Here is a 72,089-nt window from a genome sequence, read left to right as displayed (position 1 = left end):
CTGTAGGCCAAAACTAGTAGCGCCCTCTGAACGAGAAACAAATTTTCTTGATTTTCGAGGCACGTTTTTTCCTTAGACTGTATCCATCTATTACGGAGTTATATCTATCTTTGCTACTAGGTATCATCCGTGTTTCGTTTAAGAGTTCTAAAATTTCAATTACTTATAGAGGCCTTTTAGTGCTAAGGCAGACTAAGTAGTCAAATACCCTATAGTTATATAGCAACGTTAAGTTGTTAGCGCCCTCTATTAGAAATATGTGTAAGCTCTTGGGATCCCGTCGAGAGTGTGAGCTTACGGGGGCGAGAGCGCGACTTGGTTACTCAGGCGATGTATCAGACTTCGAACGTTGACGTTTTCACGATAGATGGCGTTTGTAGCTGAAGATCGAAGATTATCAAAAACCCAGAAAAGCGAAAAGTGTTGTACCGCGCCTACCGCGGACAGTTTTAAAGGTTACGTAGCCAAAATGGCGAAAATAGAACCCTTATAGTTTGATGTCCGTCTGTCATGTCATGTCCATAGCCATTTTACTCGAAAACTATATTTATATGTTAATTAAATTAGAAATAATAGTGGAACTTTGTATATAGGTACCTAAATATGGCAAAGGCGCCTAATACCGTGATATTTTGAAATTTTTGTAATGATTCCAAATAATGAAGGATATCCAATAGAGATGCCCCGAATAGTGGTTTTGGCCGAACATTCGGCGTGACATGCGAACATTTTGAATCACAATTATTATGAAAACTGTTCGCCAACAAAGCACAACGTTTGCTAAGATTTTTTTTTTGTTGAACAGAATTATTGAATGTAGTCAATTAAATCAGACCCATGATAAAAATAAATACTTAATAATCGACAAATACTCAAAAAAGGGTCTTCGCATTTATCAACTTTCCATTAATACATTTTAAATATTAAATATATATATAAACCTAGTTTTGGGTTATTTTTATTGAGTAATTTTTCTATTGAGGTAGGTGCAACTAGTGATGTGCCGCCGAGAACTTACGCATTTACGGTAATGCTCATTGGTGAAATTACCACAAATTACAGAAACTTCTCGGTAATTTTACCCTTAGGCAAGTATATTTGGTTATGTTTAAAATTTGCTCAGATTTCGTAGTTTTAAGATAATTAATTACTTCTCGTGTTGCTTTCAATTATATTAATGTTGTCTCACGCCTACTTGATTTCAAATGTTGTGGTTTAAAACAGTTTATTCCTTCTCGTGGTACCGTAAAATGGGGTAAGTTGGAGCAAAACTGACATTCAAACCTCGATAACATTTTATTTTTACATATGCAAACTGAATGGTGTATATAATAAGTGTTCCGGACGTTTGTATTTTAATTTGGGTGGTTCCATTTCATAACTTTGACGATAAACAGGAGAAACCACCTCACCTCGTAGTCCCTCGTAATTGGGATGAGATAGGTTTTCATACAAAGGTGATTTTGGAAAATTTTTGGATCGTTTATTTTTTATTATGAGTATTCCTATAGCTCCATTTTAAATTGGAATACATTATTTTTGTAGCAGTAGCCCTAAAAACCCATCTCACCCCCCTTTCAAACCTTCTCTCCCCATTCATAACCCAGCTCTCCCCGCGAAACCTACTCACCCCATTTTACGGTACTTTTCGCTATTTTAATATTATTTGACACCTATATAGTCACAATTTTTGTCGCTTTCACATCTTTTGTTACTCTTCGTGTTATTTTTAAGTATAGGCAAAGATAGATATAACTCCGTAATAGATGGATACAGTCTAAGGAAAACACGTGCCTCGAAAATCAAGAAAATTTGATTCTCGATCAGAGGGCGCTACTAGCTTTGGCCTACTGTCGTATAGATGGCGTTGACGGTTTCGTTTGTTATTTAACAATTTAAACGCATATCAGTGAAAGAACATGGGTCAAAATCATAAAAATAATTAATGCAAATTAAAAAAAAACTCATTCTGTTGGCTCACTCAAGATTTTTTGGTAGTCTGGGCTCCATGCACAATGGACAGATCAATTGTTGGTTGGCAGAGCCTATATCGGACAAAGCAATCAGTGTTTACCACTTTATTGACCTCTCCCTTGAGTAGGGAACTATGAAAGCACCCATGAGGCTGACATGTTCACCTAGAGTGTCCAAAGCCTCTATAAAAACTAGATAAAAAAAATAAAAAAAAGATTAATTATCCATTCACTGCACACTACCCACACACTATCACATTAGTGTACTGTATAATAAGCAATCGATATTACACTTTAAACAATATTGATGAGCAAAAAAACAAAGTAATTAATCACGAGGCTAACTATCAAGATGGCGCTCGAAACCGGAATCCGAGATATGTCTTATCCATAATATTTACCATTTGTCTATTAACCGTATGGACGATGGTAAAAAGGTATATATTTTTTGTCGGTTTCAACTTCATGTCAAATACGTCCAATCACCTACGTCCTTCTGGCGGCAGTATCTAACTCCAGTGGCTCGGGGCGCCGGGGGCAAACACGGCGTCTCCTGGGAGCCGCTCATTAGTTGTCCAAACAGCCGCCGGCCGCTTTGACAAGCGACGCGGACCGGACGATCTTCCCCTTCGAACTTTGGGAAGGAGCTGCTGGCAAATAGCGCGGTCTGCTTATTTACTCGGAGTCACTACTCGTCGTCGCACTATATAGACACATAGGTGTGTCTGTGTCTATAAGGTGTAAATTCAGGTATGTACGTAGGTCGAAAACGTTCCGGAAAACGGGCATATTTCCTGTGGAAATTATGTGTGTAAAATAACAGTTTGGATATATTTTATAAGGATTTCATCACAGTTTTCATAAAATATAGGCTTGAACATGCCTATAAAGGTCCAGCAAGATAATTAGGCTTTAAAGGCAATTTATTTCATGATGTCCACAGATGATAATGTTCAACTCATACTAAATCGTATTTGACCCATATCTCTATTGTTTTTAGTTTTAGTACTAATTTTGAAATTACTTTAAGTGTCTAAAATGAGTACAGAACCCTAAAAGCTAAAAATATGTTATTTTGTCCGTGAAATATTGCGTGAAATAACCAATCATGATCGCTGTAAGAATCATAACATCAGCCACTAATGGCTCGTCAGCTCGCAATCATAGCGATGGCTGCGAACTCATCAATCACGGACTCAGGTGCAGCTACTCCTCCCACCCCTTACCCCCCCCCCCGCTATGTGATACTTCTCTGGACAACATGTAAAGTCGAAAAGGCACACTACAAGTTGAGGAGTCCATTTTTAAGGGACTATCGGTTTTGATGATGGATTGCATCGATGATCAACCAATCGCCAATATTTATCGTTATTGTAAGTTCGTGTTTAGGTAGGTATTGTACTTACTTTATTATGTGTTTGTTCCTGGTTAAAAATGATCAGTACAAAAATAGTGCGTGGAGTCCCTCCGCGCGGAAGAAGTGAAACTTCGTAATGTGGAAATGAAAATAGGAAGGTGTAGAAATTGATTTTTAGTGAACTCATATTATCATCAATACTAGTTCTTCCTAAATTACTTACCTAAATGATCTCTTATCCATATTGATTTAATAAGAAGAGCATCAATTACCCTATTTTCGGGAAATTACACTATTCAACTTACTGGTCACACTCTTGTTTCGAAGTTTGACAATTTATACAAATTTGAGCGTAAACCTCCTACCATGGAGACTATATAAAGGAGCCAAATCTCTATGTATGAAAAGTGTCCATCAAAAAACAGTAATTAGGCGGCGCCACCATACACCGAAATACTACCAAAAACAATCTACGTAATTTGGTCGGGTTATTTGTTGGTTCATGTTATACTCATGTCCCAGACCCTAACTAGCGCCACCGGAGAGATTAGGAACTATTATTTAAAGCTGAAAGCGGTCACTTTTGCAACAATTCTGCCTTAAGAGATTGGCATCCTTTTCTATACCATCCATACCTCCTACATAGTTATTATGGATGGTATAGAAAGGATCGCAATCTCTTATGGCAGAATTGTTGTAAAAGTGACCGCGTTAAGCTTTAAATAATACACTGATTTAAACTTTCACGATTTTTACTCATTATTATTTACAACGACGGGACTTAATCTTTAAATAATAGTTCCTAATTTCTCCGGTGGCGCTAGTTAGGCTCTGGGACATGAGTATAACATGAACCATATAAGGCAACAAATAACCCGACCAAATTACGTAGGTTGTTTTTGGTAGTATTTCGGTGTATGGTGGCGCCGCCTAATTACTGTTTTTTGATGGACACTTTTCATACATAGAGATTTGGCTCCTTTATACAGTCTCCATGAAAGTTATGTTCGCCTGGTACATGTATATGTATTCTATTCTATTCTATTATATTCTATTCTATATTCTATTTTTAAATATAACAAGTTAAACCTAACCAATTTTTGCTGTTGCTGAGCATGAGTTAAAATTTTATTATACCTTTTCAGATTATACCTTTTTCATACTAATTAAATATTATTTTCAATGTACCCTGCCATCGTTGTATATACTATGTCTATGCTGCCATCTGTGTGTTTGACGTTTCTTGTCACCCTTTAAACATATAACCATGGAGACTATATAAAGGAGCCAAATCTCTATGTATGAAAAGTGTCCATCAAAAAACAGTAATTAGGCGGCGCCACCATACACCGAAATACTACCAAAAACAACCTACGTAATTTGGTCGGGTTATTTGTTGCCTTATATGGTTCATGTTATACTTATGTCCCAGAGCCTAACTAGCGCCACCGGAGAGATTAGGAACTATTATTTAAAGCTGAAAGCGGTCACTTTTGCAACAATTCTGCCATAAGAGATTGGTATCCTTTCCATACCATCCATCTGGGGGCACGGCCGTGCCCCCGCCAAGACGAGACAAAGGGCAAAAGGCAGTGCATATATTTTCTCGGCACGTTTCGCCGTATTTTCGAACTCTCGTAGCTTCGTCTTGGACAATGCTAGAGAGCTGTAATTTTTTGTATATACATATAACTATCATATAACAAATTTTGCAATAAGTACATTGCGTCTTAGAAATGAAAGTCAAAACACAAGTTATTTTTAAAAGTTCCTGAACAAATGTTGGTCAGTTTGAGGAGTACAGCCTACAGCTTAATTTATTGCTCCTGTTACAGGAAACACCCGTATATCTATATCGGCTTTCTCATGTAGGTATGTTTTAGGAATCATATAATGTGTTTTTCGTTGCGTTATTTCGTTTTCATTTTGATTGATTTGGCTATTATACCTATTATAAAATACCCACAATAAACATTATACGGACACAAGTATACGGACCTAAACGTGTAAACCTAGGTTATATGTTATATCTATAGGTCTTGATTACTGATTACTCAGCCAAGCAACTCAAACCAAGCACTTAAAAAGTTAAAACAATTTCTCAAGCCTCTGAAACCTTCTTGAAGTAAATAAGTTCGTCTCCAACCGCGTTCGTTAATTAAAAACAGAGCGTTGCAGCAGCGGCATGTGGCCGAAGGGGGAGGGGGGACAAATCGAATTACCGCGACCGGGGCACGCACGCCATAACCGACGCATTATCAAATTAGATCGCGGGGACAACTATGCACTTGTTTGTTTTTTTAAACGGTAATTGTTTTGTTGGGATCAAGGTCAAGGAGTATATCTTATTGCTTGAACAATTACACAGCATTGAATTACTAGTGAAATTTATCTTTAGGATTAGACATCTATTCTGAGGTCTGAACCAGAACCAACGCATTATCAGATTATCGCCTCGTGCCGTGCTTTGTTTGGAACCAAGCTGAAAGATAATATATCATATGGTTTATGGTTTAAGAATTTATTTCTCCAAAAGAATATTACAATTCACTCACAGAGAAATACAAACAAACATTATATACATTATTTACAGAGTGCACGAATAGCATAAAATATATTGTAAAACTTAGTATTTATTTTTACAAGAAAAAAGTGGGTATCAAAATGTTTAGGCCTTTGGTATTTACGAGTAGGGCATTTTCTATGAAAAGGTCGAAGGCGCTTACGCCGCACAGCGTCGCGCGGCATTGTATTTATATCGGAGCATCGTTAATAATGGCGTAAGCGCCATCGACAATAAGCTCCCTTTTTATAGAAAATACCACATTTATTAGAAACTAGCTTTTGCCCGCGACTTCGTCCGCGTGGAATTAGTCATTTGGGTAGATTATTTTTTAACCGATGAGCTATTTATTGTTTCCCTATACTACAAACATCCACCTCCTTTTCACCCCCTAATTTTACCTGCTGAACATTCAGTGTGTGGTAGCCCTGGCCTTCATCAGCAGCGTCTCCAGCAGAAACTTGTTCAGCAAAGTCTTGCAGGCGCCGAGGGACGCGTGGGAAGTCACCTCTAAGTGTTCCAGATCTTGGAGAACTCAACCTGATTAGTACCCTAATACTGCACGTTAAACGTATGGTAGCTCTGGAAAAGCGCCTGCTTCATCTGGCAGCTCTCCAGGGGTTCCAGGTCTTGGAGAACATAACCTGCCTACACTCTTTGCACCCAGCAGCACTCCAGGTGTCCCAGATCTTGAACTTTCTCCATCATACACTACCAGCGGCACGTTAAGCGAGTGTTGCCCCTGACCCTTTGCACCCAGCAGCACTCCAGACGTTCCAGGTCTTGAGCTGTATCTATCATCCACTACCACTAGTATATATGAAAGAAAGTTGTTTTTTCACATGCTCTTTTTTACGCCAGTCATTCCTATTACCAAAATCTGTAAATGGTAATAAACGCTAATTATGGTCATAAGACCATTTTGGCGTAGCAGCACTGGATCTAATAGCTGCCCTCCCTCAGTGCTCCATTTAAAAAATCCACCTGTATAGGTCGGTACTTAAGTACGAGCGAAATGCAAGGGCGAGTATGTCAAAACATAGAGTAACTTATACTAGAGCGGTACTGTCATAGTAAATTTTGTAACCCCAGTAAATTCACTGCCATCTGTCGACACACTTTAAAACTAAAAATGAAGATTTATAAAAATACGATAGAATGTATTTAAATATAGATAAATGATTTTTTTTATTTGCATTAATTATTTTGATGATTTTGACCCATGTTCTTTCACTGATATGCGTTAAAATTGTTAAATAACAAACGAAACCGTCAACGCCATCTATACGACTGTAGGCCAAAACTAGTAGCGCCCTCTGAACGAGAATCAAATTTTATTGATTTTCGAGGCACGTTTTTTCCTTAGACTGTATCCATCTATTACGGAGTTATATCTATCTTTGGTCAAAATGAGTTCAAATTGATATCAATTAGTAAGAATACGAATTATGTCCTCAATGAATAAAATTGCATAGCAGTTTTTCGAAATCTAGCTGCTTGGCTCTAATCGTAGCTTTCCGCCGTAGCGCGTAAGGCTTTACTTTTACAATGTTGCAAAAACTCTTCGTAGCCCTTTGTGTAGCATACATAATAATAATAATTCAGTCTTTATACGTCCCACTGCTGGGCACAGGGCTCCTGTCATGCGCGAGAGGGCTTGGGCTAGTTCCCACGCTAGCCCAATTCGGATTGGGGACTTCACATACACCTTTGAATTTCTTCGTAGATGTATGCAGGTTTCCTCACGATGTTTTCTTTCGCCGGAAAGCTAGCATAAACGTTTATAAATCAGTCGCTAAAAAGAGTTATACCAAATTACAAATTGATTTCAATGTCTTTACTAACGGCTTTATCAAAAAAACTAAGGCAAGGTAATCTGCACAGTCATCTTGCATTTTAATTTTCCAAATGACGAGATTTAGTGCCAAGTTAAAGAACATGAATAACGACACATTAAGTAAGACCAGTGGTGACCACTGACATATATGTATAGACAAGCTATCGAGAACAATATGTGTCCGCGAGGTGTCCGCCATTTTTTGCGTTTGACGTCTGTCACTAACGTAAAGAATAAGCGCAGCTAGCCAGTAGCAATGAAGTGCATGCACTTCATTGAAGTGCGGAAACATTTTCTTCGAGAGACCGCCTCTAGTGTATACCAAAGATAGATATAACTCCGTAATAGATGGATACAGTCTAAGGAAAAAACGTGCCTCGAAAATCACGAAAATTTGATTCTCGATCAGAGGGCGCCACTAGTTTTGGCCTAGTCTCGTATAGAGGGCGTTGACGGTTTCGTTTGTTATTTATAATTTTAACGCATATCAATGAAAGAACATGGGTCAAAATCATATAAAAATAATTAATGCAAATAAAAAAATCATTTATCCATATTTAAATACATTTTAACGTATTTTTACAAATCTTCATTTTTAGTTTTAAAGTATGTCGATAGATGGCAGTGAATTTACAGCGGTTACAAAATTTACTATGACAGTACCGCTCTATCTAATTATATCCTCATTGGTGTATACATATAGGTATTTTTTTTTTTTTTTTTTTTTTTTTTTTTAAATCTACTGAAAACTTTATATTATATTATAGTATTACCTCAATAGTGGGGACATTAAAATCATCTGTCAGTCGTCTTCTACACGCCCACCGTTTACTCTTCGATGGGTGATATTAATTAATTATGCAGATACAAGAAAGTAAAATTAGCCAAAGGTTTGATCTCGATCTTGATCTGTACTCGGTACCTATTTTGGATCTAGACGTTACCTGATTTTCATCATCATCATCATCATCATCATGTCAGCCGATAGACGTCCACTGCTGGACATAGGCCTCCCCCAAGGCTCGCCACTCCGACCGATCCTGTGCCGCTCGCATCCACCGAATTCCCGCGACCTTCACCAGGTCGTCGCTCCACCTCGTTGGAGGCCTACCGGCAGTTCGTCTTCCGGTACGCGGTACCTGATTTTACAGTACTCAAAATAAATAAATAAATATTATAGGGACATTCTTACACAAATTGACTAAATCCCACGGTAAGCTCAAGAAGGCTTGTGTTGTCGGTACTCTGACAACGATATATATAATGCTTATATAAATACTTACATACATAGAAAACATCCATTCGCCATCTGTATTCCCTGATCAATATGACCTCGGTCTCTTTAAAACAAGAGTGAATAGGCTGTTACTGAACCGGTGAGCTCCATCTTAGGCCCTGTCTTCACTTTCCATCAGGTGTGACTAGGGCCAATCGCCGATCAGTTTATAATAATAGCTTGTGGCGAGCTGTTGGGGAGTGACGACCCCACGGACCCGAGTGCTCCAGAGAGTCGGTCAGGGTCTCCGTCTCCGGTGTGTCTTCGTCGGTCGGAGTAGACCCCAAGGGGACCCGTAGGACTCTCAGCTCTGGCTTGCCTTCATTGGCCGTCCAGAGGGGAGTCGTAAGAGCTATATGCTCCAGGGGTGGAAGTGTTAAAGGGCATAACGCCGCGAGTAACTTCGGAGAAAGCGCAGCACACCTCTCGACACCCCTGAGCCGCCCACGCCGGTGTTGCGCCTGGCCGTCTTTACGATGGCGCATCAGGTGCCCATCTAACGAATGGCGAGTCACCGCCTGCCTCGATAGCACTGTATAGCACAATGTTATGGCAGGTGTCCGAAACTCTTAGCAATAGCCCAGTCTTATATTCCACCCAAATTTAAGCCAGGACTCTTTCCACTTTTTTATAATAGCTCCCAATGCCTGCTGAAACCGGTTTACGGGTATCTATTTATGTACCCGTGAATGGGTTCCAGCAGGTGTTCTACATGACATCAAAACTCTCCAAACGGCCTCTACGTGTTGGATCTATATCCCCACGCACGCCTTATAAATGACCGGGCCTGAAAACCCGAGAGTTTATAACGGAGATACAAATAATAATAATATATATGTCCCTATAATATTCTACATGACATTAAAGCTCTCCAAGGGGCCTCTACGTGTTGGATCTATATCCCCACGCAAGCCTATCAAAAGACCGGGATTTATAGGCCCGTGATATCCAAGGAGATACAAATAATAATAAAATAAAAAAAAACATATCCATGACTCAGGAACAAATATCTGTGCTCATCACACAAATAAATGTCCTTATCTATCTTCATGAGTTTCGCTGCTGACAGATATGCGACTATGTCGAAATTATAAGGTTTCTTGTTGGCTACGAAACTCTTTAAAACTATACAAAAAATAAAACAACAACATAACAATAACAATATAGAATGAACGAAGAAAGTCTGAATTCCAGGGAAAGTGAAAAACTACGTGGCAGTTGTTGTGTATTTGATTGCAGGTTGCTAAGTGATCACATATTTTACGCGGGACTTTTTGTTGTTCATCTGAGAGTCGTACAAACAAATTTACCAATTGTAAACCTTATTATATAGAGGTAGGGTTTAGTCGAGTGTTACTGTAAGTTTAGTACGCAGGGTCACAGTGAAAATAGGCACAAACCGACCGTTCAACATTTAGGATTCTCCTTAGCATCTATTAGGACTTAGGGCTTTCCGTTTATGAACGTTGTCACAAACGAAAGAAAGTAGGTTTTGCGTATTATGTATAAAATATTCTGTCAAAGAAATACGATTCATATATACATGAAAATATGGTTAATAACTGTTCCGTTTGTCAAAACAACACTAAAAATTAACTCGAGTAACCTGATGATAAAATGAAAAATAGAATACATATTCAGGCATTGTTTTCTGAATAAAGTATATAACCTATGTGAAAAGGAGGAGAACTAATAGGAAAATTATAGGCAATTTTATTTCATAACGCAGTTAACTAATCTTGATTGTGATTCCGTTTTTATTATTTCTAATAAACTGCCACCGAATTGATTTTCCAGTAACACTGTAAACAAATACGAAGTACCGTACACTTACCCAAAATTCAAAATTGGCAATTTTTGGCATGTTAGGCAGCAAGTTTACGATACTTTATATAGCTACATGTGATTCATTTTTATATTGTGTTAATACGAGAAGGTAGTAGTAGCCGTGAATATTAAAAAAAATACTTACATCTATAACTAAATTAATATAATAATATGTATTAACGATACTAATCATGAGGATTTATGGTTTACGTTTCATTGTTGGTGCCACGACCATTATTATATAGGGGTGTTTTGTTTACCATACGCAAGGTCAAGTTTAGTGTGTGTGTACTGAAAAGGGATACGACCTATCCGGGACGATGTGGTACATATTTAAAGATGGATTATCAGCTCTTGTATTTATTTTCTTGTCTGTCACAGGTCAGCTAAGTAACAATTATCGTCTATACTGAATGACTACCTCTTCAGGAATGGCGATCCGCACGCCCGTTCCATTTGACAGGGAGATCGGATTCTAAATTCAAACGTGTCTGTTGCCAGTCACTGATTAAAAAGGCTGTAAGGCCAGGATTACACTTGTAAGTTTTACTTACGTAAGTAGGGACACAGAATGAGATATGAATATCGTTATCTCATTCTAGCAAATAGCTTTGTCCATACTTACGTAAGCAAAACTTACAAGTGTAATCCTGGCCCTAGTTACAAACCTTTACAGTACCAAAGTGTTAAACAGTTCACTCTCGGATTAAGTGGCACGTTTAAAAGCAAAAACGCTATTTGGCTTTAGAACTATTTGACTACGTTCACTTTTCGCCTGATTAAATTAAAACATTATTTTAAGTGTGAGTAGTGTGACTCATAAAAAATCGTAAAAAGTACAAGATAATTAAAATAAATAATAAATATTGTCATGGCATGGAGCGCGCTTCGTCCCTCGAGAGTCATAGCATGCGTCCTAGCCCCATGAGCCTCGACGGTATTCTCCCACCTACAAATGTACTTGAAATTTGAGCCTTAATACGTTGAAATGTGGTTTAATTTATTACGAACTATTATGTGATTTGGTTTTAAGTCACATTACAATGTGAACGTTCGCGTTTTCTCACGTGAGTCCCTTCTGTCTCTCCCTAGACGTCCTGCTGTTTCAATGTCCTCAAACTTGGTTAACGGCCGAAAATAAAATGTGCTCTGAAATTGAAAACTTTATCTGCTTAGTAAACTTTTTGTGTTTGGTTCCATACTTATTGTATCTGGGCCGTCAGATGCCTCAACCGCTCGGCGACCGAGCGGTTGAGGCATCTGACGCGTAAACGGAGGACGCTGGTTCGATTCCAGCCCCGGGCACTGGAGGCCTTGGTCATTTTTTCCTTTGTATATGATATTTATTTCGTTTATAATCTTTTTGTCTTTAAATAAATTTCGTTAACTCTTCTGTCGAATAACTACGTAAGGTACGTTACGTTTATAAACTCAAAGAAAAACTAAAACTTTTAGGCCCTCTCCATTAGCTTACCCGCTTTAGGCCTCTCTACCCTAAATCTATGTTTTAATAATCGCAAGTAGACATTGCAAATGTAAAAGTTTTTATGTTTGCAAGCTTGTTCAACCACCACGCATGAACAGATTGCTATGAAATTAGGCATTTGTGAATTTTATCCGGAATTCATCTCCTAAGGGGGTGCTTACGATCTTTCCCTACGCGGACGAAGTCGCCAGTAGAGGCTAGTTTAAAATAAAATCTATGTAGCATTCCGAAAAAATAAGACGTGATTATGTTGTTAATAGGTTATTTAAATTTAAAAGTGTTTAAGTAGGTACTGACCTATCTTGGCGAACCACAAAATTTGAATAAATTATGATTATGTCATTAAAATACGATAAAAACATCACTCCGAACATCACTCGTACTACTGCAATATCAATTTGTTTTTTTTTTTAAATACAAGTATCTTTGAAAAAAAAAAACGGTATACAAGTAAACCATCAAGTTTTCCATGTTTACAGAACCGCTTCCCCGATCCCCGATACAAAAATTGGCCTGCACACATGTTCGGGAAAACAATTAAAAACCTTTGGGCGCGACAAGGACGCAGCATCACAACTTTTGTTTGATATTTTCCATTTTTATCTCGAACGGAATAGGCTGGCTGCCATAAAGCAAGTTTACAGAAACTTACAATTTTTGTCCAACAAATTTAAATACCTAAAGCCATTCATTAAGTACCTGGATCGTTAATTACAACTTTTTTATTTTCCTCAATGACAAAGGAACAGTCGGCGAAAAGAAAAGTAGACAAGTGTCGTGACACGCACCCCTCGAGGAGCGAAGAGCGGGGGTGTGCGGCCAGCCTATCGCCGCGCGGAACGGAGCCTCCAGCGGCGCCCATTGGCCCGCCCGCAGGGGGTGCGCGCCCCGCCCCGTCCTCGAAGCTCGCCCTTATTGAATTAGGCTTATCATTCGATTTCGAGTGGGGCGAGAGCGCGGTCCTGCGCTGGCAAAAACTAACGTTGCGATCCGATACCATCTGTAATCGGCATAATTCGATATACTCGCGGCTCATCCAATTATGTGGTTGTGAGCCTTTGCGCTTTCTGACAGAAGACGCACGCGCCCCGCGCGGCGCGGCGCGGCGCTCTGCCGCCGATCCTTTGGTCCATGTGAAGATCAGATCAGAGTGACCATGGAATACGGGTACTTGAGCGGTGCTGGTGGTGGGTTCGAAGGCGGCTGCCTGGGCTCGGGTGGCGGCGAGCTGTCGTGGGGCGAGCTGGCGTCGTGCGGGCAGATGTCGCAGGCCGCGTACCGGTACCAGGGCATGCGTTACCAGCCGCCGCCGCCGCAGTGCGCGCGCCCGCAGGACCAGGCCATGAGGAACCACCACATTTTCCCGCCGGCTATGAACTTGCAACGTAAGTTTTTGAACACGGTATTGGTTGACTATGGTTTGCTTGTCGAGGCGTGTTTTTCAAACATGAAAATTAATGAAATTATCAATTAACTGTCCGGCGGACTGATAGTCAGTGGGCCCCTTTACAACCGGCGTCATTCTTCTCTTACAATGTATGCCAGTTTTCTAGTATGGAGCAATTAGTTGCGACCTTGATTTGATCCACTTCATGGGAGCGAGGCTTGCAACGTGGTCTCATGCCTTGCACCAGTGAAGTTACGGCAATTGTGATAGCAACTGCAATTCTCAACAAATCTAACATCAACCCATTGCATAATAAGTACCGTATTTTACATGACAATACGTTTTACCAGAATTAAATTAGATATATTTATTTATCATCTGGGAATCGAACCGACTAAAAAAAAAAAAAAACTCGTTATTTTATTCTACTATTTGATACAGTTAATGTTAATAATTACCTAACATTTCTCTAAGAAATATTAAACCTTACACTCGTCTGTCGATAGTGATAGTGGCCTAACTTTTGAGTAACTTTAAAGCTGACCAACTATTATTTTATTCTATTTAGCTTGAAAATTTACAGAAAGTAAAGTGATTGTAGTGGGTACTTCTTTATATCCTTTTAAGAGTTAGGGTTAGTTTTTAAAAATTTGAATGTAATTAGTTTTTCGCTCCTAACTCTTATATCTAATAATTATAAAATCCAAAAAATATATTAGAAAACCATAGCTTTAGGTAGTTAATATATATCAAATTGTGTAAAACAGGAAAATGGGGACTATTTATGTATGGAGAAGCGGCCATCCGCTGTTATACAGTGTGGAAAGAATGAATGGTCCCTGGAGGGAAAGTGCCTCAAAACCTTAAGTTAGCTCATTTTGCTCAAAGGTAACATTCTTTTATTTTTAAAAAGAAACAAAACTGCATTCAAAGATTTTTTGAAAATCGCTTTTATCATCTGGGAATCGAACCGACTAAAAAAAAAAAAAACACGTTATTTTGTTCTACTATTCGATACAGTTAATGTTAATAATACCAAACATTTCTCTAAGAAATATTAGACCTTACACTCGTCTGTCGATAGTGATAGTGACCTAACTTTTGAGTAACTTTATCAGCGGGCCACGTCTTCCGCCGGCGGCCCGCACAAGCATGCGAGTGCAGCAGGCCACTATGTTTTTTTAAAGATTTTACGGGCAGGCCACATGGTACGCCGGCGGCCCACAACACTTCCAGTGCCGCAGGCCACTATGATTTTTCATCAGTTTTAATTGGCCAGGCCATGTGATGTAAGCGGCCAGCTCGCCAAAGTGTAAACTTTACCGGCAGGCCACGTGGTACGCAATGATCCCACAAAAATTGAATTACCATGTTTTATCTTGCGACTCCTCTTCTCGTATAATGCAGATGCAGAATAGACTTACGCGTGGTATGGCGTTAAAAATATGTACCTTTCCTTCTGTTTTGAAATAATGAAATTTTATTTGTGTCACTTAAAGCTCAACCAGACATTTCTTTTGTTTTCATTTAACAAAATACCGTCGATTTTGTTAGCTCTTTAATGGCGTTGCCCTGAGTTTTGTGTTATCAAGGTGCCAATATATTACCAATTTACAATGCCCAGATTAGACGTGGGTAAATTCCTACTAGAATCAACTTTGAGTTCATAGAAATAAAACTAAGAAAGTGCTAAGACAACATTTGTATTTTTTCTAAAAAATCAATTTATAACATCTGTTCTAACATCATAATTACCATGTTTAAGCAAATAAATATTTAATTTCATTTTAGTTCATTTTTAGGGTTCCGTACCTCAAAAGGAAAAAACGGAACCCTTATAGGATCACTCGTGCGTCTGTATGTCGGTCTGTCTGTATGTAAGTCTGTCACAGCCTATTTTCTCCGAAACTACTGGACCAATAAAGTTGAAATTTGGTACACATATGTAAGTTTGTGACCCAAAGATGGACATGTAACGGAAACAAATTAATTTTATACACGGGGGCCGCTTTTAGGGGGTAAATGAGAAAATTAAAATATAAAGTTTGTCAAACTATATCGTGTTACATATCAAATGAAAGAGCTCATTTTGAGAATCTCAAAGATATTTTTTTATAATTTTAAGATAAATAGTTTAGATGTTATTCAAGAAAATAGGCATAAAAATGACCATTCCCCCCCTTTATCTCCGAAACTACTGGGTCAAAAATTTTGAAAAAAATACACATAATAGATTTTACCTATAGATCACCGGAAAACCTATTAGAAATGTGCAATCAAAGTCGGACTTAATTACTTAGTTTTTGATCCCTACGGGTTTTTTAAAGACATTTCACATAAAAAATACATTGTTTAAATTGTATAATGTACGGAACCCTTATTAGAAGGCGAGTCCGACTCGCTCTTGGCCGGTTTTCTTTGTATCTGCGCACTTTGCATGCTACGAAGCTGGGGTGGGGAATACAAAACGTCTTTTTAGGGTTCCGTACCTCAAAAGGAAAAAACGGAACCCTTATAGGATCACTCGTGCGTCTGTCTGTCTGTCCGTCTGCCACAGCCTATTTTCTCCGAAACTACCAATTAAGTTGAAATTTGGTACACATATGTAAGTTTGTGACCCAAAGACGGACATGTAACGTAAACAAATTAATTTTAAACATGGGGCCACTTTTGGGGGGTAAATGAGAAAATGAAAAAATAATAATTTTTAAAACTACATATAAAATGAAAGAGGTTATTGTGAGAATCTCACATATTTTTTTTTTAATAATTTTTGGATAAACAGTTTAGAAGTTATTTAAGAAAATAGGCAAAAAATGACGATCCCTTTATCTTTGAAACTACTGGGTCTAAGATTTTGAAAAAAATACACAAAATAGATCTTTACCTATAGATCACAGGAAAACCTATTAGAAATGTGCAGTCAAGCGTGAGTCGGACCTAATTACATAGGTTTTGATCCGACCCCTACGAGTTTTTTAAAGACATTTCACTCACGTTTCACATAAAAAATATATTGTTTAAATTGTGTAATGTACGGAACCCTTGGAACGCGAGTTCGACTTGCACTTGGCCGGTTTTTTTCTAAAAACTGTGCATAAGAGTATATCCACGCGGATTTACACTGTTGGTTTACGCACGTGTCCGTCCAGGCGCGTGAAAAAATTTTGAGTGCCGGGTTCTAAAAATTAGCCAATGGAAATTTTGACCTGCTGTGTTAAAACGTTGACTTGTCAAGAACTAAAAATGTATTATGATTATGAGTTTCTGCTTTTGGTACGCCGGCGACTCACGTGGCCTTCGGGTAAAGTTGTTAAAAAATCATACTGGTCTGCTACAACAGAATTAATGTGGGCCGCCGGCGGCCTACTTAGCCTGCCGGTAGGTAGTTACTAAATATCACAGCGGCCTTCTGAACTCGAATTTTTTAGGGCGTTCGGCAACCCACATGACCTGCCATAAAAAAATCGTTTGTTCTATGGCGCTGAGTGTTAATGATAAACTTGAGAGGCAATGTAAAAAATTTAATTGTTTGTCTGCGCAATAATCTCTTTTTAATATGAACCACCATTTTACTGGACATGGCGGACGTTTCTTTCAGTACGTCACGTCACGCTATTCAATTAAATTAACACTGCGACCCTTACAGAAACGAAATGCTACTAAAAAAGTGGGTTAGGTTAGGTTTGAACTGCGACCCTTACACAAACGAAATGCTACTAGAAAAGTGGGTTAGATTAGGTTAGAACTGGGACCGTTGCAGAAACGAAATGCTACTAGAAAAAGGTGACGAAGTGGATTAATTAATTTAATGGAATAACGAGATGTTTAAAACTTATTTTACGCGATTAAGTCCCGTCGTTGTAAATAATAATGAGATGTTAAATATTTGCACATTTTTAATTAAAATGTGGTTACAATTTTGGTGGTATTTACAATTTTTGGGTTTATAATTATTAGTCTGGAGTCATTTGCTTTAATAAGATAGCAAAATTAAAATTTTTGGATATAATTTCACATTAAAATTGAGTTCTAATTTTGGTGATCATTTACTATTTTTGGGTTAATAATGTTCATATCATATTATTTGTTATTTGTACACTAAAATGCACTAAAATAGTCTTATTTGTTATAAAAGGATACCAAAATGTAAAAAAATAGGTAATCATTTCACATTAAAATGGAGTTCTAATTTTGGTGATCATTTATTATTTTTGGTGGTAAAAATGATTTTTTGGTGTTAAATTTTACTATGTCTGGTGATCAGTTAAATACCAGGCAAATAAAAAGGTTCACCTATTCTAAGTAAATATTAAATTTTACAAGATTTGCAAGTTACTTAATGTGACAGCACATCTCCACAAAAAATATAAACGCCATATTTATTGGTGACTTATAATTTATTCAAATTCCAAGTTTCAGAAGTTACTATTATGAAAATTTATATACTGAAAGTCCTACAAGCTCAAGGGTAAACACTTCGATAGGTTGTGGGCAACTCTTTTTTTAGAAATTGATACGAGCCACCGACTGATCCTTTGGCGAAAGTGTATGATGTACTTACCTAGAAAAATGTCGTTTTCATTTGGTGAAGTTGCGACGGTCACGACACAAAGAGTGGTGCTGGGCGGGGCGGGCGGCCGCGGGGGTGCGCGGCGTGCCGGGGGGAGCATTCTCGCCGCGTGAGCGATTGCGCCCCTAATTGGCAGCGGCGTCCGCGAGAATCTTGAGGGGAGGACAGCAAAGCTCGAGCGAGCCTTCTCTACCGTCTTGTATGACCCTCCCCCCGCTTCCGCGAACTCGAGCACTGCCTCACCCCCGCTGGCGCCCAGCAGCACGATAACTCACAGCGGGCGCTCACGTAATCTCGAGTAAGCTCGGATTATGCCCGTTAATCATGCGAAAATTAATTACAAGTTTGCGTATTAATTGTAGTACAATTACATGAATTACGGTTAAGATTAAGATGATTCTTGTTTGGATGTTGCGGCTATTGTTCTAGAATTGTATAAATAAAATTAAACAATCACAACATCACTTAATGTTACGTAGGTACATTGTCTCCCTTTTTCAACAAAGCGAGCTACCTACGTATGTAGTGTTTACATAATAAAGAGGGTCAACGTTTCGGAATCGGTAAGAATAACCCGATATTGTCATTTCTATTCTCATGTCGCCTTTGTATGCAAGTGGACGGGTTAATTCGATTTGGCGCGAACACCGAGGGCAATATTTTATCGCATCATGTGATCTATTCTGTCCCAGTATAGTATACTAGAGTGGGCCATAAAAAAGGCAATATCTCACAGTTGAGTTGCGTCGGGAGCCGCGATCGTAACTTCTACAATGTTACTGTGGTAGGTACACTCGACGAAAGAACACACTTTTATTTTAGAAAAGGAATTGTTTTCCTTTAAATAACATTGTATATCGTGCGAGTAATGCTCGATGTGGCTCTATCCGTCCACGGCACATAAACTATTCCTCGATACGCTGACTTTTCACTATACGATTTTTATTCTGGAAAATAGTAGAACCAATGAGGATATAATTAGATAGAGCGGTACTGTCATAGTAAATTTTGTAACCGCTGTAAATTCACTGCCATCTATCGACATACTTTAAAACTAAAAATTTATAAAAATACGTTGAAATGTATTTAAATATGGATAAATGATATTTTTATTTGCATTAATTATTTTTATATGATTTTGACCCATGTTCTTCCATTGATATGCGTTAAAATTATAAATAACAAACAAAACCGTCAACGCCCTCTATACGAGACTAGGCCAAAACTAGTGGCGCCCTCTGATCGAGAATCCAATTTTCGTGATTTTCGAGGCACGTTTTTTCCTTAGACTGTATCCATCTATTACGCAGTTATATCTATCTTTGGTAGAACCAATGGATAATTGAATAGATACCAGGTAACATAAATAAATATATTGTTATAAAGGTACCTACGTAAAATTATTTTTAAAGAAAGTTCCGTTAAATTTTACTTAAATGTCTGTATGTACTGACTTTCTTTAATTAACTAACGTAGGTAAATGTACTTACTTACAAGTTGCTTTGCCATTTGTTACTCAGTAAATACCTATTGATGTTTTACCTCCTTGGTCATAGGAAGGAATATATTTGCACATATAAAAAAGGATATAGGCTTAAAAAAGGATATAATGTGACAAAGCCCATTTTAGTTAAAATAATATGACCTCACAGTAAATAAGATTAATTTAAAATTAATTGGACGCAGATCGAAATAAACCTATTCTTTTTTATAAAGCACCGGTGTTAGTACCTACGTATATTTAAGTGCACGAAAGATACTACACAAAAAGGTATTAGACGTATTTGTTGCCCATAGTCAGGTGTCTGTAGAAGATAGAGTATTATAATAAACATACCCGACAACATTAAACATATTGATAATGAACAAGTTTGGGAACAAATCAAATTATTTTATTAAATATTTTGATTTGTGTTTTTTAAGTAGTCACACTACTATATATAAATTAAAAACTGTAATAGATGTCATATATTAAAGAAAAAGTGACGAAGCCCTCCAGTGGTGAAGGCCGGATTCGAACCCGCGTCTTTAGCTATCGCGGCCAACGCCATGAACCCTTAGGCCACCCCGCCACGGCCGTGGCGGGGTGGCCTAGGGGTTCATGGCGTTAGTTTTCTTGAATATATGACATCTATTACAGTTTTTTTTTTCATATTGATAATGATCAGATATTTTTTGCTAAATTAACAAAATTGCACACTACAAATGCATTTTTTGACCTGTCAGAATATAATAATTTATTTATTTCGAAAATCAGTCCATTAGGTATAGGATAATAACGATTTAATTTAATTTTAATGTACTTATTAATGCTTAATTGCTTTAATTGTTGGATATGTAAATTTTATTGACTACCTATTTATTACGTGTTATTATTGTTTCTTATTTATTTTACTTCAATTGGATGAAGAAATTGAATGAATTAAATTGAATTGATGATGTTTGAATTATTTTAAATGAATTGTAATTAAACTGACATATACTTACTGATTAATATTACACCTATGACATATAAAATTTGTAATTTTATCAATAAAGGAATATCAATATGAAACCTTATTTCCAGTCTCAGCAACCGACAGATCTGCTACGATAAAAACGTCTTACAAGTAATTCAAGTAACGCAAGAGCCTATAAAAGCTTACAGCAATGTACAAGGGCAATATGTTTTATATTGCAAATAAACATATGGGTAAATTTACGTAATGGCTGCCGTAAAAACGTTTCCCGCGAGCGGGTCGTTGGCGAGTGGGTAATCGTTAAAATTACAGCCGCTGTTATTGTAATTCGGAACAGTCGCCGGTTACTACTAACCGTCCGTAAATATTTAAACCTGAAAATGCAACGATTAACATCATTTAGGTATACCTACTCGCAATTAGGGCGACATGTTACATTGTTCGCGAATGATAAAAATATGCTGCAGAGACAAGAAATCTATTGTACACATTGGTTGCTGTGTTACGCTCGCAGCACTACGCCGTAGCCAATAACACGATTATTCCGGTATACGTGTCGAAATGCTTCGTATAGGCGAAACGACAATATGACATGTCTATTAGCAGGCATTCATTATTAGTTCCATTTACCTTTTGTAGAACGTGAAATTATGAAACGTACAATGGAACCCACAGGTTAAAGAGAGGTTGTTTTCACCGATTGTGATTTCTGAAATAATTGACTCACTCATAAAATAAAACTTGATTTAAGCTTAAATGAATCGATACCTTAAGGAAACCTTCCCTGATCTAATCCCTACTCAATTTAGTTCTGCTTAAAAACCACTGACGGCCTCGCAATATTCAGCAAACTTGAGTCGGAGTCAACAACCAGGCGTGATATATGAAGGCGACGATGCGGCAATAAGGCTTCTCAGTGCCTTCATTAATCTACGTGTAGGTAACCCTTTCGGCGGGGCGGGGCACTATCGGAAACTTCCAAAACCACATATGCTCTACAAATATATTGCAAATTTAAGCCCTATTTTGGACCCACTAAGATTGCTTTTACCTTATCGCGAATATTTGAGATAGGAAGTTGCGATAGTTGTAGCAATATGCCGCGATGACGCGCCGACGTTGTGCATTATGGATGCTCGCGAAGTTCGTGACGCGAGAAAAATGAACCACGGCCCGGCTAGATGGATGGCGATACCATTTACTGCGTGGATTTTTACGTATGAAGGCGCGCTTCTGAAGGTTTTTGGTTATGTTTCCTTGCTTACCTAATAGCGAAAATCAGAGATCCGATTTAAATACGCGCGGGTGGTACATTTTGAACTGTAGAACTAAGAAACTTAGCATTTAGTCTAGCTAACACGGTTCATGAGATACAGACAGCCTGGTGACAGACGGACAGACGGACAGACGGACAGACAGACAAACAGACAGACAGACAGCGGAGTCTTATATAGTAATAGGGTCCCGTTTTTACCCTTTGGGTACGGAACACTAAAAAACATGCTGGCGCCTCCTTGGACTCATGTTGTAATTATGATACTTATTAACACATTCATTGCCGGCGACCCGCTAGGCGGGTTCTTTGAGGATAACTGTCGTTATAGAGAATGTTTTTATTGATTAACAACAAATTAAGTCGCCGTAAATAAAAATAAAAATAAAAATTCAATTTATAACATTGTTTTAACCTTCGGTCATTATGCATTGACCATTTTGAATCGTTTATTTAATAACTGATTTGTACGATCCCATAAGTGTTAACACTACAAATTTAAATATTATTGAATAACTAACCCTACAGGGCATTCCAGCCTTTGTCCAAAACAAAGTCATGTTTATAAAAGCTTTTCTTTACCCTTACCTATAATTTCATGTAGGTACAACGAAGCAGGTACGTTCCAGGCTTCCCCCGTGTACGGCCCAGATAAGTCCTTAGCGCCCTTCAAGTCTCGCCGTCTGGTAATTAACCGAGGGGAGGGGGTGGGAGGGGTGGTCTCGGATCATATCACCTGTGAATTAATTGGTAACTGACGATTAATTACGAGCACGTGCGACTAACGTGTTGGTAAACACGGATTTGATGAAAGGCGGCAGGGTTTGCGTGTCGATTGAGTGTAAATTTGGATTTAGGTATTATTTGTTGCGTAACCGTCGTGATGTAATTTTGACGTATTGCTGATGTTTTCGTGCGTTTTGTACAAATTATTATCTCATCTATTTTTGGCAGTTAAGAGGAAAGTGGACGATGACATCAGTTGAAATTTTCACAGATGATGTATTTCTGTTGCCGCTATAACAACAAATACTAAAAACAAATAAAATAAATATTTAAGTGGGGCTCCCATAGAACAAACGTGATTTTTTTGCCGTATTTTGCATAATTGTACGGAACTTCGCACGCGAGTCCAACTCGCACTTGGCTGGTTTTTTCACTACTGACAATAATTGAAAACTTGCTATCTATGTGAACACGGGCCATAGGTACAAATATTATGCAATGGGTAAAGTTATATTTGTTGTGCTGCACCTTTTAATTTATTTATTTTAAACTTTATTGCACAATAAAATATAAGTTATATAAGTATTCTCTACCAGTCAACCATAGAGCAAAACAGAAATTCTCGAATGTGGGTGCAGTGAGAAAAATAATTCGGATAACATAACTACATACGAGTATACCTAAGCAATTTTGGAAATTGACAACATTATTAACAATGTTACACAAATTATATTACTACATATATATATAGACATATTGCTATACAAATACCAATAAATATATAAACATAAATAATATCAATATATATACATACATATTATAAACACTATGCATATACGCGGTGGAGGACTAACTCACTTGTTCTGCACTCAGCAATTTTTAATTCACTTGCTGGTGCATTGAACACTGTGATATTTTTTAATGAAGAAAATGTACCCACCAATCAAATTTCGAAAGTTTTAGATGCACATACTTACACACAATCGTATTCGCGTAATGCGCGTAATAATAAGCAACGTATACATCAATCATTTCAATAAAATACCTAATTTTAATAAAATAACAACAGATGTAAAGCGCTTATTTTAATACCTTAAGGAACTCAACAAACCGCAACTTTGACGCTTCTCAAACCTGTATCAAAAGTTAGAAGGGACCCTCCTTGTAGGTACCAGGTACATACATATATATAGGTATACATAGATAGAGAATCTTGCTATAAATATATATAGTGCGGTAGGAAAACTCGTAGCGCGGGTTGTCGCGTGGGAGCGTATCGATCGTAGCCTTCGCTTCTACGGCGTAGCGCGAAGCTACGAGGCATGCTACGATTTTTTTGCGAATTGTTTTATTGTTGCAACAAGTTACAGTTATAAAAAACAGTTGACTTTAATTTCTAAGCCCGGTCATCCATTTGTTAATATTTCAAATTATTAGAAACTATAAAGGTGAAAATCAAATTATAATTTATAAACTCCGATAAAAAAAATGATCCAAGAAAAATCCTTAAAAAGCTGATTTTAACATTTATGTTAATGTAGTATACAACATAATAAAAAATCATAAAATATATTCATATTGTACTTATAACATGCCGTGCACGTATAAAAAATATTTACGCAGCCTTAATAACAGTTAGCTTCCTATAGATGTAGACTGGAAAGATTCGAAACTCATATTTTTAATTGTCTCTGTACTTTAAATGAAGGCACCTAATCTCCTCGAAACTTGAGTCAGGGATGTAAGCCTCAAATATTAATTACCACAACAGGATCTTGTATTGCGTATTCAGTGAAAAGGACGTCAGGGAAGCCCGCAGACCGCAGGCTCACAACGACAATTACCTCAAATGAACCGGAATTAATCGAGCCGCGCTTCTTGGCCGAGCTGCGGTCTCATTTGCATTATTAATAGAACCTCCGGTGGCGGGGGGAAGGGGGATGTGTCACTCCCCCCTCGCAACCTAATGAAGAGCATCTCGCCAAGATGTTTCCGTTCATAAGATGTTTAATTTGAGTTTGCGGATCGTGGGTCAGAGCGCCCGCTTATTGTTATGGCCTGCGCGTTTTAAAATTTTACTACGGTTTTGTATTTTTGTGTCTCCGTTTCTGTTTATATTTGGTGTGTTTTTTCAGGACACGTTTGTAGAACATGAAGCTAGAGCTAAACTGTTTACGCTTATATATATATCCGTTTAAAAAATTTCGAAAGAAAAGGAAGTCTTTCAAAATCTGGCTGACTGTTTCATCCCAACATTCCCCTAAATATTCAACTAATAGAATTAAAAACATGCCATATTATTTTCATCTACCTACTTCGTTAACTTAAGCAAGTTACCGTCAAGCAAAGATAAATATATTTTATTATTCAAGTAGGCATATAACAATGCGCTTATGAACGTCAAATAAAGCTACGCCAGCTCTAACCCAACACCTCTGCCCCGAGAAGATTTCAATTTTATATGATACACACATTTGTTGCCGACTGTACTTTGTCTGCTTTTCGTGATCAAGTACTTCTCGAGATCTTTCTTATGAGCCTAAACTCAATGTGCTTATGTTTTAATAACGAAGAGTTCCTTTGGCTATCTTCCGGCTGCACCATCAGATCCGTTCCATGTTAGCATATTATTGCATTGTTGGAAGCGATTTAAATTTAAATTACGAGATTTAAAGCACATATACATATTATACACATACCTAATGTATACACGGTGAAGCTAAATAATAGTGTGTAACTAATATAAATCCAAAACTTTTAATTAGGGACCACTAGAGTAGATAATTCTGACATATTTCCTGGTACTCACCAGGAAATGAGAGTAAAATCTGTTGCTCTAGACATTTTTTTTTTCTCGGTGTGGGAATTCTGTTACGCATCGTCCCTATTATGGGGGGCATGTGGGACTCTCACCTCCCTCTTTCCATTGAGAAAAGAGGGGGAGGAGCCTACCCACTAAACCAACACCGGCGTTTCCCACAATATGCCGTTTGGGGGGGCGTTCTGGGATCGCGAGCATTCTACCACGACGCCCCCCCGGATATGTTGCTCTAGACCTCGCTATGTCATCAACCACGGTTTGGTCCTTTGTGAAAAGCATCCTGAACTTAGGTATTGTAATGTGTACAATTTGTTTCACCCTAAATGTATATTTCATTGTCACGTAGTCGATAAAATGTAGTTATTACATTCAATCGATTATTTGGTCTTTATGACTTGAGATAGGTACTTCTTAATTATTTTTATAACACTGTGCAAAATACTTGAATAAAGTAACAAATAAACGACATGTGTTAGAACATAATGAAACGAGCGGTAGGTAGGTATTTACCCGCACACGAGCGCTGCGAGGGGTACTGGAGGGGAGCCGAAAAGGCGGCTTCCCTCGTACCTGCCTTTAATTGTTTTAAATTCCGAGCGGAATTCATATCGTCCCTAATAAAAATGTTCTGGCCTTTTTGTGGGACTGAATGAGTAATAATGTTTATAAAGTACCTACAGTCTCGGAATGTGAAGGTTTCTCACTTTTGAACCTTAATGCCATTACATAGAATCGAAAACTGACAAACCTTCTAATTCCGTAACTGTACAATGTATGAAATCGCGTAAATAAAAACATGATAGATATACTGGTCCAACTAGGGAACAAATCAAATTATTTTTATGAAATATTTTGAGTTGTGTTTTTTAAGTAGTTACACAACTAAATATATATATAGATTATAAACTGAAATGGATATCATACACTAAAAAGTCCAACACCATTCAAAACATTTCATAAAAATAATTTGATTTGTTCCCTAGTTGGGTAGATGGCAGCACCATCTCTCGCGCTATACCGTAATCCAGTAAAGAATTCGTATAGGAGTTGTAAGCAACGTACTGCTCGCCCTTAGAGTTGGTCAAAGGCGCCTAGCCTTACAAAGATAGCACACACCAGATAAGTTGGAACGTGTACCAAGTGGTCTAGTGGTCAGGACGTTAGCCGCGTAAGCTGAAGACGCGGGTTCGATTCCCGCCTCGGCCACCGGTGCACTTTGGTCACTTTTTCTTTAGTGTGTGATATCTATTTCAGTTTATAAGATATACTGGTGTGTGAAAGAAACAGCTATAAGTAAGTATTAAACCTTTAGCAGCAAACCCCTCTAGTACAACCATACACCCAAAATGTCCATAGTTTTACGATTTTTTTTGAATGCCAAACAAGTGCAGGGACCACATCATCTTAGTAGAGAGTTATCATTATTACTTAACATGAACGTGACCATTTTAATGAAAATCCCATACTTACTTCAAACTTTGTGCTTGTTACAGCGGGATTACCATACAAAGTATACGGCGGTCACGAAGGTTCCCTGACGGAGAAGAGGAAACAGCGGCGGATCAGGACGACCTTCACGTCCGCGCAGCTCAAGGAGCTCGAGCGGGCGTTCCAGGAGACGCACTACCCCGACATCTACACGCGGGAGGAGATCGCAATGAAGATAGACCTCACGGAGGCCAGGGTCCAGGTTAGTGCACACTTACACCTCTTTACATACAATGCTTGCTAATGTTAAATGATGTTAATTCTCAAGAGACTAAAAAGTTTAATGACAGTACCCAGTTATTTTAATTAAAACAGGCTTGATGCAATTTTGAATACGCGACGAAAAACGAAATGGCGTTAAGTGTCATTGGAACTATTGATTATTTCCTTTTGTCACATTAAATGCCAACACGTAACCACATCTGATGAATGTAGCTTTTCCTATTTTCCCCTTGTATTTTGGTACACTCAAGGGGTTTGATGCGATTATATTGAATTTCAAAAGTGGTTATGCTTTTAAATTAGTTAAGGTCGGTTGGTGACGAGTTTTCAGCGATTAGTTACAGCGGTTAGACACTACTTAGCGATAATTTATCGCTGAACGCATAATAACTCCCATATATATATATTCTATGGATGCTGAACTTTACGGAGTGACCAGTAAGAAATTTAAATATTCACCTATTTTTAGGGTTCCGTACCCAAAGGGTAAAAGCGGGACCCTATTCCTAGACTCCGCTGTCCGTCTGTCCGTCTGTCTGTCTGTCACCAAGCTGTATCTCATGAACCGTGATAGCTAGACAGTTGAAATTTTCACAGATGATGTATTTCTGTTGCCGCTATAACAAAAAATAGTAAAAACAGAATGATATAAATATTTAAATGGGGCTCCCATACAACAAACGTGATTTTTTTGCTGTTTTCTTCCGTAATGGTACGGAACCCTTCGTGCGCGAGTCCGACTCGCACTTGGCCGGTTTTATTTACTAAACCTGAATATACAGTGAGGTACTGACAAGGTAATATGGTAGTGTTTTTTACTTATTTATTTATTCTGCTACGCTAACATTCATTAATAAAACATAAAAATAGTAATGAAAATGGGTAATAATTTTTATTTCTACCTAAGCAGCGTAACAAGATAAAAACACGATTTAAGGACGATTCCCATTGGGCAGTGTCAATTCGAAAAAAAAACCCGCAGCTTTCCCGCGGCGTCCGTCACATGTCCACAGTCCAATTAGTGTCCAGTAATTCGGCGGCGGCTGACGCTGACGGCGCGCCTTCGCAAAAAACACGGTACAAACTCTAGCTAATTTCATAATAAGCACTCATTTTTATGTGAGCACGGGCGACGTGTGCTCCCTCTGAATGTTTAATGGAATCTGGAATCGGTGAGCGCGGCATCGCCATGGTTATCTGATCACGTATAAAATGTACGGCCTCTGTTGCACGACCCTTATTTTGTATTCTGGGGGATGACGCTTGAGACGAACCCGCCTCTTATTGTGCGGAATGTGTCGGCTTTTTGTCTTATTTTTTTATGTCACCAATCTTTGCTATCCGCAAAATGTACAATTACAACAATCTTACATTAATTTATAAATTGTCTCTCAAACTATATTTGTATACCTGTACCTATATTTATAGTTAGCTACTAGCTAGCGTTAAACAGAATCATGTAATAAACTGTACAATAGTAGTAACAATCTGACTTCACAGGCAAAAACGTTAATATTTATTGAATAAATTTCATCATTACGTAGGTTTAATGCATATAGCTAATCAGCGAATATCAAAGTAGGTATCTATTATAAATTTGTATATGTCACATTAATTCTTCCTTGTCTCCCTCTGCTGTATACACATAAATCGTGCCTTTAAGTGTAATGAGAAAACAATTGTACATAAGCGGGTGGCACCCTCGCGCTCATTACGTTAAAAAGTGTATCGGAACGCAGGGCGCCATAAATATCGCGAGCGGTCGCGTAACTCAGCGTATCCCCGCGTAACCCCGCGTACCCCGATAATTAAAACTCGCCGGAAAATGCGAATTCACTTCACATATAACAATTAAAATGCGAATATACTTTACGTGCAGCAATTAAAATTGTAAACGTAGCCCGCGAACGCTTAAAACATTATTTACGTTAACGGTCGGCGGAAAGTTTTCATAATGGCTAATTGTGTGCAATGCTAATGTGTTCCTGGTTAATGAGAAGTTGGGATGAAACCAGAGTATATACCTATGGAACGTGATTATATACTTACATGCTTGCCATACTATTTAATACTCAAATTGTCTTTTATAAGTAGGTATTTTGGTCTAAATCGATTTTTCTTTTTTAAATTGAACGATTAATTTAATTGTGTGCGCTGGAAGAGTTAACAAAGAATGTAAATTTAAAAAATAAATTGTAAACGGAACAGCGTAACCTAATTCAACACGAGAATCCTGCTCAAATTCATCAGGGGCGGAGCGCAAACAGCGGTCGCCGCGCAGGCGTTGAGCAAACGCACAATTTGTCCAAAACCGTCCGAATAAAACAAAAACCAGCCACCTGTTCCGCAGGAGCAAAAGGAATAGCTTGAAAAATGACCAGCTGTTTTTTAATATACGGCGTATTTTTTCCATACCCACGTTGTCATAGGGATAGGGCAATTTAATCCATCAAGCGGTGCACGCCACGGTCCGAGCCGATAAATTCTGTATTATCATGGGCTATTTTGGTTTTATTGTTACCCCGCCCCCGCATAGCAAAAGAGATTAGAACGAGAAAATGTGACTACATGTTATAGTACGAGTAGAGTAGAGTAGAGTAGAGTAGTAGTGAATTCTGCGATTCGGGCCGGTTTATTTGTCGTTTTAATAAATATTATATATGGTTTGGAATTAAATTGATTTTATATAATATTCACTACCTATTACGCCTTCACGAACCATTTATGCTACATATCGGGAAAACTACGCTACTACAGTCTACGGCGTTGCTCTAAAAAGGCAGCTTAGCAGTGAATTTGTTAACATTTGCGTAAATAAAAATATGATGTACAGTTTAGTGTTTAATAATAACAACGCATTTTCACCTGTTAAGAGGGAAGGGGACGTCCGGTACTCCATACAAACGTTGTCCCCATTTTCTTCTTGGTATATTACCATTTAAAAATATATTTTTGCGCAATTTTCTATGCCTCTTTGTTGATAGATTTTTTAGATTTTTTAATGATTTTAAGAGAAAGGAGCTTTTAAAAATGTGTATGGAATTTGTTTTTCGCTCCTAAATTCTATAATAATAATAAAAACGAAAAAAGCCAAACGACCCCTTTATATACAATAAATTGTTAAAACATGTTCCATAATGTCAATATCCAGGGAGGAAAGTCGTCAAGCTCCTCATGTCAATCGTCGTATAAGGTATTTTTTTGAAGGAAAAAGTCTGTGGTCACCTGACAAGTGACAGCGGGCAGCCGCCGTGAGAATGCAATAAAGATTGACGCTGCGGCGTCAGGGGCAGCAAAATGTCAATCCAGCGATCTCGATCTTAGGCCCGCCGCTGGGAATACCCCGTCTGCCCGGCTCGTGATGTAACCGCCTGAATCTTCTAGCACGTGTTATGATCGTTGCTAATTCATGAGGGCCTGCGGAGTTGCGGACTTGGCAGTATTCAGACTTATCTAGTACAATGGCTGCTGAAGATTAAATGAAATGGTTTCTACAAAGCGCTGCTGTGGACTTTACAAGGCGCGTACCTAACTATAGGTAAATTACATACTTACAGATTTAGTGCATAATTATTAATTATTTTCACGGAAACGTACGAACGTGTCTTGCTATTTCAGTCAGTCTCGATACAAAAAGTACTGAGCTTGACTGAAGTAGCATGACAAATACACGTTTTCGAGAAAATACGATGGAAAACAATTATGCACTACGTACTCGTATGAGTCACTGATTAAACTTTTAAGCGACAGATAGCATTTCAACCTTTAAGGGGCCCACTGACTATCAGTCCGCCGGACGATATCGGCCTGTCAGTTGTTCGGTACTGTCAAATTTTTGTTCTAACTGACAGACCGATATCGTCCGGCGGACTGTTAGTCAGTGGGCCCCTTTAGCTATGTGTCCGCCTGTGTCGTCATACGTCTATGTTATCGGATCGATATGATGATATTTCGGTACAGTTAGGTACATATGCCATCTTCATGGAATTACCATGGTAAATATAAAGATAAAATAGTATTTATAATGCAAATGTCCATCATGTTAGCTTGAAATCGTTGTTTAAATTTTTGGTACATGGTTGGTCTGTGGGCGACCATCACTTCTACACCCGCTAAGTGATTACCTAATCCACTCGCAGCTAAACGCCGGCAATCAACGCGATTAACTAAGCCTTTCCATTACCACCCCAATAGTTTCATTTCGACATTGTTTAGGTTAGGACCGAGATAATGGGGTAGTGTACAACCGCAAGTAGATAATGACATTTGCTCGTAATGTGAGTCACGAGAAATAGATTTAACGAAAACGTGCTCTGCCAGGTGTTGAGAATAAAATTAAATATTGTTAAATATATTTCCTTGTGTGTGATCATATATTTAAGTTGATTCTGTTGGTTTGTGAATGCAGTTAAAATCGTATTCTGAAATGGATGTCATGTACGAAATAGAAAAGGCCACACCGTTCCTTCTGTTGAAAAATCTACAAGTATTGCAATTATATCTATTTCATCCTGTACGAATAAAGCAACATTCACTTATCATATTCGTTTACTGTTTGACGTCAACGTTATCTTATTATTATTTCCCTTTCAAATTAAGCAATAACAATATTATGGATGCTCCATGTAGCACTGCAATTCAAACAGCACAATAGAGCTTTTATTCCCTATAGTTAGGAACAAACATTTGTGGCAAGTGCGTCTAATCAGACAAGAGACGTGAGCGCGTGCGGGCCGCGTGGCGGCGCGTGCCGGGCACCTGCTGCGCCCGAGTCAGGGGTACTGCCATACTCGCATTTTCAACCCTAATATCAACCCGTACGGTGCAAAATAGAAACAATGACCGAGAGCCATGTTAAGTGAACACTCATAATTACACGCTATCACGCTTCTTCGACTAGATGAATCGGATACTTTTGGCAATTTGTGCACTTCAGAATATGACTGCGCTCTTGCAACAAGGAGCTAGGTTCTGAAATGTTGCCTACTTTGATTTTGAACCCGCAGAAAATGCTTCCATACACGTTCAGAAATGATCCAAGGACGAAGAAAACAACAAACACAAATTAAACGCTACGATTTTGCTTTGAAAAGCCCTGTTTTAATAGCAATGGCACCAAGAAACGAATTACTTTATGTAGAAGATAATTTTATCGCACTCGTTCTTATTTCATCCGCAAATTACTACTCAAATTAATGTTAAATGCACTATCCAACTATGTAGTTGCCTGGATCAATAATCTAGTAAATGTTTGGAAGAAGACAATACACAACCAGTCACTTAAGTTCTTCTTTCAGCTGATATTGCATTCACCGTCATCAGATTATGTAGTGCACTATGGTTACTAAGCTTGTTTTTACAATAATATACCTAGAAGTTGATATTTCCATGGGTTTATTATTCGTAGTAACGAAAGGCGTGACATGTCATTGGTGTCGGCGTGGGAAGCCTGTCCTGTCGTTCCACGGGGCTTCGCTTTGTTACAGATCAAGCGTGAGATTTTTATTGAAATAGGAATTAAAGATAGGCTATAATTACTACAGTAAATACATAATAGATAATTTAAAATAATTCAACAAATAACTATTGTTAGCCCCCAGAGAGTAAAAACTTATTAATATAACACCTCAAACAAAGACATATTACCAAATATAACTTAAAGGCAATCGGCCGCCCGTACTCCTAGCGAGGACCGATTGACCCTCACCTAATACCAGTATGATAAAATAAAAACATAGATTCCGATATTAATAAAACGATGAGATTTTTAGGATTCGTACCCAAAGGATGGCAATCGGACCGTATAAAAAAATGATTTTTGCTGACTTCAACATTTTCGTAAATTGTTAATTTGTTAATATAGAGGTTATGGTAACTGTAGTTCAACTACATTACTAGTATGGCGCTTTTAATGCAAAAAATCAATTATCCACGAATGTCATCGATTCTCCTGGACTCTCGACATGTCCCCGACACCGTGGGAGCGCGCGCACGGGCCGCTGCGCCGGCGCACCGTGTCATCCCACGGGACGCTGTCACAGATCCAGTGATAATTCGGCGCGAATCGATTCGCACACGAGGAGATGTTCTCACGTTGATATTATGCCAGTATGGTGTAGAAATTAATATAAGTACAATGGAAGTACAAGTTCTGATAGGTAATAGGGCAGAAAAGTTTTGACATTAAAATTAATCAAATGTGCATTTTTGTGGTATAATTGCCTAAGGATGTATGTATAAGGTATAAGGGCCTTAGTACTACCCCGCCTAAAAGTACCTGCTACTAAGGCCCTTTCTATAATGGGTCATTTACAAAGAATGTTAGTAGAACGTATTAAGAAGAACTTTTAAAGATCAAAGATAGTTTATTTTACAATATGAACGTCTTTTTGTTACCACTGTCTCCTGGCTGACGGGACAGATTACCCCTGCCCTATTTCATATTGACCCTGACTAAATACACGTTCGCCGTAAATCACAAAGCCGCAAAACACCCATAAAAAAATTATGATAATAAGTTTCTGCATTGTGGAAGTATTTTTTCTTTGCAAAATCATTAATCGATACAACAACCAAAGACAACCTTTGTAACATATTTATTTTGTCCAATTTTCAAATAATACTTTTTTTATTTTTTGAGATTTTAGCTTAACCCTTAAGTCCATAGCGGCAACATACTGGCCATTATACTTAAAACAGAAATGCATCTCTACAATAAGAGTTACGGTTAGAAATCAAATGACTTCTCCCGTAAAGCCTTATACCATTTAACATTACTTGAATAATACTTACATTCCAGACAACAGATAGTCACGAAATCTTTACCTATTCCACATTATTTTTCATAATAACCAATTCTTCTTCTTTAGTTATTCACGATAAAGAAGTGCAAATCGTAGCAAGCACTTAAAGTGATTAAAAAATGGCGCGAGGATTCGTAGAGGGGCTACGCGTGTGTAAGACGTCTACGAAGATTGCCTTTTGTTTTTCTGTAACCTTTCACATATTTATCATCAGGTACTGAATTGATATATCTGAGATTGCTCACCATTTACATTGATATGATATCTTTCATATTATTAGTATATTTGATTAGTCTAGTTATAAAGAAGACAGTCTAGTCTATTCTAAGACATAGACATAACAGACTTTTACATTTTAAATGCCATACGGCCTGATTCGAACTTTAAGATACTTCAAATATTTGCTAAAGATACGATATGGATCGAATATGTCAGTGTCAAGAGTGACTTTTGTTTGAAGAAATTTTTGGCGTAAGTATTTTAAAGTTCGAATAAGAATCAGATTAGTCTTTAGAGTTTGACTAAGATAAGTCTGCAACGATTTTGATAGCACACGCAGTGCAAGTGTTATTTATACGTCATAATTTCATAGAAGATTGACGTTTAAAATAACACTTGCACTGAGTGTGCTATCAAAATCGTTGCAGACTTGTCTTGGTCTAACTCTTTCTTCGTTTGTATTGTCCCGTTTCGTTCTACAATGATGATTTGTTTTTTTTTTCCAATTGCACAACGTTACTATTTTATTAAAATACACTGATAGTCAAGAAATTCAATAATTTAAACGAGGATAAACACCATGGTTTTCATAATTGTACGTTAGCGAAAAAGCACTTAAACTTATAAGTTAGGCTACGATTGAGAAAATATGCATAATAGCAGAAATTTGTTACAAAATGATGGTAAGTAATAACACTTTTGCACAAAAGTTTTGCAAAAATCTTTACCTATTCCACATTATTTTTCATAATAACCAATTCTTCTTCTTCAGTTATTCACGATAAAAAAGTGCAAATCGTAGCAAGCACTTAAAAGTGATTAAAAAATGGCGCAACTGAATTCCCCTAAAACGATGCAACGTGTGAACCTGAAACTTTCCTAGTTTCTCACATTAGCAGGTCCCAGAGGTCTCGGTGCCATTATCAATTACATACTCATTCTTAACATTCGCTGCAGGAATTAGATTGGTGTTAAATATGTCCCTTTCACGCTAGGGTGATTTCAATATTGGCGTCACCCTTCTATGGTGCGATTATTTTTCATTTAGCCCGCGACTTGTTGTTTGGTCCCCGGAGACGCGGGGCAAGTGTCGATCCTCTGGGGGCTAAGTACCGGCGGTAACTAGAGTTCGTGTGAGAACACTGGTCATTGTAACATACCGTGGGAGGACTTTGTTCACACCAAAGAGGGATATAATAAGATCGGTACTGTCATAGTAAATTTTGTAACCACAGAAAAATAACTGCCATCTATCGATACACTTTAAAACTAAAAATGAAGATTTATAAAAATACGATGAAATGTATTTAAATATGGATAAATTATTTTTTTATTTGCATTAATTATTTTTATATGATTTGACCCATGTCCTTTCACTGATATGCGTTAAAATTGTTGAATAACAAACGAAACCGTCAACGCCCTCTATACGAGAGTAGGCCAAAGGTAGTGGCGCCATCTGAACGAGAATCAAATTTTCGTGATTTTCGAGGCACGTTTTTTCCTTAGACTATATCCATCTATTACGGAGTTATATCTATCTTTGGTTCACACGGTTCAATTAGAGGTAAGGTACGTTGGGGTAACATTGAAAGGGCTTTTCATGAGGGGTAAGACAAAAAATCGTCCGTATGCCGAAGCATTACGGGCGACTTTTCATCTTACCCAGCACTTACCCCAACGCACCAGTCGCCATCAGATATGGCGCTCACAAATATCTGAACACGCCTTATTGTAGTAGTAGTAGTACATCACTTTATTGTACAAAAAAAGGTGTCCATGAAATTCACATAAATTTAGGTACAAAGGCGAACTTATCCCTATAAGGGATCACTTCCAGCTAACCTTATCTATTGTCAAGGTGTTAGATATTGTGAACACCTCGGCCGCTCTGATATATCTCATGGCGACTGTACAATTTCTTGTTAAACTTTATTGTATTACAGCAAGCGTCCATAGCATTTGGATGGCGTTTAAGAAGTCAATCCTACAGATGTAAGAATAAATGTAAGATAAATTGTGCCATTTTCATCCAAAAGGGTACTTATTGTCGGTTGTCAATAAGGCGCTATTTCCATATAGCTTCAATTTGAAATCAACCTTATCGGCAAGCGACAACCGGCCGGCGACCTTTTGGTTGAAAACGTCACAATTTGCACCAGTAAGCTTAGATATGTTTGACACCACTTTTTTGTTATTTTCCTATTCATTTTGAAACAAGCATTCATGAATGCTCCATTTGTGTTGTTGAATATTACAAAGTTATACATTGTATATACAAATTTTACATGTTCATATTTTTTGTTTACTTTAATACTTTGTGTTCAATCTTTTGATGTGTTTCTTTATTACTTTATATGTTTTAAAATTATCATAACTAACACAATAATAGTTATTTGCAAAAGGGGGTAAAGTTGTTGTTTAACCTCTCGTGCTAATATTGAGACCCGAGCAAGGGAAAGATTCTAAAATTTAACCACGAGCGTAACGAGTGGTTCGAAAGATGGAATCTTGAGCGTTGCGAGGGTTTTAAGGCACGAGGGTTAAACAAATTTTGCCACCGAGTGAAACACAAAATTTTTCACCACAGCAACACAAGGAAAATACTAACTGTAAAATATCAAACAAAATCAAAGCATATCGATTCAAAATTAATGTTATTAAATATTTATCATTCAAAATCATCACATAAAAGTCAATTCTACCAGCAAACATAAGAAAACAAGTCAAAATTTGCATTTCATAACTTTGCCTCACATGTGAATAAAGTGCAGCTTTCTTATCAGTTTTTGAACAATCACGAGAGCCTTTACAGCTGGTGTGGTGATTGGTGAAAAAATATATTTCAATCGCAGTCTCACTTATGTTTTGGTTAAGATCATAGTAATATCTTTATCTAACTGTAATGATAATTTGTTTGTAGTCTTTTCATACTACTAAAGTCTCGGACTACATCAATCAGACAGGATATGATAAAAGTGAAACGACCGACTTGTATTGCCTGATTTGTTTAGCTATTGTTACCGGCGAAGTTCATTTTTCCCCCATCACGGGGGCAGCATAGGCGCGCTGTCGCGGGGCATGAGGCGGCACATATCATACCATAACTGCGTCCTCGCCGAGCGTCCGTATCAATTTACTTTGATTTACTGCGCGTTTTGCTAAATAGATCTATTTTGATTTGGAGAATTCTATAAGTTATTGTTTACAGTAATAAAAGATCTAGTAATAGTTATGCGTTAGATATGGGTCTCTATTGTTTCCCATAAAACAACCTAACCTAACCTATCTAGGATAACCTTACGAAAATCCTGAAAAGTGAACGGTTTCAGAATTATGACTAATGATAATCTGTCAATCATTACATTATGACCATGGAGACTATATAAAGGAGCCAAATCTCTATGTACGAAAAGTTTCCATCAAAAAACAGTAATTACACCGAAATACTACCAAAACAACCTACGTAATTTGGTCGGGTTATTTGTTGCCTTATATAATAGTTCATGTTATACTCATGTCCCAGAGCCTAACTAGCGCCACTGGAGAGATTAGGAATTACTATTTATTTACAGCTGAAAGCTGGTCACTTTTGCAATAGTTCTGCCATAAGAGATTGTCGTCCTTTCTATACCATCTATAATTATGACTCAATAATTATGTCAAAAAAAGGGACCCCGTTAGGTAATTATACAGTTACACTATTTTTTTTAGCTTGTTGTATAATGTCTCAAAGTGGAAAACCGTTTGAGTATTGATTTTGTTCGGTAGAAGAAAATAACCATAAATTGTTAATATAATTGTTCGGCGGTGTTCTTAAAAGTACAGGCATAGAACATTGACATTTGACACATTTTGTTATTTCAACTTGTTTTTGTGACACAGGTTGGCCAGATTAAAAAACCGGCTAAGTGCGAGTCGGACTCGCGTTCCAAGGGTTCCGTACATTACACAATTTAAAACATGTATTCTTTATGTGAAACGTGAGTGAAATATCTTAAAAAAACCCGTAGGGGTCGGATCAAAAACTAACTAATTAAGTCCGACTGCCTGACAAAGCCTGACTGTAAATTATTTATAGGTTTTTTGTAATCTAAAGGTACAAAATTTTTTTGTCAATTTTTTAATTTTTACCTATTTTCTTAAATAACTTCTAAACTGTTTATCCTAAAATTATAAAAAAATATATTTGAGATTCTCACAATGAGCTCTTTCATTTAATATGTAACACGATATAGTTTGAAAAACTTTATTTTTTAATATTCTCATCTACCCCCCAAAAGTGGCCCCCATGTTTAAAATTAATTTGTTTACGTTACATATCCGTCTTTGGGTCACAAACTTACATATGTATACCAAATTTTAACTTAGTTGGTCCCGTAGTTGCGGAGAAAATAGGACAGACAGACAGACAGACGGACAGACAGACAAACAGACAGACAGACGCACGAGTGATCCTATAAGGGTTCTGTTTTTTCCTTTTGAAGTACGGAACCCTAAATATATTTTATACTTATTTTCATTCGATCTGCTAGTTTTAGGTAACACAAAAAAAATGCAATGATAGAAACTCGGTAAGTGTAGTAAGTACTACGTGCTACTGGTAAATATGTAACTAAACTGATGGATTTGAGAGACTATTCTCTTTTGCCGGAATTCGGTTAAAAACAACGTGAATGCAAGATATTTTACAAAATATATCTTAACTTAGTTCTTATTTTATTTTCTTTCTTCGACGGAAAACACAAGCTAAATCTCTTCAGCAGCCAGTGACACGCCGCCCCACATTTCGTCCACATACACACGTCGCTTACGAACCATTTACCATAAGCACGAGGGACAAGTGCCATTATTGTCTGAACATTAACTGTACTTTATTTTATATCATCCTCCCCGCTCGCCACATTTATCATGCGGCTGATCGTCTCGTTTCGAACCCTTTTCGTCTCGTTTTATTGACTCGGACTGTTGAAAATATTTTAAAGTGTCGTAGGTACACGAATATATTAAACAAATGAGGGCTTCTACTCACTTTTAACTCCTGCATAGGCACTTTGAATGCTTGTTTGTATTTATTTTAGTAAAAAAGTTTGGTTTAAAATTAAAGTGGCCAATTGAAATGTCATTTAGTATCTAGGATATAATAAGCTTATACAAGGAAATAAATATACCCATGGTAACATAAATTTAATATTGGTAACATGAATGGCTTGTAAACCAAGTTTTAGTTCAGTGATTGTTTCGCTTATTCTAAACTAGGCTGCTTGTGTGATTTTTCGGGTCGTTTCCATAAACAAAATTGACCAATTAAGATTGTCACAGTATTATTATTTTTAATGATCTGTATACTTTGCTACTTACTATCTTGATTTCTAGTCTAAAATGACAAATTCGTCATCTAGCTAAGTGGACAATGCTCCCGCCTGGCTTTTGATTCAATTGAAACATCTGCCGATCGCTATCACTTATTTGTCGAGTCGCGTGTCGCAGCGATCGTCTGATTGCGACATTGTCGGATGTCGCTAATCACGGTGATGCGTCACATCGATTCAAATCCGACCCATTTTTAATTGAAAAGGCATCAACGGGGAAGCGGCAGTTGTATCGGTCGCGGGTGATTAATTGTTGCGATTTTAGATCGGATTGTTATTTATGAGTTCATTGTTTTGGCATTGTAGATTATGGATAAGTTTTATTGGTTAGCTGTATGGACATTATGCTGTTATAAAATAAATAAATAAAAATCATTTATTTCAGGTCTTACATACCCATATTTTAACAAATTACAAAAATTACAAAAAGAAAAATACAAAATAAAAAAATGAAAAATATAAAATAACATTAATAAAAATTCAAAATTAAAATTATACAATATTATAGGTACCTACTACTTATAAGAAATATTGATTTAAAAAATAGCTTCTGGTAAAGTTAGTAACGTATTTACTGTAACATTATTGGATCTAAATTATATAACAAACACTTCTCACAAGAGTTGTTAGTAGATTTGTTAGTTATAATTTATAAATTAGAAAGTTATAAGTACCTAAGTATTTTTTTCACCTCATTTGTCTCATTTTCTAAAGGAGTAAATTATTTTTCTAGCATGTAGGTACTATCTTTTGTAACACATTCCCCTTTACTCATAAAAAATTACAAAACTCAATTAGTTAATTTATGTTTTATGCCTTTCTCACAAATACAAAAGTCGAAATAACTGATTAAGACAAACGATTAATAGCTACCTAATAGCAATTACAAATCCTAAAATAGGTAATTGAGGCTCGTAGCCAGTTAATGAATAACGCCAATAAAAAAGTATTCATATTAGACTTTTATTCAAGGAAAAAGTGGCTACGAAAGGTAGTTTCATAAGACGAGCTGATAGTTTTAGTTACTAATGGAAATTTCATCTAACCATATTGCGATTTTTATGCTTTGTGATATTTACCCTCGTTATAAAATTGTTTAAATTATTTGAAAATAATAGTGAGGCTCAAAATGTGCAGTGTATTATTAAGTAATTTATGAGATTCATCATTAGTTTAGCTCAACTGGTGTTTATTTATGGAAGTGGGGGGTGGCGGGGTAATGGCGCGTGAGCGCGCGCGCATCTGTCGAGGGTGCTCCGGTGGCCACTTGCTTCCACTGTCACTATTATATTCATTGACGCCCAAAAAATATATATCATAAATCATTTCTGGTTGAAAATGTACAGGTTGACAGATGGAGTAAACTGTGACTGGAACTCAAAGATTCAGTAAACTTTAATTGTTCAAATTGTGCTAACTCGAGGTTGTAACTTTATCAACCCTTGTAAAGTAGATAGGTAATAATATTATGATTACTTTTTGCGCAGTAGGAACAAAAATGCCTATATACCTAATTTTGCTGAGAATGATGAATATAAAATATGTATATGTATCTTAATTTACAGCCAGCAAAATGTGTAGCTTAGCATCCAGGGGCAAAGTTTAGCTGACTGTACCGTACCTAGGTATATTGAATCAACCAAAACTTAGTTTTGTTTTTTTTTGTTTATCAATTCGAATTACTTATAGCAACATCTCTTACTTAATATATTTCTTGAATGGCTTCAACATCTCAAACCACGTGAAAATGGCCGTGTCCTTATTACTTTGCGTTACTCCAGACTAAATTAATTAGTATCATAATTGTATCAGTACGGTAGTACTATTCGTTATTCTGTGGTAATAGCCATATAGAGGTGACACACCAAGTGTAGAACTGGTATGTAAAACGCTTGGATGTTTACTTTTAAAGCATAAATTAAATAAAAAAATACTGCAAACACTAAGTATAGCGAGGAAATAATATTCATAACTACAAAAAAATATTAAAAGTATTAAAGTATTTTTGTTAGTAAATAGCAAACCAGATGAGCCTTGTTTATTAATAAACAAAACTCAATTAAAGTAGATGAGTTGCGCCAACGCACCTGTCGCTAAACGTCGTCGAATAGCCGCCATACGGCCTGAATAAACGCGCATTCATCTCTTTATTATGATGTGTTAATCCTGGATTATCAGCAAATGTTAACACATGTTACCAGTTAGTAAAAAAGCCAAGCGTCATCGGAACGACTTAAGTTTAACAGATGATACAAGCTAAAGTGAGCTGTAGCGTTGCGTAAATAGGGTTCATTTAACAATGTGAATTTAAGGTGGTGGAATTGGATGGATTATCGAGGGTAGCTAATATTATTCCGGGGCGTTCGGTGTTGCCTTTTCATCCGCTAAGTATAAACAGGAGGGTGTGTTCGTGTTTGAGCGCTCGACCGCTGCGCGATTGATTTACTTTTGGATAGGTGTCCATGAACATTGGATAATTCGGTTACCGTAAGTTTGACGGAAAATTCTGGGAAATGGAAACGTTTATATTTTGATCAATTTAGGTGTAATCTGATTGATGTGTTGTCCCTGTGATCTTTGTTTTATAAATCTGCAGAAAAATGTCAGACTGCTCATGGACTACTTGTTACTTGCTTATAAGTAGCGACAAAATATATATATATTTATCAAAATTATGTTATATTTATTCACAGTAGTAGGTTTATTGTAATAACAAGTAATATAAAGAAAAACAAATAAAGCCTTAAAGTAAGTTATATTTAAACTAAAATTAAAAACTACAACTAACTACAACTAAAATTATAAATAAAATAAAAACCGGCCAAGTGCGAGTCGGACTCGCACACCGAGGGTTCCCTTTTTAGTATTTGTTGTTATAGCGGCAATAGAAATACATCATCTGTGAAAATTTCAACTGTCTAGCTATCACCGTTCATGAGATACAGCCTGGTGACAGACGGACAGACAGACGGACAGCGGACTCTTAGTAATAGGGTCCCGTTTTTACCCTTTGGGTACGGAACCCTAAAAAATGGCTCTAGAATAGAATAGAATTCATTTATTTATGGTAAACTACAAGCCTCGCTAGCTAGCTCGGTGCCTTGTGGCAAGGTACCAAGAAGGCTGGCGGCATTGCCGCGCTGGACGGCAATGCCAATGCGTTGCGAGGCCAGCCCTTCTATCACCAGTCGCCTCCGCGAGGCGCTTCGCCAGCTGTCTGAAAATGCCGTGGTCGTAAGTTAAAGGATCAGCAAATTCCGGGTCTTACGCAACCTGGGGACAGATATGATAAGCCGAACCACCATAATCCTATGTTGCCTGGTCTGCGTACTGGTGATATTGTCTATGTGTGTAAACAAGAAAGAGGAAAACCACTCTCCAAACGGATGGCCCCACCTCGTATCCCTGTCAATTAATTTAATTATATACATAGCTTAAGCGTGAGCCAATTCATGCTTGAATTGAGCCCCATTTCCTTTACATCAGATCTTTTTGATAAGACATACAAATATGTCATGTGTTTGTTTTACAAATAAAATCATACTGCTTGCACTTGGCGGGCCATAATTCTGTAACTTAAATTTTATAAAATAAAGTTTTATTCTATTCTATTCTATTCCAAGGGTTTCCACCCCAAACGGCTCAAACATACAGCCAGAATCAATGGCTGCATATTTGCGCCGCTCGAGGTGTTCAGTGTACTAGGCTTAAGTGTATACCCTATGTTGACCCTAGATTGGCAGCTAGATGGCAATAAAATAGTTTAATACTTTGTTCCCGATTATATGTGCCTCGTAATGTACATTATTTAGGGTCGCAAAACCCATGTAACACCCCGATAATGGCAGGCGTCAATAGTCTACGGTGAATGCTTACCACCAGGCGGGCCGTATACCACCGTCATGGTATTAAAAAAATGTATATACTTACATAGGTACCTAAAATGCGGCGCGCAGCGTACGAGTATTAGATACAGGAAATAATAACAGAACTCTGACTTTCAACAGCACCTATTCAGAACGGAACAAACATAATGCATCATGTCCAACACAAGTCAATGCTACCCCTAAAAATAAGCGAGTATAGCGATAAATTATTTATCTCATGACAAAACGTGCGTTTAGAACCTTTTCATAAATTCACACAGACGAGACGGCGAGAGAATCTCTAAGAGAATTAAAACAGCCATCCGTAACAAAAAATATTGCCCATTGCTAATTGCATACTTCTACTACTCTGTATACTGGCTTATATAACTGCTCGTTGGAAACCTACTTCAAGAGTTAAGGACCCATAAGGAAGAGTATAGCCGAAAATAGTTTAACACATTCATTCACTGCCAGCGCGAGCTACCACAGTAGCCTATAGCATTCGTTTTTCGCTTTGTAGCGAAACGAACCAACGAACAGAGAACCCGCTTAGCGGGTCGATGGCAATGAATATGTTATACCTACTATAAAATTTTCGAAAATAATCTTTCATAGGAGTGCGAATTGACACGTTTTCGCATTCGCATTTGTGTGATATAATATTTTCTGCGGCGCAGAGGCCGGGTCCGGGGCTTCAGTCAATATTTGCGAGCGCGGGCCGGGCTAATGAATACAATTAGATCATTCCGCGCGGCCTCCCGGCCTCCGAGCACCCCCGACGTGTCAAGACGAGCCTCTGTACATAGCGCTAGTTGGCATCGCAAACATCGCCAACCTGTTACGCGGCGTATGGTGGAAAATTCTAGTGTTATCTAATTAGAGCATCCTGGTGTGACGGACAGTCGGGATTCTCAGTAAACTATAGGTAATGCCGTTTGTAAACTTGACAAAGTTAATTAAAGTTCTCACCTAATTATCATTGTAATATTCTCCGTACCTACTCATGGTACGGAGTTACCAGTCCTAAAACATTGTTATCTAGACTCCGATGATTCTTATAAATTGTATACATAAGCGAGCTTTTAACGATTATCAGTTGATATCCAACTTTCACAGTAGATTTTATACCGATATCCGAAACTTTCGAGCAGGCAATTTTGCCGGATGGCCTAATGTTTACTTTTCAAGCTTTTGCTAACACTTTCCTTTGATGTTCCGGCCCATTTCTCATCTGGTCAAGTATTTTCTTGACTGCCAACACTTTGTAGGCGCTATGTACCTATGCTTGCCGATAGATAAGAAACTTTTATCTATTATGTATATTCAGAGGTGAAATATGACAAGCAACTATCCTAATGTCTGATCATGTAAATGCGACCATGACGCTTCAAGTAATGTCCTCCCTGATTGTTTCCGCTGCGTTTGGCACACTCGAAGCATTTTTTACATCCACGAGCCAAATAGTATGCCGAACACATGACGCTCCCCTGCTCGCCTAATTCAATGACAAATGATCTGCGAGAAATGATTTTTCAATTTTATTATTCGGCGTATGTAGGAATTTGTGGGGTAGTTTGCTGAAAGATAAATAATGCGGGGAAGTCGCGAGCGCACTGGATGTTTTAGTTTTAGAACATTTATTAGAAAATCAAAGATGAAGTTGTCAGTGTAAGTTTGCGAATGGCCTGGCCGCGGTCCTGGCGGAGCAAAGCCGAGCTGCTGAATATATTAGCTGTTGTTTGCTGTTTGCTCGCCACGACAGCGCCACATGGCGCAGGACTGTGTTTATTTTAATACTCAGCCATTGTCGCTCGTCTGTTTGCCGAGGGAACTGTATTAAACTACCCCTTGCGGGTTTGTGAGAGGTGGTTGTTGCTAGATAAACGGTACGAGCGTAGATCTTTCATTTGTTTTTGCGAAAATATTCTACTGTTTTTCGGTGAAACATTACAACGTCATAAGATAACTGTAGGTAATGGTCACGAGCTGTCCATAACACTTAATTTGATTAATTTTTTTGGGTTAATTCGGGCATCATTTATCCGGTTATAACATAACTTAAATTTTACAAGGGACTCATTCTATCATTCATAAAATTTAGACATTTGTAATATGTATAATATAATGTAACTGATAACATTGATTTTCGCAGTTAGAAATACATTTGAAATATTATAATATCTAAATATTTAATTTTTTATTGCTTCATGTGTTAAATTAAAGCACTCGGCTCGGCTATATCTCTATCAAATATCACCACTTGAATATCACGTTGATGGGCTCTAGTAAATGAGGCAATAAGAGTCCATCATAACACTTTAATCATAATGTGATGGGCCTTATCAGTTAATGTGCAGTGAGACAGCATCTGCAGGCGTGTGCATCTCGCGTTTAATTACATTACTTGTCGCCCCGCACCGCGCCGCGCCGCTCGGTTCATTTGCAAAGTGCATTTCGATGCTTCGCTCGATTGTTCCGACCCGCGCTTAATTGCCCACCCGTTATTTATTATTGACATTTGCTTGTATATTTACTCGTATTTATTGGTCGCCATTCATTTACGTATTTTACTACTCCACTAAAATAAATCGTTAATCAATAATAGTTACAGTATTGGTGAACATTTTTAGCAAATGAAATGCATGCGTAGATATTTTTATGTGGATGGAATTAGGGAAACGTAAATGAAATTTACGCAATAAATATTTATTCAAGTAGCACGCATCGTATTCGATAAACATCTCGGTAAACAAACACATCGGCGGACGTGTATTTGCCCCGGGCCGCGCTCGGCTTGACTCCTTGGCATTCCGACTGCCATCGTATCGGTACTCATTTGTATTGGCGGTAGCTCCTGTATTATTTGTTTGTTTGCGGATGCCACATGGGTAGCGAGCTTTGATTTTTTCCAATTCGGAAATAATGTCGGGGCGCCCGGGGCGATCGGCCGGCATGCAGGATCGGAGCCAATCAGGCGCGGTATGTTCGTTAGCCGCGCACCGACTCGTTTGTTAACCCTGGCACGTACGTGGGACCTTTCCACTTCGTAGCACTGATTTTCTCTTAGACGGATTCGACGATATAATCAACCTCGACCATCTTCGAGTTCATTTGCTGAACAAATGTTCTGCAAATATTTTTCAGCTGTATTGACTTACACTGCTGTGTTGTGGCATTCTATAATTGTGTTTATCGACGACGATATACTGTTCAAGTGTAGGAATGAGTATAATCCTTGAGTACTAAATTAGTCTCATTATAATTATTACACAATGCTTATAAATCATTTCGCTTATGACACTAATATCCATTGGGCCAGCGTCAAATTGCAGTCAAAAGTACGTATAATCTAGAGTAGCGCGGGCGGCGTAGTGCAGTGCCCTTCAGTGGTGCTGGGTCGACAGAAAAGCTTAAGAACATTGGTGACACAAACATTCGTTAGCTCCTTCAGAAAAGTGACAGAACTTGATCTAGCGCGTCTCCAGATGGTACACCTGTCAGACTGACGTGACCCACTGGCACAGAACCTAAACTGGTCCAATAACTCTTATAATTCCATTAAATATGATTCAATGTTAATGCTTCACTTCCATGTTTCACGGCACGGGCACGTAAGAATACTAATTAGACATTACAACTGTTCAAACGTAGGTAATATTTTTATGAGACAGTCATTATTTAAAGCAATTTCTGGGTTTGACTCGAAGTATTTCAGGAGACCGGCGTATGTTATGTACTAAGTTACCTACCATTGCCAGATGAAAAAACCGACGAATTTATTTATTATCTATCATCAGACCTGTGTTTACCATAACAAATCTGTAACAACCTTGAGTAACTGTAATTTTTATAAACCTTCAGTACATATATACCTAAGTGTGTATGTGGTTTCTAGAATGTATCCGAGTAGGTCATTAACGTTGTCGCGATCACTGCCAAGGGTAATGTACGTCAGACACGTGGGTGGTTATGAAGTATCTGGTAAATATTTCATTCCTTTTGATCTTTGACGACCAGTACCTATAATGGGCGAAACTATGCGAAACAATTTTCATTATTGACACAATTAAGTAGGTAACAATACATTTCTGAAAGGGATCTTTTCTTAAATGGAGTGTTAATTCAGTCAAAGAAAGTATTCTTCATTAATTAATATTATAAATGTCAATGTCTGGAGATTTGTATGTTTGTTGATCAAAACAGTTCAACGAATTTGGGTGAAGTTGGATAAACAGGAAGCTTAGAGGAAGCGGCAGTTTAAAGAAACTCAAGCCATCTGCTAAAACAACGAGTTTTATTGAGACAGTACTTAATAAGAATAAACAGCTCTGAATTTCCCCGCATTTTAGACCGACGTTAAATGAAGAAATGAGTATAAAGGCGAGCAAACATCATCAGCACGGAGATGAACAAATAGGGCGCGTATGATTGTGCTCGCTCGGCGCCCAGTTTTTATCACGGCCCAATCAGCGCCCGTGGCAGTTGCAATTATCTCTAGCACCAAATCGAATTATGATCAATTCGGATTGGCTCGAATTCGAACGAATATAAAACGGTTTGCATTAAAATTTGGCGCGCGATGCATGGGATGCGTTCCCATTAGTCGGGTCTAGTTTGTTTGTTTATCCGAACCCACGTACGTTCCGGAAGTTTTTATTACTTTTTTTTATTCCCCGTTTTGTTTATGTTTCTCTTGCGTCATCGACGTTCAGTCAGGTAATCAACGTGTTTGAGAACAATCAATTACTAATAATCGATATCAATTACTAATCGACACTGCAGGCCAATTAACATAGGGAGCACTAGGTTTGATATCATAAGGATATGAATGACATGATATTATATCACGTACCGAATTATAATTTTTAATATATGTATATTATAATTAAATTCAAAGCTCTATTTACATTAACCCTTAAACTATATGACATTTCTTTCTAGTCATTCGATTTGAAACCGTAATTATTAGGCTTAGTACGCACTGCAATTAATTTCTTGCGGTTTCAGAATCGCAAATAGTGTAACGTACTGTATGCTTCATAAGCGCACGCACTTGCAAAACTGAAACCGCAAGAAATTAATCGCAATGCGTTCTAAGCCTTAATGTAGGGATGCATTTATGTTTTAAGTATAATGGAAAGGATGTCGCCGCTGTGGATTTGTCTATCTATATATATTAATATTATTACTTAGTCATAAATGATAATAACAATTTTAGTAGCTGTGGTAAATCGATATACTTCAAGATGTTTAAGGTTACGTTAGCTCTTACTAGAAAAGTTAATTAGCTTAGCTTAGGCAAAGATAGATATAACTCCGTAATAGATGGATATAGTCTAAGGAAAAAACGTGCCTCGAAAATCACGAAAATTTGATTCTCGATCAGATGGCGCCACTAGTTTTGGCCTACTCTCGTATAGAGGGCGTTGACGGTTTCGTTTGTTATTTATAATTTTAACGCATATCAGTGAAAGAACATGGGTCAAAATCATATAAATATAATTAATGCAAACAAAAAAATCATTTATCCATATTTAAATACATTTTACCGTATTTTTATAAATCTTCATTTTTAGTTTTAAAGTATGTCGATACATGGCAGTGAATTTACAGTGGTTACAAAATTTACTATGACAGTACCGCTCTATCTTATTATATCCTCTTTGGCTTAGGTATATCTAACTTGTGATCTTCCAAAAAAAATCGACAAGGGCTAATAACATCTGAAATACCAAAATGTATATCAAAAGGTATTTCAAAAATTGCATTTTAATTGATATTATAAATAATGCAGACCTGTATATGCATGACACTTGGCATACATTGATATGATACGAAATCTCATTATGTCAAGGGTATATTTATGAAATTATATGAAACACCTAATATGCACCCATTTAGGCTATGATTAGCAACTGTAACGTCTGTATCACGTCACACTTAATGGGTTCGAACGCTTTCACTGCCCAGCAACATTACGTGTACAAAATACGCCGCAGACCGTAGACATGTTTTCCCGCTTCATGCTAAAATTTGTTCGTAGATATGGGTTGTATACTATTATTATATACAGGGTTGGGCAGATTAAGTGTTCTAGTTTTGTACTGCCATTTTACTTAAACATAGCGGAACTTTTTTTAATTATATTATTTTTTATTAATCGAGTATTTATGCATCCGTATGATTTCTAGATGTCAGCTAGATATCTATTGTTTTTACATTGTTTTCAACATGGATCTTCAAAAATCAGGCCCAAACCTGGTCGAAAACCATCTGTTTGTGTAAAAAATATAATCAAAAGCGTTCGTGAGCGTGGTACGGGGTGCTATGTCACCAAACCTAGGGGCAAACTACCACTGCTGTTCATTAATCGGGGAGTAAAAATTAACCCAGACTATTATACTCAGAACGTGTTGCAGGGTCATATGCTACAAAATATCCTAGTTGTATGGGGATGACTATTATTGCTTTCAACAAGAAGTATCCCGTCTCACAAAGCTAAACGTACACAAGACTGGTGTCGAACGAATTTGACTGATTTTATACCGTGGCAAGAATGCCCTGCATCTTCACCAGACTTGAATCCGGTGGACTTTTATATATGAAGATACATGCTCAGCGGGATTGGGAGCACACAGGGAATGAATTTAAATTCATTCAAGCATCGGTTGGTCAAGATATGGGACGATATACCAGATGAGGTAGTGCGTGCCGCGTGAAACTCATTCTATGGTAGAATGCGTAAAGTTATACAGGTTAAAGGCGAGCGATTTGAGCTCATGAATTAATTTTGTAAATATAAGAGTATGCTTAAAATAAAAACAAGTTTAGTATTGAAATTTTAAGTTTTGTTTTAATTTTATGCAATTTTTAAACTAGGACACTTAATCTGCCCAACCCTGTATATATATTTGAAACGAAATTAACGTATCATCAAGTCAGACGCCTGGCCCACACACACGAAACAAAAAACGTATAAATATTAAAGGTGACCGAGGTCATCAATGTCGTATTTATCTTGCTTTGTAAATCGTTGGCATTCATGTTACACAAATAATGCAAAACTCATCCAATTATCTCCTGAAAAATAACAGCGTCAACTTCGTTTTCAGGTATGGTTCCAGAACCGGCGAGCGAAGTTCCGCAAGCAGGAGCGGTTAGCGCAGCAAAAGGCGGGCGAGACCCCAGTGAAGGCGGAGGGCAAGCGCGACAAACCGGCGTCGCCGGCGGTGTCGCCGCACCCGCCGCCGGCGCCCGCGCCGCAGCCGGCACACCATGCTCTGCCGCACCTCTCCCCGCCCGACCTCAAGCCTATTACGTCAGCAGGTAAATATTTTTGTACGTGTCGAACAAATTACTTCATAATAATAAAACATAGTATTCACTAAGCCTATAGTAGACTGCGTTAGACTATAGCATGTGCTGGGAACTTCCGAGCTCTCACAGGGGGATATGCCGTAAATGTCCCATAAAAACAAAACACTCCTATTTCTAGCGGGGAATGAATAGGAGAGAAGAGCCTGAAAGTATTATTATTCAAAGCCATTTCCAAGCGCCTCGTAGACGCCTCTGGTGACCGGAGGGCTGGCAGCTACTTCGGCCAGAGACTAAGTCTGGCTATCCAAAGAGGTAACGCTGCCAGTCTTCTGGGCACCATAACACATGATAATGATAGCGACCTGGGGAGCATTTTTTATTTATAAGTTTATTTTAGTTTTATGTTAAATCCAAATCCAAATCACTTTATTGCCAAAACATGATAGTACAAAAATTATTAGTTAGTTTATTTTTTTTTATTTTGAAATTTACCTAAATAATTATCACTGTAACAATAAATAAAATTTATATGTCTGTATACTTATATATGTATATATTCACTACATTTATATATTACGAAATATCTAGATAAGGTATATTCTGTATTACTTGATTGCTTTTGACGTTTCTCACTGCACCCACCTTGACATTTTTCTGTTAGGCCCTATGGTTGACTAGTAGAGAATGCCATAGGGCATTAAGTCCGCCTTTTGTACTTTTTTTGATGTTTATTGCACATTAAAAAATAATAAATGATAAAAATAGTGCGTGGAGTCCCTCCGCGCGGAAGAAGTGAAACTTCGTAATGTGGAAATGAAAATAGGAAGGGGTAGAAATTGATTTTTAGTGCTCATATTGTTTCTTTAAGACAAACTTTATTGCTTACAATTCACAATTAATCACATCTTTTACTTATCATTGATTTAACAAGAAGAGCATCAATTAACCTATTCAACTTACTGGTCACACTCTTGTTTCGAAATTTGATAATTTATAAAAATTTGAGCGTAAACCTCCTTCATATTTATGTTCGCCTGGTACATGTATGTATATTCAAACAAGTATACACACACACAGAGAGAGAGAGAGAGAGAGAGAGAGAGATAAGAGACACCGTGCTGGTCGAGCGAAAGTTAACTTTAGTGAGTTAATAATAGAGTATAAAATTAAATTATCTATCGGCATTTTTCCCTGTCACCTCTCCAGCTATATTATTCTAACTTCATTGAAAGATTTGAGCGTAAACCTCCTTCATAGTTATGTTCGCCTAGTATATTACTATCTAAAAAGATTTAACGCAACACTGCTTTCATACCCCCTCCATGGTAGCGTTAAACGGTTAACGCAACCTTGTTGGAAAAGTCGCATTAGAAGTTTCACTTCAAAAATACTGGACGCCTCAGGCAAATTTTACTGCGGAAGGGCGGATGCTTGACGCTTTAAGAAATGTTGTAGGTCGGTATTAGAGTATATTGAATGATCTCTAATCATGTAGAGCAATTGCGCTAAGAGTTAGAATTACTTAAATCCGATTTGTGAAAAAGGTGTAACTTTTTCAACGGCGAATGTTAGAGGATTGTAAGGGGCAATACATGGGGAAGGCACCACTTTTCAACCTGGCAACATCGCGTTTCTTGAGGCAAAGGAACACCACTACAAGGATCAAAAGTGAAACTGCGATTAAAATACGACACTGTTCTAGAGATCATGCACTAGTAGATTGTATAATATTGTCACTGTATATGTGACCTTTTCCATCAAAAAAATACCACATTGTCGCTTACCATAAGGACGAAAATTGCTATATTGCTATTGTATCTTTATACGCAAAACCTGGCAGAGCGTCCGTATGGCTAGCGACAATATGGTACCTTTTGCTTGAACGACACATATATAGAAAGTAGAGGAAAGAGTCACCAAGGTAAGCGAGGTTTGATATGTAAATTGGTTACAGCGTTTTAGACCGGATTTCCAAAGTCTCGAGTTCAAATTTAATCTCAACTCGAGGCGGTAAATTCATCCAAGTAATGGGTGGCTGCAATCATAATTGCCCAAATCCATACTCTATAACGTGTGTTTTGTATCATTGATATAACTATAACCTTTAAAAGGCTAGTGGACGACCGTTTCTTCATACAAACGTCCCCATTGTCGAAGTTTATTTGCCACCATCTTAGCATGAACAAAGGAATAAATATTCTAGACCCTCAAAAAGACTTCGGTTCGCGGCAGTAAAGGTCGTTTAAATATTGCGTGAATTTATGTGCCACGTAGGATTCGGCCTGTTGTTCCTGTGTTATCCCCTCCTCCCCGTTCTCTCTCATTTTGATGTATTTCATTTCAATAATAAAAAAGAATATAATATATCTATCTCAAAGGCTAAGCTTCGTGAGGCGAGCCAGCCGCAAATTTCGTCAGTCATCGCCTCCCGGGCGAACACTCGTATAGCGGTTAACGGGTATGTATGATGAACCCTCGTGAACGTCAGCTGCCGCTCCGTTGGTGGGTTGAGGAATGGCAGCCTCCGAAACGCGTAACACGGTCTTTCCACCGCGATACAACCGGCTGACGATTTGTTTTATTAACAATAGCATCTAAACTACCATCTGACAAAGTATCAAACGGGAGGCGATGACGCCGACGATTGAAAAGAATTTTCTATTTTTGAAAGAAAGAAAATACATTTATTGTAAAAACCTTCTACAAACAGCGCCACTTCAGTTACAAAAAAAGAACTTACTCACTAACACTTAAAGCTAGGTACAATGGTAGTTATAGAAAAAGGAGTAAGGTAAGGGTTAAGGAATTACATGTTCAATTTTACATGTTCATGTGACCAGCTGACGGTCTTTCCACAGCGATACAATCCGCTGACGATTTTGTTTATTCACAATAGCATCTAAACTATCATCTGACAAAGTATCAAGCGGGGGGCGATGACTAAATTTTTTTTATAGACTTTATTTGCTGCCATTCCTCAACCCACCAACGGAGCGGCAGCTGACGTTCACGAGGGTTCATCATACATACGAGTACCACATTAATCACTATACGAGTTTTCGCCCGGGAGGCGATTGGTCATGGAAATCTGTTCCTGGCCCGCGGTCTATACGTGCTATTTATAGAAAGGACTTTTTTATTATTATTATTATTTATTAAATTTCATGCTTAATTATTATTATTGATATTGTGTTGCGAGTTGCGACGATCTTTTTGTGAATGCATTTTATTTTGATATGTATAATATAATGTACATTTTCAATGAGAAATAAATGAATCTAATCTAATCATTCTAAATTTCATCAAAATCATTTCAGTACCTAGTGTAAAAGGTGACAGGTAGAGACATTTACTTTCACATTTATAATACATACATTATAGCCAGCATCGAACTAGCGTATAGAATAGTAACAGCTTTACAAATAGAGACTAATCTCTACAGTTAATCTTCAAAAGTATCTGCTACAGTCCAATAGGGAATATCACGTGAAACTGCGTAGGTGGCGCCACTACCACAATCTGAGGGTCTATCGCGAAACAAAAAATGGAAATTTCGTTATCCATCATCTCTGTCACTCTTGCATATTCGAGCGATAAAGGGGCAGATAGCGAAATTTCGGTTACATATCAGAATACCGAAAATTGATTTACCTAATGTTATGTTATGCTCGACTCACCTATTTTTAAAATACCTAACGATCAATTTACCTAAACATTGAATGACCTAAGTTCATAATACCTAATTCCATTTAACCTAATGGACGAAGCACTTAATGCACGATATATCTAATGCACGTTTTACCTAACGCACATTTCACCTAATCCTATTATACCTAATGCACGAAGCACCTAAAGCTGATATACTTAATGGACGATACACCTAAAGCTGATATACCTAATGAACGATATACCTAAAGTTGATTTACCTAATGGATATATTACCTAAAGCTGTTATACCTAACGAACGAAATACCTAAAGTCGATATACCTGATGCATGTAATACCGAAAGTCGATATACCTAATAGACGATACCCCTAAACTTGATTTACCTATTGAACGAAATAACTAAAGCTAATATACCTAATGCACGTAACACCTAAAGTTGTTATACCTAATTACCTAATGCACGAAATACCTAAGGCTGCTTTACCTATTAATGAACGAAATACCTATAGCTACCTACCTATAAATACATACAAAACTTAATCACAATAATTTATTTCATACAAAAACACTCTCAAGGTTGCAATTTAAAATGAATTATTTTGATACAACTAAATTTTGAGTGAAAATAACGGGCGCCGGTTTTACTTTTTAATTTTTCACTTTTTCTGTTTACAACAGTGCTGCAGTTTGCCAACGTGGCAATGATAATGCTATTCTGAAAACTTAGGTATATCAACTTTAGGTGTTTGGTTCGTTAGGTATAACAGCTGTAGGTAATTCGTGCATTCGGTATATCAGCTTTAGGTGTTTCGAGCAATAGGTATATCACCTTTAGGTAATTCGTGCATTAGGTATAACAACATTAGGTATTTCGTGTATTAGGTAAATCGGCTTTAGGTATTTCGAGCATTAGGTGTGTCAATTTTAGGTAAATCGACTATAGGTAATCACTAATCAGAGCTTAGGTAGGTGTTTCGTTCATTAGGTGCTATGAGCTTAGGTTAATTGACCATGAGGTATTTAAAAAAATAGGTAAATCGAGCATAGGTGATTCGACATTAGGTAAATCAATTTTCGGTATTCTGATATGTAACCGAAATTTCTGATTCGCGTTTCCCGGTAGGTCCTCTGTAAACAAACCGCCTTGATGCACCAATCCAATGTCATATTTTATTATCTCTGAAAACTTGTCAACAATCTGTTAAAGGTACAGTATGTATAAGTTACTCTATGGTTTAAAAAAGAAGGCTAGTGGTGCACTCTGATGGAAGAACATTGCAGTAATATCCCCTATTGGTCTATTCATAGAGACATTTGTTTTCTAACTATTTTAGAATGATATATACTTTTGACGATTATTATCATCTGCTTCTATTGGTGCTGACTAGGTACTGATGGACTACTTATTCATCGGGTTTTTGTGGTTTAGCATAGGCCTAATACGCTCGGTGTCTAGGCATTCTAGGCATTAACGTCAGCGGCTCTGGAACGTTCCTAGCACAGAATGTGGTAAACGTTTAATTTGTTTATGTAGCCATATTGTGTACGTCATGGTGACCGAACATTTATTTTTACACGATGATCTTGGCGTTGGTGCGATGGGACGATGAAAAATGTGTATTTTTTAATATCGAAGAGCTTTTCGTAACACCACTCGCGCGGAGAGACTTGCCAACAATAAATTGTTATGAGCATTGAGCATAGCCCTAATTATAAACACTGTAAGCTAACTATACCAACTTTATCCACATAGGTATATTTATTCTAGAGTATTACGAGTAGGTATTACGAGTAGAAATGTTATGTCCGAGGGTTCCGTACAAATTTAACTTATTTATTATTGTTTTTTTTTCTACAAATTTATAGTTTTTTTTATTTTTCCCTGTTCCTGTAGTGTAAGACGATATTATTTGCCATGTTTTTATAGTTCTAAGTCAACGGGAAGTACCCTATTAATTTTCTCGAGAGTGTCGAAATATACGTTTTTTGCGGCATAGACGGCCGGGATTAACTGTAACTTTTCCAATAGTTATTGGAAAATCATAAAAAAATAATTAAAAAAATATATATATAAATATAAATTATAAATTTTATTGTTAAACCAAAAACTATGTCCAATTACCTAATGGTTTTTCGATGAACATAAAAATGCTACGAAAAATAATTAGGCTAAAATATGACTTATACTTTAAAACTTTTATTAAATCTAATATTTTCAACATTAACGACATAATAATTCTTGAATTTAGAATTAATGTGAAAGCTTCGAAATTTACGATGTAGCGACAGAATGTACGGAGATATGTAAAGACTCACACGAACCTCGCCGCCATCATACAATCGGAGTTATTATTACGCTCTGAAATAATATGAGACATGAACATTCAAGTAACATATACTTACTTATGTAGATACATAAGTAAGTACATTATGTTGACATAGGTATGTCTGGTTCTAGTTTTCGTTGCTATAAATTGTAATACAGAGAAAGTAAAGCGACTAGAGGTTTTATATACAAAACTTTAGGTACATATATCGCTTCGCTTCGCAGTCATAGATAGGTATAAGTAAGTATGTTACATGGAATTTTATAACATTGTATTTATTATATTTAGATTTCTCTAAAATCACACAAAGTAATACGCACATAATATTTTTATTAAAACGATCTATCGGATCTATAAACTAAACAAATTAAAACTATACTAGCATTAAAATAAAAAAAAATAGCAAAACTCGCCAGAATGCTAATAATATAAGAGAAGTACAATGGCCAATAAACAAAATATAGTTTGAAATCAATAAATATTTACTGTATTGTTATAATTATTATGTTACTTAAATGTTCATGTTATGTTTCATGTAATTTAATCATGTCGGAATATATGGTTTGAATACTTTTATCAAAGGGTTTTTTGCGATTCATTTGATGTAAAATTAAGCAGTTACTAGTTAAAGTATAAGTGCAGAGTAATTATTTTTGGTTTTCTTGGAGACATTATCATCCACCAAAATATATTTGTATTTCATTATATATTATTACAACAGTTATTATTTAGTCCCAGCTATGTTTTATTCGTAACTAAAATAACACACGAAGAATTATTTGATTCTAGTTGAATATTGTAGGTAAGTATGTGGGTGTGGTGTCCTAAACAAGCAACATGTTAAGGATAAGACATTACACACATGCTGTTTTAATACCGGAGTTATTACTGGCCAGCGGCCTCATGTATTTCTGTACCAACAACTGAAATCTCTCAAATGTTGCATTGATCGAAATTATAGCATAGTGAGTCATTTTTACATTCCCGACGCGATCACGAAGTGTGCTATTTTGGGGAGTCGCAGGCTGCGTGGGCGGCCATAACAAGGCTGCGTTCGACAAATACACACGTCATGTTTAATTCTAATAAGCGGCTCATAAATAGAATTATTACCTCTTTTTATTGTGACAAGAATCCGGGTCAAATGTGAAAATGCCGCGCTTTAGTCGACGTCAGAATATTTTTGTAGAGAAATGTTTGCTCGTAAGAGTCGTAGGTACTTAATTGCACCTTTTACTCTATGTTTTATACTGGCTAAAATAAATATATAGATAGGCAATGTAGAAAAAAGTGGAGTGCAAAAAACGGATAATTCTAAAATTATACTTACTTCTCGTTGTGTAGTTTATATTTAACCAACAGTTAATTCACGTCGTTCTACGTTCCGAATGGAACGCGCAAAGCTTACTTTTAGAGCAGATTGTTTATCCTTCTTAGAACTTTTTCAGTACATGCGGTCGCAACTACTAACAAATACTCTAAGAACAAATTAAATTATTTTCTATGAACGTAAACGGGGTACGCTGGTTCGATTCCAGCTCTGGTCATTTTTTCCTTCGTATATGACATTTATTTTAGTTTACTAACAAATACCTTTTTGCCAATGTTACTATTTGGTAACAATTCAAGAATTAGCTGAAATACTTTTATACCATTGTGCCCAGAATTGGCGGTGGTGGGATCAATCCCTAGGATTTTCAAGGTTTATTTACAACTTCTATATATAATTCTCTGCTACTAACGTACATAAATATTAATAGTTTTGTTTAGCGACTGCGGCCGAGTGCATGTTTTTTGCGTGACCACCGTATCAGGCTTTATGGGCTGGTGGCGCGCGGTAATGGCGGACTTGCGGCCACATTAATCACATTAGGGCCACCCACCGCCCGCGCCAGATTTTCACTTCGGCTCATTTGCGCTAATTGTGCACGCGATTGTCACTCAGGTCTGAATAAACAACGGAGCCGCGCGCAAGGATTAGGTGATTAGTGCTTAATTGGGTTACCGCGATTATTTCATGTTCGCCCGACGGCGGCAGTCTGATTTCATATTCGAATAGATTTTGTATGAGTTCTGGCGTTTGTGATGTTGCGATTTGGATAAGTTATGCTGATGCGACTACCGTTGCATTTGAAATTATGATTATGAATATTGAAAAATTCTTTTTTTTTTGTATTGATGCATGTAGTAACTAAATATTTACTTGCGACTCGTTTCTGAGATTAAAATTAGATTAAATTTAGAGCTATTACTTTCTTAGCAAATCAGAGAGTTAACATAAAATATTTTCAAGCATGATACCTATTTACTATATAAACGTTAATTGTATTGTGTCTCGTATTGCCACAGTTCGTCACATATGTACTTGTCACTACTTGCGTCTACCTTTGACATGCATATTTATATTTTTACAATTGTTATAATGCATATTTCTGTGTTACAGCAAACAAATTATGCGAAGAGCTGAACGGTATCGGAGGGGGCGGGGGCGGCGCGGTGACGGGCGGCGGCAAGTGGTCCGGCGGCTGCGGGCTGCTGCGCCAGCCCTCGGGCTTCCCGCTGCTCAGCGTGGCCCCGCCGAACTACCTGCTCTCCGACCACCTCGGCCCGCTAGCCAAATCGAACAATCATCTTTTCTAATGGCCGTAGCGTTGCCCCGGCGCCGCCCGCGACCTAGCCGCGCTGCACACTAACTGACACTCCTACTAACATTCCACGTGATATGACACTTCCAATATTAGAAGTGAAAATTAGAATCAAACGAATTGACAACTTGTGACGAAACTCGAAGTGAAAACAATTTCAAGTGCCAAAAGTTCGTGTCCATTAAATTGTATTGCAATAATAAAATTATAAAACGAATTTTAAATTTAAGTATTTATCGTAAGAAGGCAAGTACTGTTGCATGTACATGTACAAGGATGTATGATATTACAGATTTAGAAATGTAAGTAGGGTAAGTAGCTAACGTTAGAATAATACAATTTTATGTGATAATGACTGTAAATAAACATTCCAATCGCAAAACAATGTATACGTTTGTGAAGTATACCTTTTGTATTCTATAAGAGAACTTAAAGATTATGGATGTTGTGTTTTAATGTGATTTTTTGTTAAATACCTGTATTACCTATCCATTTGGTAAAAAAGTGCCAAAATAGACGTATAAGCATCGAGTTAGAGACGCAATGTTAAAATCGCTCCTTGATACTAAAAGTGCAATGTTAGAAGCAAAAGCTAAGCGTAGTCAATACCTATTACCTACTGCAATCTAATTGTTTTATTCTAGTCACCAACAAATCTAGTCAGAACATCTTGAATTTGTAAACAAATGCACAAACTGTATCACTACATAGATATTAGTTTTCCGTAATTTAAGTATATTTATTTTACACTCTATTTGAAATTATTACGATGTGTACTTTTAAGAGCTGGAGTAAAGTGACAGATGACATTGTAAACACTTTGTTACACATGCTTTTTTTTGGCAAAAACGTGAATTAAAAATCAAGATTTCATATGAATTTAAACTGTAACAATGAATATTTCTTTACAACAATTTACATTTACAAAACTAAGGCCTGCGAAGATAATTTCCTCCAGCTAATTAAAACACTAAGTAGAGACAAATTGACTAAAGTTGACTCTCTCTCTCTCTTTTAGAGGAATTTTCCAGTCTAGCGCCTGATTCACCAACTTAAGACGAAAGTTACATGGCCGCTTTTCCATACAAACATAGTGCTAATTTTCCTTCTTCGTTTTACTTTATTCGATTTTTTTCATTATATTAAGAGTAAGGAGCTTTTAAAAAATTGTATGGAAATTGTTTTTCGCCCCTAACTCCTCTTTAATAATTAAAAATAAAAGGTCAAACGAAGATTAATTTATCTACAATAAATTGTGTAAAAATATATGTGAATATCCAGGGAAAGGGAAAGGGAAAATAAGGACTATGTTTGTATAGGGAAGCGGCCGCTCATATCCACAGTGTTTAGGTACGTTACTGCGTTGGTAAATAACGATGATACATAGCGTCAATATTTACTTGTTGGGTCAACAATGTACTTATCAAATCATCCGGTACATGAACAACTTTGACCTCACTAAATTAATCACAGTTTTATATTGAACACACAATGGGTAATTTGACTATTCTCAGATAAAGATAAGAATATTTGCAATTTGTGTAATATTCTCTAGTCTTTGCTAGAATAGATGGGCATAAATTTCATAGCCCAGGAGATCCAGGGGAGGCATGAGATCTAAGCTTGGTGGATCTAATTAGGAAATCTGTAAAAATACTAAATTGACTGAAGTGGTAAAATGTTGAGAATGTAAATATTGTTCTTATACCTACATAAGGATGGTGTAATTAAATGTGTAAATACAGAAAGTAACAAGAACTATTATGACTTAAAATAAACAAATGTTGTGTAATCATATGGATTGCCGGAGTGTATGTATTTGATGAATTTGTGGAGGGTGTTTTAATAAAGAGAGTCAAATTGGAAAATGTTATTTTATTATTTTCAATCATATTTTTATTATATGGGCCATATTATTATTTTTATAAGATTTTGATTAAAATTGTTAGATTTGAACTCCTCATTCTGGTTGGAATAAACACGAAACCCCAATTTGAGACAATCAAAATGTAAAGGAGACCGTCGATTTTGTTAAACACTTGGGCCCAGAACAAACTGGAGCGTATTTGATTAAAACGCGCCTCTTATCATCATAATCTCCAGATAACGATGGTAAAAACAGAACAACGAAATAAAATGTTAAGAGATCCTGCAGGAAAACATTAAATATCACAAGAAAAACTTTTAAAAACATATGCGCATATTGTTCATACTATTCTGTAAAATTAGTGCAGCCTTTTTCAGGGAAATAGATTAAACCTTCTCATACAATATAAAGTAGGATAATATTGATATGTTGATCTTGTTCGTAGATAATTATACTTCCTATTGAAAGTGAACATATTGACAACTATCCATTTGTAACTTCTTTCAAAGAAATATTGGTTTAGGCTTGTCTATACATATATGTCAGTGTTCTTTGCAGTTGATTATGTCATTCTTAAATTCCTATATAGCTAAACTTTAATCGATAAAAACCAACCGCCCTATATTTTCCTACGTTTTCAATATTTTGCCTATAATTTAGTACGTAAGTTATAAAAATATATTTTCCACCCGCGAGCGGAAAGCTTTCATGACGGGCGCTGAAAAGTCTGACGCTGCGTTGATAGGCAGATTTATGACGGATAAGGGTTAGCGCGTTCTACGCATTCTAGTACTATTTATTCGCACATATTATTATTATTTAATATTTACTAAGAAAAAGAGCCACTACTACTAAACATCTATCCCCTTAATCATAAACGTCTACTAAAGTTGAGAAGCCGCTAATACTCGTTTGTCCCTTTCCGACGTATTGGTATGATGGAAAGGGACGAACGATTATTTGCGGCTTCTCAACTTTAGTAAACGTGTATGAATAAGGGGCCTAATGTTTAAGAGGTCTCTTAGTTATCCTCTATTAGTAATGTAAAATTGTAATTAGGGTTCCATACCCAATGGGTAAAAAATGGGACCCTATTACTAAGACTCCGCTGGCTGTCTGTCTGTCTGTCCGTCCGTCTGTCACCAGGCTGTATCTCATGAACCGTGAAATATTCACAGATGATGTATCTCTGTTGCCGCTATAACAACAAATACTAAAAACAGAATAAAATAAACATGTATATGTACCAGATAGGGATATCTATGTACCAGAGTCGTTAACTTTTATTGTATTGTCCACAGAAGTGTCCTTTTTTTAAAAACGTGTTTGACCCGACTAATACGTTTGTATGGAGAAGCAGTCGCCCCTTTCCTCTTAATTTTTCCTTTTCATCTTTTAAAAGAATCAGCTCATGAAACACAAAATATAATAAGACGCAGAAAAGTAAAATAGATATTTACAGATAACAAAGAATTATAACGGAGAACGAGATAGAAAGGAATTTCTTAATTGCTCCTTGAAAAAATATTTCTGTGACTCATTAATTCTTGTATTTACTTAAAAACTGTGACTAATAGATTCACAGCAACGTCATGTAAACATTCAAGGCGATAGGTATTTTTATATGCCCGTGGCTCATGGTAAGTATGCTGACGCGTAGGCAATGTGACACAATGACAAATGATCGAGTTGGAGACGTGTGGGTGGAGCTTTGGAGCTGTCAGCGCTGAACGTATTACCGTATAAGTTAGGTGACAGAGAACGTAGAGACTGTGTAGGTATTACGGCCTATTTATAATCTCTTCCACATACTAGCGCTTTCCTGGAAGCATCCAATAGGATTCTGTGGCATGCTCGGCAACCTTATCCCAAAACCTTCCGTAGGCACTAGTTTTTGCGATGAGGAATATGCTTCAGATGCTTGTCACCTTTTGCTTACGATGTTCCTTTTCACTAGAGAACCTTCGGGAAACTCATTCATCGAGACAATGGCCTCAAGTTTCGGATACCGCAGGCTTTCTTTAATGCGACTTTTCTCCTATCCTATCTGAATCCTATATCTTATGCTTCATACTATAAATCGGTCCCTAGTATATCTAGAATCGGTAAATATATGCAATATGCACACAGAAAAACCAACAGGCATTTAATTAAAATAGGCTCAAAGGCAACATAGGCAAAAATCGGAAGTCGGTTGCAAGTTACAACTTCATCGAAAAAGGAAAAAACCGGCCAAGTGCGAGTCGGGCTCGCGCACGAAGGGTTCCGTACCATTGCGCAAAAAAACGGCAAGAAAATCATGTTTGTTGTATGGGAGCCCCAATTATATATTTATTTTATTCCGTTTTTAGTATTTGTTGATATAGCGGCAACAGAAATACATCATCTGTGAAAATTTTACTTGTCTAGCTATCACGGTTCATGGGATACAGCCTGGTGACAGACAGACAGACAGACAGACAGACAGACAGACAAACAGCGGAGTCTTAGTAATAGGGTCCCGTTTTCACCCTTTAGGTACGGAACCTTAAAAAGGAATGCTAAAATTACCTTTTTTGTCAAAATATAATATTTAGTGTTTTGTGCAACAGGTACATAATAAGGGTTCTTAAAATACAAGGGCCGAAGTTAGAACTAGCGAATGTATCTAGTGATGTAAACATAATAAGTAAATAAAGGCTCGTTTTCAATTGATCACCAGATATAGTAAAATTTTACATTTAAAAAAATCATTTTTACCACTAAAAATAATAAATGATCACCAAAATTAGAACTTCATTTTAATGTGAAATGATTACCAATTTTTTTACATTTTGCTATCCTAAATATAAAAGCAAATGACACCAAACTAATCATTGTCAACCCAAAAATAGTATATGATCACCAAATTTGAAACTCCATTTTAATTAAAAATGTCATGCAAACATTAAACATCTCGTTATCCTATTAAATTAATTAATCCACTTCGTCACCTTATTTTAGTAGCATTTCGTTTCTGTAAGGGTCGCAGTTCTAACCTAACCTAACCCACTCTTCTGATAGCAGTTCGATTCTGTGAGGATTGCAGTTCTAAGTTAGAACTGTAATCCTCACAGAACCGAACTTCTAACCTAACCTAATCCACTTTTCTACTAGAATTTCTTTTCTGTAAGGGTCACTGTTCTAATCTAACCTAACCTAACACATTTTTCTAGTAGAATTTCGTTTCTGTTAGGGTTGCAGTTCTAACCTAACCCACTTTTCTAGTAGCATTTCTTTACTGTAAGGGTCGCAGTTCTAACCTAACCCACTTTTCTAGTAGCATTTCTTTGCTGTAAGGGTCGCACGTGACTGAATTGAGGATTGGGTGGGGTGGGCGCGGCGCGTGTGCGGTGTACAGGGGTAGTCTAAGATACGATATATGATCGACGGATGAAACTTATATTTTATGAAAGAAAATATGTTTCTGAACATAAATAAATAGGGTTGCCTAAAGAAATATGGTCAAGGCTATTAAAAAAAAAATATTTTTTTTTTCTTCAAATTTCACCGACTTGTCTGACGAACGAAATAAGTACCAATGGAAAGTATACAACTTTTATAACATGAATAAATTAGGTTGCCTATCTTTTTCCGGTCACTATTATGAGGTTGCCGTGTTTAAACAGGTGAGTTTTTATCGATAATTGCACTCATCTGTCTGACGCTTGAATTATATATCAAAATAATGGTAACTTTATTTCGAATACAGTGGTATAGGGTTGCCTGCGAAAATCCGGTCACAAATTAGGGTTGCCAGGCTTTTACACACAACGTCCAGAGTTTTCTGTTATAATATCGTATTATCGTAAAAATTTAGTGATTCCTGTGATGAAGATGATCTAACGCCTGTGGATGTTGCCCTTTCCTCGCTATAGTGAGGGGAAAAGTTCTGTGTTACACACGGGTGGCAATGTATTTTACTTCTCGTGTGTTGAAACACTCGCGGGTAAAATACAACTTTGCACCCTTGTATAACAAATAACTATTAGGGATAACTCAAAAACGGCTTAACTGATCACGATTGTTTAAACTTTTTCGAATGAGTTTATTAAGCACTAATTTTTTTCATATTTTTTGGATGGATGGTTCAAAAGTTAGAAGAAAAAACCTTTTTTTTTCTTTCTAAATAACTATTTCAACTAAAAGCGATTATTTTCGAAAATAGTAACTTTATCAAAAGATAAAGTGAATATTTCAAGAAAAAATCGCTTCGAAAGAAACAATGTGTGTAACAATTTTTTTTATCGTTTCAACCCTATAGTGTGGGGTATTGTTGGATAGGTCATTCAAAATAAATAGGGGTATTTAAACAATATTTTTTGATAAAGTGAATCATTTCGGAAATAATTATTTAGAAAGAAAAAAAAAGGGTTTTTCCTTCTAACTTTTGAACCATCCATCCAAAAATTATGAGAAAAATCACAAAAATAGTGAGTAATATACAACAACAAAACAATCGTGATCAGTTAAGCCGTTTTTGAGTCATCGCTAAAAGTCTTTCCTTCTTATTTTCTTTAAAAGCCTGGCAACCCTTATTTGTGACCGGATTTTCGCAGGCAACCCTATACCACTGTATTCGCAATAAAATTACCATCATTTTGATATATAATTCAAGCGTCAGACAGATGAGTGCAATTATCGATAAAAACTCACCTGATTAACGGTAAACTCATAATAGTGACCGGAAAAAGATAGGCAACCTAATTTATTCATGTTGTACAAGTTGTATACTTTCCATTGGAACTTATTTCGTTCGTCAGACAAGTCGGTGAAATTTGAAGAAAAAAATTATTTTCAAAAATTTAGTATGAAGTAAGTATGAAGTGGCAGTTCATGGCCTTCAATAAATTAAAAAGCTACTTTGTTTGTTGTAAAATAGGCTTGTTCGAGCTGCTGAGGTGAAAAAAATAGTGTTTGCTAGCGTGAGTGATAGACAAATTCCTAATTTCCTACCGGTAAACTAAACAAAGACCTCCAAAATAACACTTCGGGATTAAAATAATTACATTCCAAGTAAAATAATGTGTTGCATGTGTGATACTATAGGTAATAAGGTTGTTGAGTCAGAAGTTTATTTCGTTCGATCGGGTTGGGCGGCAGCGGCGCGGGAGTTTTCCAGAAGAAACGTAGCCTGTGCGCACTATAAATACGTGGAGCTCGGCTTACAGGAGTTCAGTTTAGCGGAGATTGCCAACGGATCGCTACCTCTCAGCACCACACACACAACCACACAACATGTCTCTGGAACGCCAAGTCCGCGCTAAGGTTAGCAAATGTCAGCATCATTATTCATACAAACATACTCGCAAAAAATTACATAAAAACAAGTTGTTTTTATCCCTTTGAAAATTATTCATCTCTCTTTATTTTAGAACACATAATGCCAACGACAAAGAAATAAATCAATGTCATCACTTATCATCCAAGTGGCTATTTGAAAAAAATAACATTTTCTCACAAGATATTTTCATTTACTTTTAGATTTGATCTCACCGTATTCTTATTAGTATGTACTTACCAGCTACTATTAGATTCCAATTTGGGTAACTGATCCAAGTGCATGTTGATTTTAAAACCAGGCAGACAGAGAATCTAAGAAATAGCAACGGGTTAGGGCAACTGGTGTTAGACCCTCTACTATTTATTTATCAGCAAAATCTTAAACATTGCAGCTCGCTTCCAAGCGTGACCCTGAACGTGAGAAGGAGTGCCAGGCCTGGATTGAGACCGTCCTGGGAGCCAAATTCCCTCCTAACGATGCGTTCGAAGAGGTGCTCAAGGATGGCACCGTCTTGTGCCAAGTCATTAACAAGCTTAAGCCTGGCTCCGTCCCCAAGATCAACACCTCCGGCGGACAGTTCAAGATGATGGAGAACATCACCAAGTAAGTAAATTATTATTTGACCTGCACTTTCCCAACAAATAAAACTAAAACTTGTTCGATTAACTTTTTTTTTATAAGAAATTTACCAGAATAAAATCTTAATGACGAAAACTTTTTGAATACTGCCAGTTACTCTAAGACTAGTTAGTCTTAGTTATTGCGGTAAACCTCCAAACAATAACCATTTTAGTTTTAGGAGTATTTTCCTGGAATCTTGATCATTATTATTGCTAAACCTCTATTTTAATAATTCTTCTTAACGTAAATAAAATTATTCGGAGCTTTGAAGGCGGGGGAAGGGGGGGCTTTGCTCATCCAGTAATCTCTACAACTCCAGGTATTAAGCTCGATATTGTATTGAGATTGTTTTTTCTCTAATCTGTATTTATTGTTTAGCTTCCAGGCGGCAATCAAAGCGTACGGTGTCCCCGACATTGACGTGTTCCAGACCGTCGACCTCTGGGAGAAGAAGGACATCTCGCAAGTCGTCAGCACACTGTTCGCCATTGGCCGCGAGGTGAGCATGGTGGAAACCCTTCCCAAACCGTCCTGTGACGTCATCCGTAGAGGCATGACACGATTATATCACCCTGGATATTTACATTTTCAGCGCGAGACCAACTCCACGATTCATTTGACTGCGCACTTTACGACTTTGTAAACATTCAAGTTTATTACTCACACGGAGTTTATTAATTCGTGATTACTCAGTAATCCATAATTTTGTAAACATGTTTTTCCCAAAATAGAAAAATGTATCGCATCGAAACAAATTACTCGTTTACAGACTGTTTACCGTAAGATACAGTTAAATCTGAAGTTGGAACATTGCCAATTTCAAAGTTTATGAGTTTCGTGAAACGTTACCTCAGTTTTCATAAATAGGCAAGGTCGCGTAGTTGCGTGGAGGCCAAGTGGAGATCGCTTAAGTCTTGTGAAAGTGATATAAAGTCTTGACCGCTTTTTGAGTCGGTGCCGGTCTAATATAATACATGTATTGTTTACAGACCTACAGGCACCCCGAGTGGACCGGCCCCAAACTAGGCCCCAAGCCCTCTGACGAGTGCAAGCGCGAGTTCTCCGACGAGGTCCTGAACGCTGGCCAGACCATCGTGGGCCTGCAGGCGGGCTCCAACAAGGGCGCCACCCAGGCCGGTTCGAACATGGGCGCCGGCCGCAAGATCCTCCTCGGCAAGTGAACGCCATCGATCGAAGGACCAAGTGATATTATTTATAAGCAATCTCGTACAAAGATAAGTGTATTTTAGGACGCTATTGTGTGTGTCTAATCCCTTGAAATTGTAGCAGGGTTTTTGCCTTTTATACAAAAACTATAATGCTACTGAAACAATGAATATTCGTTCCAGAACCAAACATATTTTTGTATTACATGCCTAAGTGGTTAGCATAAGTACCTACCTTTGTATTAATTAGTTATTTATTTCCATTTTATTATTTATTTTGTAATAAAAAATGAGAACTTTAGCATGATCTTACTTCACCCAAACTACATCAATCTAACCCAAGTAATTATTACTTACTTACTTACTCCGTTGGCTCAGCGACCCAAAATGAAACTTGGCCTCCGACACAAGACAGCGCCACATTTCTCGGTCCTGTGCGACCTCTAGCCAATTGGTGACTCGTAGTTCGCGCAGATCCGCCTCCACCATGTAATATGCCACCATGCAGTAATTATTACAGAATAAAATTTTCATTTACATACTGAATGAACCCAGAATCTCTTGCATAGTGAAAATATTGATTCTTAATTATATCTACCTACATACAATCTTATACCTTTGCATACTTATACTTCTACATCATATTTACACTGAACAACAAAATTACACTTTGCGCGTTGAAGATTTAAGGGGCTGGATTCGATTCGGGAAATTTACAAGAGGTGACATGGCTATCATAACCATGTGGCTACCATAGTCATTGCTACTTATGTGATAGGACAGGTGCTTTCGTGACGATGTTGCGATCATTGTTGTCATATGTCGCATTTACATTCAGCCGAAGTTAGCAGGGAAGTGAGCAGGGAAGGTGGAGTGTGTGTGTTTACACACATTATTAAGTTTATCGTGTTTGATACTTCTCATGCCACTGCCATTGCCACTCGCGCTGCCCAGCGCTCCCCAAAATGGCGGTTTTTTGTGCGGAAGTCAAAGGACCGGCAGCGCGATCGGCAGTGCGTGTTCACATTCTGCTCTGTCGCTCAGTACTCGCCGAGCGCCTGGAGGAGAAAGACGTCTGCCATTGCCGAAACCCAACAGTTGAGTGGTAGGGCAGTATGTAAACACACACTCGAGCTCGAGCTGCTGCAGCAGTTTTTAGGGAATTATTACCGGCAGCGCAAGGGGCAGCGGCAGGGGCTGAAGTAAATGAAGTAAATGTAGTATGTAAATCGCAATGCCTTGAGGTTTTTAATAATGAGACATACCAGCAGTGTCTAACCTCATATCACGAAAGTAGCGATATGGCAGCGACATGGTTGCGTTGCACTTGCTCAACATTTTTAGGGTTCCGTACCCAAAGAGTAAAAACGGGACCCTATTACTAAGACTCCGCTGTCCGTCCGTCTGTCACCAGACTGTATCTCATGAACCGTGATAGATACAGTTGAAATTTTCACAGATGATGTATTTCTGTTGCCGCTATAACAACATGAACTATGCACACCTCAAACAAATACTAAAAACAAAATAAAATAAATATTTAAGTGGGGCTCCTATGTGAGACCGTGATTTCTTTCCGTTTTTGCGTGATGGTACGGAACCCTTCGGCCGCGAGTCCGACTCGCACTTGGCCGGTTTTTATTATTTATTTTGTAAACAAGATGAACCTTCGGTCGATACCTCAAGTTGAAATTTATAGTAGACTGTCGTATTTTCAATGCAAGGCTTAAAGCGTTTCTTCTAGAAGGAAGTCTTATTATTCTGTCCAGGACTTTATTTTTTCCTGCATTTTCATCTTGATCAGAGCAAAAATGGAGAAATCTAAGATGGCGGACATTATTTCCAATAAAATTGAGTGACCGGTTTGAATTTGGGTATCAGATCGCGCGGTAATGTACTTTTATATAAAGGTACCGTTTGGCCGGAGCTTGTTTGGATACCTAAAGTATAGATATCGGGACCGGATTGCTACTTTATCGTCGGATACCGGGGAAAATTAAGGATACAAAGAAATCTTTAAACGTAAATGTATTAATAATTTCATAGAGTAACTTATACTAGAGCGGTACTGTCATAGTAAATTTTGTGACCCCAGTAAATTCACTGCCACCTGTCGACACACTTTAAAACTAAAAATGAAGATTTATAAAAATACGAGAAAATGTATTTAAATATGGATAAACGTTTTTTTTTATTTGCATTAATTATTTTTATTATTTTGACCCATGTTCTTTCACTGATATGCGTTAAAATTGTTAAATAACAAACGAAACCGTCAACGCCATCTATACGACAGTAGGCCAAAGCTAGTAGCGCCCTCTGAACGAGAATTAAATTTTCTTGATTTTCGAGGCACGTTTTTTCCTTAGACTATATCCATCTATTACGGAGTTATATCTATTTTTGATAAATTTAACTTACATAAAAATTATATATAGGTTGTGAAAAAAAAGTTCGAACAAAGTTATTGACAGGTGGCGCTACCACTTTTTTGAAAAACAGCCTTATGCACTCATGTTTTAAAAAAACACACTATTCGATATCATTTTGAAGTAGGTATTTGGTTATCGACATTACAAAATAGTTATTCGATATTTTGACTTCAAAAACTTTTTGAGCTACACCAATAGCATGTTCGGAAACAGGACACACCCGCCATCTTTTGTGTGCACTCTAAAACTTGATCACCTTACACCAACCTTACACATACATGCTTACATAGTAATGCCCAAAATAGCCACCAGACAGCGTCTCTGTCTGTGGTCATACTTTATAGCAAGCGTTCATGTGCCACAAATAGTAACCTTCAGATGCCGCGTAAACCTTAGACTTTGTATTACTTTTAGATTTGATAGGGAGGTTCGACGTTGATTGAAACCAAAGCGAATAGAGTGTACAGATAGTTACTGCATAGAGTAACTTATACTAGAGCGGTATTGTCATAGTAAATTTTGTAACCCCAGTAAATTCACTGCCATCTGTCGACACACTTTAAAACTAAAAATGAAGATTTATAAAAATACGATAGAATGTATTTATATATAGATAAATGATTTTTTTTATTTGCATTAATTATTTTTATGATTTTGACCCATGTTCTTTCACTGATATGCCATTAAAATTGTTAAATAACAAACGAAACCGTCAACGCCATCTATACGACTGTAGGCCAAAACTAGTAGCGCCCTCTGAGCGAGAATCAAATTTTCTTGATTTTCGAGGCACGTTTTTTCCTTAGACTGTATCCATCTATATCCAGTTATATCTATCTTTGGTTACTGTCATAGTAAATTTTGTAGTCACAGTAAATTTACTGCCATCTTTCGACACACGATTAAAACTAAAAATGAAAATGTATAAAAATATCAAACATGTCAAAATCAATACATAAAAACAACTTAAAATTACCAATAACCTAAACAAACAGAAATACAATTTGGAAAACCTTAATATCTACTTTCAAACATTACAAAAATCTTAACCTAAACTAGAAACTAACAAACACAAAAACTATTCACAAAATTCGCCCACGCCCCATGCAAAAGAGCCCATCACGCTCGCCGCGTTGCCACGTTGAACAGCGATGGACCTTTGAATAACGAACGACCCGGAGCGAGGGTCATGACCACTCTCCCGCAACCGGCTG

The 72,089-nt window shown here is 37.3% G+C and overlaps 2 protein-coding genes across 2 annotated transcripts; both read left to right on the top strand.

The window, feature by feature from the left end:
* Positions 1-12,839: 12,839 nt before the first annotated feature.
* LOC134741488 (paired mesoderm homeobox protein 2B-like) lies at positions 12,840-59,714 on the top strand. The gene is made up of 4 exons (XM_063674280.1): positions 12,840-13,704; positions 27,052-27,248; positions 50,644-50,857; positions 59,286-59,714. The coding sequence occupies exons 1-4, from the start codon at positions 13,476-13,478 to the stop codon at positions 59,480-59,482; spliced, it is 837 nt and encodes a 278-aa protein (XP_063530350.1). The 5' UTR covers positions 12,840-13,475; the 3' UTR covers positions 59,483-59,714.
* A 6,768-nt stretch (positions 59,715-66,482) lies between these two features.
* On the top strand, positions 66,483-68,742 carry LOC134741487 (muscle-specific protein 20). Its single transcript, XM_063674279.1, has 4 exons — positions 66,483-66,640; positions 67,048-67,259; positions 67,656-67,776; positions 68,267-68,742. The coding sequence occupies exons 1-4, from the start codon at positions 66,611-66,613 to the stop codon at positions 68,456-68,458; spliced, it is 555 nt and encodes a 184-aa protein (XP_063530349.1). The 5' UTR covers positions 66,483-66,610; the 3' UTR covers positions 68,459-68,742.
* Positions 68,743-72,089: the final 3,347 nt, after the last annotated feature.

The sequence above is a fragment of the Cydia strobilella genome, chromosome 5, assembly GCF_947568885.1.
Source record: "Cydia strobilella chromosome 5, ilCydStro3.1, whole genome shotgun sequence".
Lineage (NCBI taxonomy): Eukaryota > Metazoa > Arthropoda > Insecta > Lepidoptera > Tortricidae > Cydia > Cydia strobilella.
The sequence above is the reverse complement of the archived record's forward strand: the minus strand, read 5'-3'. Positions and strand labels throughout refer to the sequence as shown.

What these genes read in the sequence shown, in the direction of transcription:
- LOC134741488 (XM_063674280.1), top strand. Translation starts at nt 13,476, where the DNA reads ATGGAATACGGGTACTTGAGCGGTGCTGGTGGTGGGTTCGAAGGCGGC. An exon ending in GCCGGCTATGAACTTGCAAC is followed by an intron (nt 13,705 to 27,051) that starts GTAAGTTTTTGA and finishes TGCTTGTTACAG; the next exon opens with CGGGATTACCATACAAAGTA. An exon ending in CAAGCCTATTACGTCAGCAG is followed by an intron (nt 50,858 to 59,285) that starts GTAAATATTTTT and finishes TCTGTGTTACAG; the next exon opens with CAAACAAATTATGCGAAGAG.
- LOC134741487 (XM_063674279.1), top strand. Translation starts at nt 66,611, where the DNA reads ATGTCTCTGGAACGCCAAGTCCGCGCTAAG. An exon ending in AACGCCAAGTCCGCGCTAAG is followed by an intron (nt 66,641 to 67,047) that starts GTTAGCAAATGT and finishes TAAACATTGCAG; the next exon opens with CTCGCTTCCAAGCGTGACCC. An exon ending in ATGATGGAGAACATCACCAA is followed by an intron (nt 67,260 to 67,655) that starts GTAAGTAAATTA and finishes TTTATTGTTTAG; the next exon opens with CTTCCAGGCGGCAATCAAAG.